Here is a 72,089-nt window from a genome sequence, read left to right as displayed (position 1 = left end):
ATTTATGTCCTTTGACCATTTATCATTTGGAGAATGACATTTTATTCTTACAAATTTGAATGAATTGAGTCCCTTATCAGAAGCACTAGCTGTGAAAATTGTTTTCCATCTTTCTGTATTTCTTCTAATCTTGCTTGCATTGGTTTTGTTTGTGTAATTTTTTTTTCATCAAAATTATCCATTTTGCAATTTATTGTGTGGAGTAGAACCATCATGATGACTGGAGTCATTTTACTTTTTCTTTTTGTTTCTTTGGTGCTTAGAACTATGCTTGCCTTATAGTAAGCACTTAATTTTTTCCCCATTCAATAATTCATTAATTCATTCAAAGACAAAAATGAAATAGTTCTTGCCCTCAAGGAGCCTACATTCTATTAGGATAGATGCCTGTAAATGGGCTTTCTAGGGAGGTGGTCAATTTCCCTACATTGGAGCTCTTTCAGCTAAGGCCAGATGACCTTCTGCTGTGTATGTTGGAGAATGGATGCTCATTTATTCAATGAAGGAGTTTCAGTGATTTTGTGATTCTAAGTGGAAAATTCAATTTATCAGAATATACTCTTTTCTAAGCTTTTCATTTAATAAAAACAATTTCTTGAACTCATATTTTGGATATGTATATATATATGTTTGTGTACATATATAAAGTAAGTAATAATATTAGATATGGCAGGGAGTTTTGGGGAGGAATGGAGTTGGAAACAATGAAAGCAATGGTCAACTGCTACTGAAGACTTATGCATCTCATGACCTTCTCATCATAAACACTGTCTTCTGCTTATCTAATCACAATCAAATTTCCTGATGCACTCTTGCAGTAAACAAGGCTATGTGATTGCAAGAAGAGACAGACTTTGAGAGTAACAAAGGCAATGTGTGGTGCAGAGTGCTGGACTGATCATAGACTCCTCCTTTCCAAGCTAAGTATTCACATTCAACCAAAGCAATGGCCCCAAGACAAAATGACTACCAGAAGAATTAAAGCATTTAATTTCATCAAAAGTAAAGTACAAGTGAAGTTTAGAGAGATATAGGATTCTTGGCTCAGTAAGAAGGAAGATAAAACTCAGTTTTACATAGATAGTAACAATCCAAAGTGCTTTTATGATGCTGTGAAGGTTATTTATGGACCAAAGATATATGGTGCATCTCAACTATTCAGTGCTGATTGAGTCACATTGATAAACAATAGGGACATGATATCCTAGAAAGATGCATTGAATGCTTCCACGATATTCTTAACAGACCATCATTGAAGCAGAAGTCAGCTTTTGATTTTGAGTTTACCTCATATTGATGTCAGTCTGTCACTAGTTGAAGCTCCAATTGAAGAGGTTTTGAATGCCATTAGGCTCCTTTAATATTGCAAAGCACCTGTGCTGATTCTATTCCAGCTGAGATTTATGAGGTGTGGGGTTCAATGCTCATCCAAAAGCTAGTTGTAATTTTTCAGGTTATATGGCATGAGGAGGCTATCTTCCAGGAATTCAAAGATGCCTCCATTGTCTATATCTATAAAGGTGAAGGGAATTGATTGTCTTGTTAAAAATACGTGGATGTTTCTCTCTTAGTCATTGCTGGTAAGATTCTTGTCAATGTTCTCAGTAGACTGATCCTTCATCTGGGAGATGCTCACCTCTCTGAGAGTCAGTATGGCTTCAGAAAGGGTTGAGGAACAGTTGATATGGTATTTGCTGCCCAACAACTCCAGGAAAAAATGCCAGAAGCAGAATAGAGGTCTGTTTATAACATTTATATATCTGACCAAGGTCTTTGATACATGAAGGTTTATGGGGAATTAGGTCAAAATTTGGTTTCCCAGAGAAGTTCATCAGTATTGAATACTAGCTAGCATGCTAAAAAAATTAGTAAACACCTGCTATATGTAAGGTGTTGTACTAGGTGTTAGGAATACAAAGAGAAGAAGAAACTTTGCTAGCATATTTGCTTGGATTTGGGATAGTACATGAGGCTCTCATGATTTCCTAATCACCAATGGAATGAAACAAGGATGTGTCCTTGCTCCCATGCTTTTTAGTATGTTTTATGCCATGTTATCAAATGTCTTTACTGAGGATGACCACAGCTTCTAGGTCAGCTACCCCACTGATGGTAAATTCTTCAGCTTGAAAAGATTGCAAGCTAAGACTAAAGTGGAGGTAGTGTTGGTGCATGATCTTCTGTCTACAGATGATTGTGCACCCCAATGCAGTCTCTGGAGCTGAGATGCAGTATGGATTGATTCAGCATGGCACATCCATATGTAGATCTATCAGTTATGAAAATAGAGAAGTTTTGAGTTCTGTGGATGAGTTCACTTACCTTGGCAGTGTTCTTTCCAAGAAAGTATATGGTAATAATGAGGTTGACACATGCATTACCAGAGTTAGCTTAGTATTGGGGAGGCTCCAAAAGAAAGTGTGAGAGAGAAGATGTATTAGACTGATCTCCAAATTGAAGGTTTCCAGAGCTTTGTGTTGACTGCACTGATGTATGTCTATGAAATCTGGACAGTCTACCAGCACTATGTTAAGAAACTGAATTTAAATTTAAATTGTCTTAGGAAGATTCTGAAGATCACCTGGCAGGAGAAGATATCAGACACTGAGGTCCTTTCTTGAGCTAAATTGCCAAGCATTCAAATGTTATTACAGAGAGCACAACTACAATGGGCTGGCTATGTTGTTAGAATGTCAAATGTATGATTGTCAAAAGATTATTTTATGGAGAACTCACACAGGGCAAGTGCTTACAAGGGGTTCAGAAGAAATGATACTGACACACCCTGAAGGTCTCAAGAACTTTGGAATTGATTATGCAGCATGGGAGACACTGGCACAGGACTGCCTAGCATGATGTGCCCTCATCAGAGAGGATGCTAAGTTCTATGAGCTAGGTATAATTGAAGCAGCTCAAAGGAAACATGACATACCTAAGTTTAGAGTACCCACCCCAGGTGTTCACATAGACTATTTGTGTTCAACCAGTGGTAGAGCATTCTGAGCTCGTATTGGTCTGATCAGTCACAGTAATTTGTCTCATTTTGGTAGTCTTTGATGATGAAGGAAAAGAACCAATGTAAATATACATATGCAACTATTTAAAAATGAGTTATTGTTCAGTACAGGGCACAAGTCTAGTCATACCATTCCCCTTCTCAAAAAATATCAGTGGCTCCATATTGCTTTTAGGTGAAATATAAGTATACTTCCCATATGAATCCAGTATGCCTTTCTAATCTTATTCCATAGGACTTCTTTCTTGTTTGAAGACTTCAGTGATTATCCAGGGGTTCTGCCCAATTTCTTAAACATCAAGTGGTGCCTTGTATCAGATGCTGATACTAACAAAGGCAGAGATGTAGCAACAATCAATCAAGCAACTAGTGGGTAGTACTGACCCTGAAGTCTGGAGGTCCTGAGTTCAAATATGGCCTCAGCCACTTACCAGCTGTGTGATCTTATTTTTTAGGTTTTTTTGCAAGGCAAATGGGGTTAAGTGGTTTGCCCAAGGCCACATGGCTAGGTAGTTATTAAGTGTCTGAGACTGGATTTGAACCCAGGTACTCCTGACTCCAGGGCCGGTGCTTTATCCACTGCACCACCCAGCCGCCCCTACCAGCTGTGTGATCTTGAGCAAGTCAGTTAACCCTGATTGCCTCCCACCCAGAACTATCTCTAGTCATCCTGATTCATATCTGGTTACTGACCCAGATGGCTCCCAGGGGAGAAAGTGATGTTAGTGACTTAACCTGGAACTCTCCTCACTCAAATTTAAATCACATGTATATTATGATATCACCTCCCTGATGTCATGGTCTTCCAGAAGGAAGGACAAACATCATCATCAGTTATAGATATCACAGACAGACAGGAAAAATTGTCACTGGGCCACTGTGACATTACTCCTAGCCCTACCTTCTTAGAGGTCATTACAGTAGTAGGGATGTGACTGAGCTTCACCAAAGACTTTTTAAGAATGACCTTTTATATTCTGATGGGAACTGTTCTGCAATAGAGTCAAAGCAAAATAAATATGGTATTGGCCCATTATTCTTTACAAAGTCAAATTAAACTTGAATCACCAAAGAAGGCCATGAAATGGTAATTGGACCAATATTTTTGTTTCCACACTTTTAGTATGTGTGAACTCATTTAGCTAGGAAGCCAGGATATAGATTTGAATCAGATGGCAATTCTGTCATCAACCCAGATACTCTATTTCTTACAGCTTTATTTATTTATTTTTAATGACCCCCTTCAGCTGGAGTGTCTCATGTCAGTTCTCAGGCTAAAAGTTAATTGTTTTAGAAAGCTGAATGAATTCTGTTTGACCACAGGAGCATTAAGAACATGAAAACATTCGACCTAATGTTCACCTCGCTGTCTTTCTTTTCTCTGGGCTTAGGTGACCTCTGTTTAATAGGAGAGAAAAATTCCTTTAATCATATCTTAGGCTTGTATGGTGTATGAAACACTTCATATTTTCAGAGAACTTTCCATCCAAAATTCCATCCAATCTTCCTACACCCTGTGAGGAAGGTACTCTAAGGAGTATTTCTCCCAGTTAAAAAAAAAATAAATGAAGCAATTACCCAAATTCATAATACTGATAGTGGCAGAGTTGAGATAAAAACTCAGATTTCAGTAGAATGCAAGCAAAATGAGGGCAGGAACTGTTTCTTCTTCTCTTTGTATCCCTAACATCTAGTACAACACCTTACACATAGTAGGCATTTACTAATTTTTTTAGTAGGATTTCTTTGTTGAATAGAACTTCTTGATATCTAGTTCAATATTCTCAACATTTCATCTTACTTTTGCAGAGCCACTGGGATAGTGACCAAGAAAATAAATGAGTGATAAATTAATAATACTAGGAAGGATCAGGGATGGAGCATGAATGATACCACAGACTTGGAAAATAAAGCTCCGTTCCCTTTGATCAATATTCATTGGTAATTTCCAGAAGGGAGGTCTACCATATGCACATAAAACTCAGTGTGTGTGCTTTTTCAGTATTCTTTTCAGAACATACCCAAGGTGATTTTGAGAATTTAGTCAAGTTAATTGATTAATTCTAATACCAAGCATTTTTTGCCTCTGAATTCCTCTAGAATAGTCTGGCATGTAGTAGGTACTCAATAAATGTTTGATTCTCAGTCAATCAGAAAGATCCCTTGGTGTTATGACAAACATGTAGCTTTTTCATAATTTAGTGGAAAAAATTACTGGTTTGGGAGTCAAGGGGCCTGGTTTGAATTCTAGCTTTGACTCTAATTATGTGGATGTCTTATAAAGGTCCTTTTGAGCTCTAATCCATGATTCTATGATCTCAAGTAGTTGTCTTCTTTTCCTATGAAGGGAAAATCAGAGAAATAGAAAATACAAAGCAGTTACAATGCTCCCACATCCTCAAGAACAAAATAACAGTTGAAATTCAAAGCTCATAAGAATCAGGATCTTTCATTGTATAGTCATTATATAGATCAATGTCAATAAAAGAAGATATTAGTGGCCTGCAAAACCTTTACTGCAAAAAAATTCTTGTATAAAACCTATAAACTTTGAAAACTTTCTCATCTTCCTCTACCTTCTCTTTTTTCCTGTGTCCTACATGTTTCATTCCTAATTCAAGAGGACTGAGGAAGTCATACTGAGGTTACAGAGTATAAAGTGGTCTGAGGATGAGAATTTAGTTAATTCTAACTAATTTAGTTAACCTCAATTATGGTACCATCTGAGTGTGTAAATCATAAAGAGCAAAAAAAGACAATGATGTGGGAATCAGGAGACCAGTTGTGTTCCAGTTTTCATCTAATTCAACTTCTTTTAGATTCAGATTCTTTAGCTGTGAAATAAAGAAATTTTGATGAGCCCTTACCTATGAGTTTAAAGTGAAATTTCAAATGAATTTAGGAAGACAAAGGAGGAAGTATCCAGGGGAAGGAATTTAGTGTTTGTCTAACAAAAGGCACTGAATAAACCCAAAGTCATGGGCTTTGGGGAAGAGGTTTCATTCAAGCCATTTACATGCATTCCATTAACATTTGGTCCTACCCAGACTTTCTCACTTGCCCAGTTACACTGGACAGTAGGCTCAAAATACAGAGGATGCTCTTAGGTTAAAGTTAATCAAAGTTTTTCATTATAAACATATATTTCTACTCAAAACACAAAAAGGACTACCAGGTAGTTTCTCTCCATTCCTGTATGCTTTCACTGCTTTGGAACTTCTCTGACCTTTCTACCATTCCCCTAGATGCTCACCACTGGAAAAACCTTGCCATTTTGCAAGATCACTTCAGATTTGGTATTGACCTATGTTCTATCTTCTTTCCCTTTGATTGGAATGCAGATCTATGAACTCCAGAACTCCTCATTTAATAAGGGGAAATATTGGAATATACTCATTTGTATATATGTTTTCTCCCTCTATTTACCACTTCCACCTGTAACATGTAAATGCCTTGAAGTCAGTGACAATTTTCTCCCTGAAATCCCAGTGCCTATTACTGTGTCTCCAATTCAGTAGTCCCTTAATAAAAAAGTGCATCAAATTAAATTGAACAAATTTAATCATCTAGTTTGAAAAGAAGTTAATTGCCTCAACTGATGATACAGTTCACTATGACCCCAGGGGAATTATGACTACTACTACCGCTGTTGAGAAGGCATGGACTGTATCTGAAACTGGATACAGAAGAGCTGGTCTCAGAAACATTTCTCTTCAGATTCATCTCAATCCTGTAAAAGCAAGTTAACTGACTGGGTATTGCTGTAAAGCCCTGCCATAGCTGCAGGAGCATCTAAGTGAATTAAGTATTAATTTCAGTAGCACCCCATGGTGCCTTTGCAACAAGCACCCGATCCCACCATCTGGGCAACATAAATATGGAGGGCCACATTCTAAACTTGGAGACATGGTGTTCCATGCCAAAGACTGCATTGCAGAAGGCAGTAAAGATTTTTCAAGATACTATATGCGGAGAAGCAAGCTGTGCATTTGAGAGGGGAATCTGTCCCCCAAGTTAGCCTTATAATACGTTCAAGACTCTCTCTTGCCTTATGTGTGATCAGTTCTACTCAATGGACCCAAAATATCATAATCTTGATTTTAGGAGAAAAGGGTGCAGGATGGATTTCACATTATGAATTTTTCCTTGGGTTATTTAAAGTCCCCCCCCCTTTCCTTTCCTTTCTTTTTAAAAGTCTGCTCTCTTAATGATGCACTGCAAATATATAAATCTGCATGCTAATAAGTACTTAAAAACAGAAACAGCTATTCTTGGAGTTTTCCCATATTTTTGGAAACATACTTAAAAGATCAGGAAAGTGGAGAAAATGAACTAGAATAGAGTGAAACCTGCTCAGATCTTAACCTCACTAGACTTTAGTCTCCTTACCTAAAAGGAACCATTTGGCCAGGTGTTGGGGTTCAATAAGCTCTCACTATTTACCATCTGTGAGGTCCCCAAGGGTAGCTGAGAGAGGGGCACTTCTAAAGATGATATGTAAATCAACTCCTTGGGGGTCTTCAAGAGCTCAGTGAGCCAGATTCTCCCTGCTACTCATGACCAATTCTTAGCTGCAACATCAGCCAAGTCCTCATCTCTGGGCCTCGGTGACATGACACCCATAATCGCCTTGTCTTCGGATGCATGGGACCATTTGAGCAGGGGGAGAGGAAGGCATAGATCTTTCCTAGATAAATAATTCCCTTTCATCATTGTTATAACTCTCCTTTGGACAATTTCCATGCTGTCCACAGTTCTCTTGGTTTTTGTCCTTTTAGTAACAGTTTTATTTCTATTGTGTCTCTGGTGACTGCAGAGGTCAAGCAGCTGAGCTGGCTTCTGTGAGTGACTATGCACATAGACATCTAGACATATATTTATTTAAACCTGTCATGCAAATTAACCTGAATCTATAGACCAGTATGACTGTTCATTGAAACAGTCATTTGGTCAATCAACAAGCACCTCATAAGCAACAATTGCAGCTACTGTTCTAAGAACAAATAGTAAAGCAAAAAAAAAAAAACCCTTTAGCTTACACTTTACAATCATTAGCCACACTCAGGGCTCATTCCTAAAAGATATATAATTCCTTTGTTGGGTTGGGAGCTGGGACGATTTCTTTATCATCTATTCATTCATTTATACATTTATTCATTTACTTAATTTTTGTTTGTTGTTACTGATTTCTACAGATAACTTAAGTCTCTGAAGTCCTCTAAATCAATAGAATCAATAATTGCTTGTTACTCTGCCTAGTACAGTTTCCTCCTAAGTAGGAGGTTGTGGAAGTGAACCAGAGTCTATCACAAAAGAAGCTCATTAAAGTTGCCAGATGATCCAGGATAGTTCTACTTATCCTCATTTAAAAACCTGCAGTCCATTGAAGATGAAAAAGAGTAACAATCTCAAACTCCTTTAACTTGCTTGTTATTGCTTTTTTGCTGACTCAGATTTTGACCATGACCTGTACTGTTATCTGTTTTCGAATCAGCTACTTCCCTAAAACTGATCATTTCACTCTACACAAAGACATCTCTCTTTACCTCTGACCCTTGTTGAACTCCCATAGATAATCTTCATGGTGCAATGGAAAGACCAATGGGTGTGATTTCAAAACTCCAATTCTACACTTTGCAATTTGCAGAACCTTGGAGAGTTACTTCATTATCAATCAAGGAATTCCTTGATCTGAACTCACGATATACAGACATACATACACACACACACACACACACACACACACACACACACACACACACTCACACACACACACACACACACACAAACACACAAGAGAGAGAGAGAGAGAGAGAATGGTATTTAGTCCTCTATGAACTATATCTTGTCATCCTGGATTCATAAAATCTCACCCCAAAGCCATTATTGATTCCATGGAATACTCTCAACAAGAACACTGGTTAAGTTGAACAAAACAAACACAGATATGGCAAAGTAAAATATTCTATAGGTATATAGAGTGATGAGTCTGATTTTTTTCTTTATGTTCTCAAAACAGTCAAAAATTTTTGAATGAAAATTTTCACAAAGAAATTAGTTCATAGTTTAGTTCTATGTGGCTGATATACATCCTAGTGCCATACTCAACCTCAGTGAGAGTTAGTAGACTGGAATAATTACAGACTAAATAGTGATGATAAGGAGGAAATGTACTGTAGTAGAAGTTAGTGGACTGAGAAAAACAGGAGAATATTGTCTCAGGAGAATACAGTTGCTATTACAATGAAAAAGAATGGGAAAGGAAGAGACCATCCTTATCTTCAGTGATTTAGGAGCTAAGGAAGACTATGAGAAGTTATGATAAACAAGAGTTCAAGTTCTGTTAAGGATTCACTATACTGTTCAGAAAAATTGGTCCTGTTTGAGTGGACCCACTAAAAATCATTGAGTTTCCATTAGAGCCATCACTAGTGATATAGACAACTGAAAGAGCCATTGATATTTTCTTTCAGAAATTAAACTTAAGGCTATTATCAGGGCTGAAAAAAATCTCCCCTAGTATAGGGAGAACATAGAAATTTCCTATACGGAGGTGCTGCAAAAATTTGAAAAAATTACTGCTATCTTAAATTCTAGTTACCTGGGTTTTTGAGTTCCTTAAACCTTTGTTTCTCAGTCTCCTAACCTGGGTTCCCAGTAGGTACTTTCCTTATGGGACCTCTTGCAGCCCAGGATCTATTTTAACCTAATTTCTTCTCTATTCTTTTTTTTGCAAGGCAGTGGGGTTAAGTGATTTGCCCAAGGCCACACAGCTAGGTAATCATTATGTGTCTGAGACCAGATTTGAACACAGTTCCTCCTGACTCCAGGGATGCTGCTCTATCCACTGTGCCACCTAGCTGACCCTATTCTTAATTCATTTCTCTCCATTTGACCTTTGGCATTTATGACATAGTATTTGTCAATTCCTTCTTGTCAAGTCAAATTCCCATGTTGAAAGGAATCTCAAAGACCATCTAGTCCAGTGCTCATATATATATGACATGTGGTCATCCAACCTTTGCTTAAAGAAGTCAAGAGGTAATTTCTGAATAGGCCTGTCAGGAATTAAATTGAATCCATTTGTCCCTCTGCCATTTTCTCTTATTGCTCTTTGTAGTGCCTTCTAGGCCTGGCTAAACGCAAGTTTAGTCTTCTGTCTGCATACTTGAAGATATCTTTAATATTCTCCTGTAGTTCTCTTTTGTTTTTTGAGATCAACCTTTGTCCCTTCAATTGATCCTTATTTTTTACCCTCCTTTTTGTCCTCCAGTGTGTTTTTTCCAGTTTATCATACTCCTTCCTAAAATGTGACATCTAGACTAAATACCCCACTCAAGATGTGGTCTGGATGGATCAGAATGCAGTAGAACTTTGCTCTTCTGGCCCTTGAAGGTGTGCCTCTTTTAGGATATAGAATAAGGTCAGATTAGTGGGTTTTGGTCCCTATTCATACTTTAATTCAAATTGAACTTCCATAATAAGGAATAAATAGGGTATATATATATATATATATATATATACATATATATTAAATAAATAAGGCATAAAGTTTATAAAAGCATAAATCTTTCCAAGGTTAACTACTGATTAGATACTATTTCTCACATTTTACTTTTGGAGTTGATTTTTGGGATCAATTTTATGTTAGTTGCAATTTAATTTCTTCTTTTCATATTCATTCCAACAGTTTAGTCTATCAGCACTTTTAACAATTCCATTGCTATTCTCCAAAGTATTAGGTATCCCTTTTAGATGTGTATCATCAGGAAAATTTTTATGGGTATATGCATTCTTTATCCAGATTAGATCCCTGGGTTCACTGCATCAGAAATGTTCTTTCAAATTGACTTGAAACATTAATGACAGCTCTTTGGGTTTGTCCATTCAACCAATTGTGAATCTACTTAAACTATACTATCATCCTACTCATATCTCTATATTTTGATCATATAAATAGCATGAAAGATGCTGTTAAATGCTTTACTGAAATTTCAGTTAACTCCCTACAGCTTTCCTTTGGTGTATCAACTGAGAAATGGAGGTAGAGAAGAACCAGATAGGTGATTTCATTGTGTATTGAAAAACTCCTACTTGAGATTGGCCTTAATTTATTCTTAGAGAGCTAACAAGAGCACTGAGAGTCGGATACCTGCTCAGTCAGTATCGTTCAGTCCGAAGAGGTTAAAAATGGAACTTGTTTTTTTGGCTCCAAAGTCTTCACTTCATCCATTACTGCATGTTGCCTTTCTTATCTAACTAGCAATCGTGACAACAAAGGAAATGATGTTAGGGTGTCCCAGTATGTGTTTGATGAAGTGATGCTGGTCCTTTTTTCCCTTGATGATGTTAATGATTGTTTCATTAATAATATGTTCTGGAATTTTGCCAAGAATTGAAATCAAGCTCTCTGTTCTCTATTTTGTATTCTTCTCTTGGTAATGAGGACAATATTTCCCCTTTTCCATCTTTTTCTCCATGATAATTCAAAAACATTGATAATGGTGACATCCACTTTTTTTTAGTATCTTGGGATTTAATTCATCTGTGTCTAGTGACTTGAATTCATCAGGAATAGCTAGGTCTTCTCTAACCAGTGTGACAATTCTTATTCAAACATAATGAGGCCAATTCTCATTATGACAGTGGGCTATTATGAAAGATAAAGATTCAGATGGTTTGGAAAAAATGAACTCAGATTGTTCTACTTCTCTGATAAACCTAACTAACCATTCTTCTTCTCCCCTTAAAGTGTGAGATGCTCTCTTTAACACTGGCAAAGGTTTCAAGCTCTTGGCTTTTGGAGTTTCTTAAGGGAAGAACAATCAGTTGAAGAGGAACAAGAAAAGGGGGAGTGTGCTGTTTGGAGCAATTAAAGTCATCTTAGAAATGGAGGAATAGAATTAAAATTACTGAGACACTTGGAGAGTCACTCTCCCTGATAAAGCATTCATTCCAAGCTCCTTCTCTGAGGCTTACCTCAAAGTGACCACCTTCACAAGACTATATCAATAAAATGCAAACATCTAGATAAATTTTTATGTGCATATATGTATACATATGATAATTTTATAATGTTTTATGTTTTACCAAGTGCTTTTCCCGAACAATTCTGAGTAATTTCATAAAAACTGAAAACCAAAACAAAAGAAAAAAACTAAATCTGATAATCTTCCTGATACTTTCAAATAAATCACAATAGTAGAAGTCATGTTGGATTCAGTCAGGAGACTTGAGTTGGAATTCTGACTCTAATTAATACTAGTTGTGATCCTGGTCAAGTCACTTAACTTCCTTGGACCTTAGTTTCCTTATCCTTAACATGGAAATAGTGTTTGTTGTGTCCCACTTATTTGTAATAATTTGTAAAGCTACATAAATGATATTTACACAATGAGCACCAATTATTTAGCTGATTGAATTTTCATTTTTCTTAGGATTACAGATTCAGATCTGGAAGGAAACTCAGAATCTGGAAGGAAACTCAAATTGAAACTAGTTCAATCCTTTAATGATTAGATGAGGAGACCAAAGACCATAGAGTTTAAATGAATTATCTGTAATTACACAAAAAGGAAAGAGGCAAAATCAGTATTCAAACAGGGCCTCTAATTCCAAATCCAACCCTGCACCACTTCCCTGTTTCTCTAGGCATCCTTGTGTCCTGTATTTGACCTCCTCTTATCAAAAGTGATTTTCTAGAAGATAACTCTTACTCACTTAGAACAGCCTAAAATGCAAGCACATCCTATAAAAAGGAAATTTGAAAAGTCATCAGCACAACAAACTTTTAAGCTTGTACACATCAGAAACAAAATTGTGAAAAGTAGAAAAGAGCATTATTAGAGTATTTTACTACTCAATTTCTACTGTGGCATTTGGTACTTTCAGTGTTCAAGAACCTTCATCAGACCTTTGGTATAAAATGGGGTCAAAGAATTTTTTGCCAGTGAGTTGATAATAAGATCAGAGAATTATATGAGTGATATAGAACTTAACAGAAACTTAGAGGTCATTGAGTTCAATACCTTAATTTTCCAGATGCAGAAATTAAGACCCTAAGGAATTAAGTGACTTGCCCAATATCACACATGTAACAATTAGGATGTAGTCAACTCTTTTTCTAACAGATCATGATGCCTGGCATGATTTCGCCAGGGAAGAAACTATTTGGAAATAGTTATGAAGTAATATAGAATAAATAAGTATGTCTGGAATCATCCAGAAAATGTCATAATCATTTATCCCTCTGCTCCCATATAAAATTCCTATTTCTCTATCTATCAAGGGTTATGGAAATTCTGTAATTCACTGGGGCTCTTGAAAAGTGCTAAGATCCATGCTTCCAAGGGGTATCAGAGGTGATCTAATTCAATCCCCTCATTTTTATAGAAGAGGAAACTGAGACCCAACATCACATGTAAGTGGTAGAGATGGGATTGGAACACAGATCTTTTGATTCCAGGTTCAGTGTTGTTCTATCTTTTCTTTCAGTGACCAGAGTTACCTGGCTGTATGGAGAGAAGAAGCATTGGTTTTAGAACTGTCATCCCCCCACCCCAACAAGGGCAATGGGATATGAATGCATTTCCCTGGAATATTTATATCTGGGATGACTCTGATTCTTTTCAGTGGAGAATCAGCATAGTATAGACAGAATCAAGAGAAAGCTAAATTCATATCTCACTCTGTCAAGTGGTAACTTTACAATCAGGGAAAAGAAACTTCTCCCCAAGTTTCAGTTTCCTTACCTGTGAAATGTGTATGATGATTCCAATATCATCAGATTGTTATGAGCATGAAATAAAATTGCATTTGTAAAGCATTTTGCAAATATTAATGTCCTATATAAGCTTTTGCTTTTATTAATATTATTAATTATTATTATTATTCTTGTTAAAACTTATAGACTATGGGTCCAAAAGTTAATATCCAAGGTGTATATATATATATATATGTATATATATATATATATATATGAGATATATGGACATAAACACATATCCATAAATGCTTTTATGCATATATGCATTATGCATTTGGGTGTACACCAACTCACATGTGTGATGGGTGTAAAAATGTATATTATATATGCATTGCCTACACATATACATTTGTGTATCATATGTATGGTAATTCATACACATATATTCATATTGATGAATGAGTTCTTTAAGCTGTCTTTTTGTTTTAGGTTTTTGCAAGGCAATGGGGTTAAGTGACTTGCCCAAGGCCACACAACTAGGTAATTATTAAGTGTCTGAGGCCAGATTTGAACTCAGGTACTCCTGACTCCAGGGCCGGTGCTCTATCCACTGCACCACCTAGCTGCCCCCTAAGCTGTCTTTTAATTGTATTTCATAATCTGTTTCGTTAACTATTCTTTACCCACTTTGTTTTCCTTATTTGGATAATTCATTCAAACCGTTTTGGAGCAAGTATGAATGCCATTAGAAAAATATGCAGTATTCTCAGGCTTGAGGCAATCAGCAAAATGTCATCTCCAAGAAAGAACATTGGAAGATCTTATGATTTTATAAGGAATTTTAATCTCTATGTTGGATCTTCTCTATGATGGTGGTGAATGTCTTTGCTCAGTAAATATATCTCTCTGTTTTATACTTTGTTTGACATTAATGATCAGAGGTCCAGTCATCAATAACTCTGCAAGTATTTATTAAGCATCTTTGATGTGTTTGGCATTATTCTAAGGCTGGGGTTACAAATATACTGAATGAAATAATTACTATTTTTGAGGACTTTACATTCTAAAGGGGAAGACAAATACATAAAGCATACATACAAGCACAAATAAAGTAACATTCTCTATCATTAATAGAATCTTATGTAATTTTGACATGTATGGCACACATCTTGCTATAAGAGAACCTTTAAAGTACTATTTTGTTTATCAAAGCAAATATTTTTAAAAAGGCAACAAGAAAATAATGTGATAGAACTTCTAATTCTCTACATCTTTAAGTCAACTGTGTGATGGTAAAGATGGAGACTACTATGGAATATCACTTGCAAGCCCTTCTTGTTCTTATCTAATTTGCTCATCAAGGATGTCCTCAATGCATACATAGATTATTCTCATAACAATGTTATTTAGATGGGAAAGTAGGTACATGATTTAGCAATTATCAATGTTTTCTCAGTTGCCTCTTCATTGGTAATAACAAGTTCCCAGAATTTTTTCCAAACCTTTCAAATCTTTCCTTCCTTCTAGAGAATTGATCCCTCAATGCCCTTAAAATTTTTTCACTCCCAACACTTCTATCATCACTTAAATATAATTTGTATTCACTTGAGATAATAAATTGATAGCTTTTTAATGAAATTGCTATATTTTGGGCAATTTAGCAACTTTACATTATAACCTTAACACAAGTTACTTTTTCACTTATAAAGAAAGCTGAGGATGTGGGATCAATTTCTTTTCATAGAGAATCACAGAATCTTGGAATTTGAAGGCACCTAAGAGGTTATCCAGCTTAGTCCTTATTGAATATCTTGCACATATATGGTACTTTAATATTGGGAAAATATCTTACAGACACTTTGTAAGATTTGATCATTTGACCTTCACAATGATCCTTTAAAGTAGGTGCTATTGTTATCTTCATTTTGGAACTGAGTAAAATGAGGTTTGAAAAGATTAAATTACTTTCCCAGAGTCACGTAGCTAGTAAGTACCATGAAAGGATTCAAACTTAATAGTCCTTTTTTTTTTCCGAACTCAGAACTCCATCTACTATGATACTTTGCTCTGCTGAAAGCAAGAAAGTCCTTGAAAAACAACCTGGTTTCTTTTACAGTAAGATTTATTTTGTTGGCATTTCATCTCTGGCTAGGCTCTCTGGTGGCACTAATGTGCTATTTCTTGGTTATGAAGATGGCAGAGCTCTCTGATCACAGATCTGCACTTTCATATGGTTTCCCATTAGGAAAGATGGGTTATGTTGAGCTGTCCATGGTTTCTTCTACTGCCGGTTTTGACACTGATAGGCATTTTTAAGAAAACTTAAGGAGAAGAAGTTGAAGCCTTGGAGCAGAGTTTCTCTCTGCATTCTCTCTGAGAATGAAACCTGTAACCTTGTCCTAAGAAGCATCATGCTCTGCTTAACTGAATTAATAAGTCAAGAACATAGCATAAAATCACAGATCTGAAATGGATCTCGGAGGTTATTGAATCCAACCCTGAATTTTGGAGCCCTGAAAGACCAAAACTGCTTTGTCCAAAACTCAGAACTCATGTCAGAACCTGAAAATGAAATACAAGTCTTCTGACTCCTAGTGTTCCTTCCCCTATATCATGCTGCTTCCTAGTACAATCATTCTTTCTCCTCACTTTAAGAGAAAAAAAAATCCTAAAGTTGCTTCAATTTATAAAGGAGTTTATCCAACCAAATTCAATCAAAATCTGTTTTACTTATTCCACAAATAATCACATATTAACTATCTTTCTGAGGTGAGTGGATTGTGTGAATGTGTGTATGTTTGTGTGTTTGTGTGTGTGTGTGTGTGTGTGTGTGTGTGTGTGTGTGTGTGTGTGTGTAGGCATGAAGGGACAGAGAGTTGTACTCAGCAACTTAAGGACCACTCTTAAAGACATCATAGAAGAAACAAGAGTTACTAGTGAACAGCATTGTGGAGCTCTTATGTTAGACACCTCTGGAAGAGAGGACACTCCAAAGAAGTGCTCTGTTCACACAGGCCAATACAAGAAAGAGGGTGAGCAGTTTGGAAAAGTTCTCTGGGGGCAGACAACACAAGTGAAAAAGATTCTGGTTGAATTCAACAACCTCATTCAATTCTGAGAGAATCAACTCTAGCACACCAAGCTTGGGACTGTTGTTCCAAGAACTCATGTCTAAGGAAGTTTGGAAACTCAGTTTAAAGACACTTTTTAGACTCTAGGAGACAAAAATAAAGATTGTTAAAAGTCACTTATAGGGGCGGCTAGGTGGCGTAGTGGATAAAGCACTGGCCTTGGAGTCAGGAGTACCTGAGTCCAAATCTGATCTCAGACACTTAACAATTGCCTAGCTGTGTGGCCTTGGGCAAGCCACTTAACCCCATTTGCCTTGCAAAATCCTAAAAGAAAAAAGTCACTTGTAAATGTTCATACTGTGATTTCTAGACTGATGAAGTACTCCTCATATTGGCAATAGGGAAAAGAATGATTTTGATAGCATTAAGATAACTTTCATAATGGGACTTTCTATGACTACTCAGTAGAGGAAGTCAGAGAGCTATAAAGTCTGTAGGTCAGTGAGCTTCATTTTCCTCTTTGACCCTATACGGAACCCCCTAATTCTTGGTAGATACCTTCCCAGTGACTTGGTAAGGGTGACCAGGTGAGAGAGTTCAGATGACCTCATAAAAACTCATACTGTTGGAAAAACAACTTAGAGTTCATGCCTCACTGCCAGGAGTGCCATGCCATCCTCAGACACAACAGGATGCCATATTAATAAAAACCCCTCTAGATCTATGAGGCTAGGACAATGCCGCAGGAGCGTGTATCAAAATCCTCAGCTGCACATACAGCAATTCCTTGATCGCTTATGCTAATGGGGGGAGGGGATGGCTTTGATAATTAAAAGCCACAGCTAATCCTCAACTCCTATTAGTCAGTAGTTTCATCCTTGTCCTCAAATAAACCTTTTCCCAGGCTTTCTAATACAGAGGAGCACTGATCAACTGCATTGCCCCTCCCCTCTCTTGTCTGATAGAGGTTTTAATGAGTAGTGAAATGCCCAGAGGAAAGAAAATAAGGAAAAGGAAGAAGAGACTTATGTAAAGATCTGCAATAATGTTAAATACAGTTCTATTTGATTCAGTTCAATTTAATCCAGAACACATTTATAAAATGCCAGTTGTAGGCAAAGCTTGGTGCTTGGGGCACATGGATAAAATAAGACATAATCCCTGCCCTTACAGAGTTTATAGTCTAATTTTAGAGGTCTACAATGAAATGCAATAGGCAAAGATACATAGAATAGACTATTTCTGACTGAGGACTAGCAAAAAACGAATTGGTAGAAAAACAATTGGAAAGGTGAGTTGGAACCAGAAAAATTTGACCCTTGCCTTGTAGACAACAAGGAGCCATGGGAAGTTTTTGGGTGGGAGTTTGTTTAATTATAGCTGTAGAATAAGATAAGAATTTTTATCATCTATCCAGGATGGCTTAGGAGGAGTGAGAATGGAAGCAGGGAAATCACAGAAATATAGAAATATGATATTTATAATAAGAAAGGAGATTGATCTGTTGTCCCTCTGCCCTGATTAAACATCATTTGAAAGAATGTATTCAATTCTGGACACTAATTTAGATAGAACAGAAACAAGCTAGAATATGTCCAGAGAAGGATAACCATATTGGGGAGGGAACTTAAAACCATTACAAAGGAGAACTGGTTGAAGGATCTAAGTATATTTATCCTGGAGAAAAGACTTGGATGTGTTATCAGTCATTGTTTTCAGCTAGCTGAAGGAAAGGCTGATAAATGGGTAAGAAATTATATATATTTGTTCTTTCTGACCTCAGAAGCAAGAGCCAGGCCAGGTATTGCAAAAGCATCAGATTTAGTCTTACTAAAAAAAAGGAAAAATCCCTAATCATTAGTTAAAACCTTGGAGGTGATGAGTTCCCCCAAACTGGAGATCATCAAATAGAATCTATATATTCATTTCTCAGGGAAATTGTAAAGGGAATTCATACTCTGACAGAGAGGTTGTCCTGGATGACCTTGGAGTCACTTCCAGCCTTGAGATTCTACATAGTGCTATGATTCAATGATATCATCACAGTTCACATTTCCCCTTTTAACTCAGTTTCCAAAATCCATTGTTATGGGCCCTCTCCTCATTGGTGGAAATCAATCCAGGGACAGAGTAGGTTTGGAGAATGAAAGGAGTCTCTCAGTTACTTTATGTGGGTAGTTATTCATTGGTTGATTCGGTTTGCAACCCCTTTGATGCCAAGTTTCTCAGCAGAACTCTGTTACCTTTGCTGATGGCTTTGATTGAAGGATAAAAGCAACTGGAGAACACAAAGAGATTTGACAAAACTGAAGAAGTTTGAAGAAGGTCCAAAGACTTGAAGAAACTCTACAGAGATCCACCCCTCACTTAGTCTCCTCTTCTACCCTACCCTTTATGAAGGTTCAGGGCATTGATCTCCACTAATGAGCAAAAAGTACCATATTAATAGATTTTGGGACTCTGATTACACCCCTAATTTTCACTTTTTCTTAGTGCTATAAAGTGCCATATGGTACTAATGATGAAAGTACATGTAAGTTATTTTGCATTTCCTATAGTTTCTTCTTTTCTCCTCCTCCTCCTCCTCCTCCTCCTCCTTCTTCTGCAAGGCAATAGGGTTAAGTGACTTGCCCAAGGTTAGGTAATTATGAGGTTGGATTTGAACTCAGGTCCTCCAGGGCTGGTGTTCTATTCACTGTGATACCTCGCTGCCCCTTGTTCCTATAGTTTTAAATTATTTCAACATATAAATATTGATAAAGATAAATAGTCCAATTCAAAGGATAAATATCTATTTATATACTTTATATAAAAGAACCTGAAAGATACTTGATGTGTTTCTCAGAGATTTATCACTCACTCACCACATTCGCAACAATAGCAAGATGGGATAAATGATGAACATTTTTGATACTACACTCATGATATATATGATGATAGAAGTCATAAAAACATCTTCCCTTCAAGAAATGACTTTTACTCAGTGTTTGTAATCAGTTTTAAAATTGTTTTGAGGGGTAGCTAGGTGGTGCAGTGGATAGAACACCTGCCCTGGAGTCAGAAATACCTGAGTTCAAATCTAGCCTTGGACACTTAATAATTACCTGTGTGGCCTTGGGCAAGCCACTTTAACCCCATTTGCCTTGCAAAAACATAAAAAAAATCATTTTGATATCATTGCTATTATGTATGTCAAAGTATGGCAGAGTTGACCTGAAAACCAGGAAGCTCTAAGTTAATGTCCTACCTTTGACACACTCAATTAATGTACCCTAAGTGAGTCAACAAACTCCTCAGGACCATTCTTTAAGTCTTCAAATTTCAAAGAAGTTGTAAATCTGCGTTAGTGGAAGGAGTTTCCTTCTCTGGGAGTTCTCTACACCTGCTAACTCCTAGGTCTAGCTGCTATCTTTTTCATTTCTTGCATTTTATGCTTTCCAGTCGTTTGCAGCATTTGCTCAAGTCCCTGAATAGGAAGAAAGACTGTATCTGTGTTGCAGCTAAAGCCTCAGAGTTGACAAGAATGCAAATTTACTTTCCAAAAGAGAATACTTTTTCAATTTCATTTTCAAGGAATTATTTATTTTAAATAAAATGATTTTCCTTGATTACCACCATTTGTGCCCATGAGTAAACAAAAAAGATGCTTAAAGTTTTGTTACCATTCATAGCAGAGAATAAATATGAAGTTTTCCCCCAGCACATAAAAGTTTTAAAATTTAATTAAATTAATAAAGAACTAGCCTTTAAAATAGATATATAAGCAAAACTATAGCAGAAATTAATGGGAGCTTAGTCTTCAGCTGTGGCATCAAAATTCAGAACATTATAGAGAATTTTCCTAAGGTTTCATTTTGGAGCTCTAAAGTCCGACTGTTAATAGTGATAATAATAAAATAGCTAATAGGGGTGGCTAGGTGGTGCAGTGGATAGAGCACCGGCCCTGGAGTCAGGAGTACCTGAGTTCAAATCCAGACTCAGAAACTTAATAATTACCTGTGTGGCCTTGTACAGGCCACTTAACCCCATTTGCCTTGCAAATACCTAAATAAATGAAAATTAACAAACAAATAAAATAGCTAATAATGGCAATTATAAATAATGCTAATAATTGCTAATAATAAAAATAGCTAGAATTTCCATAGATTTTTAAGGTTTTTAAAATGGTCTATTCCTGGAAGACAAGTATTTTTATTATCCCATTTTATGGAGAGAAAACTGAGGTTAACTGACTTGTTTAGAATCATACCCTAGTTAATATCTGAGACTTAATTTGAACTCAGGCCTTTCTGACTCTAAATCAGGTTCTCTCTCTATTGTGTGACCTGGGTGCCTCCATGTCTGATGAGGGATTAATATTTCCTCAAAACAGACCCTATAATACAAAATTGGAAGCTTAAAGCCATCCTGTATCCATAGACAAGTTGCCTGGGTTATTCCTGGGCATGCATTCTCTCTACCTTTTGACTTTTGAAATCCCTTACTCCTAGCTCAAACATTACTTTGCACATGAGATCTTTATTGATTTCAACACTTTCTGTTGCTTCTCCTTCCTTTCTACTTTTATTTACTTTTTATATGTGTGTGTATATATACACACATATACACATTCATGTTCTATATATGTATATACATGTTTATATGATATTGACTTATATTTGTATATATTAATTCCCCCACCAAAAAATAAGTTCTTTGAGGGCAGGTATTGTTTCATCTTTGTGTTTGTTCCTCTACTGTTAGCCTAGTGCTTATGTATTTGATGCTTAATAAGTGGGCATTTTTTGATTGTTCCCTTTAAATCTCATTTTCTTCATATGGAAGAAAGAATATTAATATGCATTGCTATGATGACAGTGCTTTATAAACCTGAAAGTTCCATGAAAGGTTAATTTTTTTAAAATGTGTTGTTGCTATTGTTGTTGGTGTTGTTACCATTATTATTCACACAAAGAACATTTCCTCCCTTGAGCCAAAAGAGTCAGATGGAAAGGGACAACATTCTTCAGGTATTAGCCAATTTCTGGAGAAAGAATGAGCCCTGCATTATTTGACAAGTTGGCCGATGGAAGGAAAAACTCAAATGATTTGCATATATTTACTTTTACCACATGCCATAAAGATTAAAAATACATTGTACACAAGTGCAGTATTTAATGTTGCACTTTAATTATATTCAAGTGTGTTGCTAAATAGTCTTGAGAAAACCTTAATGACCAGCTGTTCTACCCTTTTCCCATATGTCAGAAATGGTTTCCGAAATCACATTCTGGGACAGTAAGGTTGTATAATTAGACAGTGTATAGTTAACAGTTCTAGATTTCCCCCTTAAACTGTGGGCCCTTTTCACTAACATATTGTGTGTAGCTGCCAGTTTGGCGCAATACAATTACAAGACATGCCAAACAGCAACGGAGATGTACAAACTCTATCAGACGGGTTATGATTGCACCATTATCTCTTCATATCTTTTTCATCATTAGGACTGAATGGGTTTTTTTTTTTATGCTATGCAATATTCAGTATGTATGGCTGACAAATAAACTTGGGAAAGAGGGCTGTAAATTTTTAATACTCCCTTCATTATGCCATTTATCTCATTAGAATTAGATGTGAGGGTGCCTTTTACATTCATTTGAACAAAGAGCCATCACTCAAAATACTCAGCAACCATTCCAATAAAAAAAAAAAAGGAAAGAAGAACAAGGATTTAAGTCCCTTACGGTCTGTGCAGTAGCTACAGAAAGCAATACGTAAATTGTTTATAGTGGGGAGACAGTTGTTTCTACATATAAAACCACTTTGAGGTTAGGGAAGAGTACAAAAAGCAGAACTTTTTTCAAATGATTGGTTGCTTGGGAATTAATATTTACTAATTATTTGATACCTGCTTAGCACTCCATCTTGCAGTAGGTACTAAATAAATGCTTGTTGAATTTAATTGATTGGATTTGATCAAATCCCTTAAGTTGTTTGCAAAGTAACTTAGGGTTTTATAGAATCCGTTTTTTTCTTTATACACATAGATTCTGTCTATATAGATCTCAGACAACTTCTTTCAGATGGTTAATGTTCTTCCCCACACTCTTGCTCCCCCCCAAGTATAATGCTTTCTTGATGGTTTCTCAAATCATAAGTAAAAATGCAGCTCTAATTTCTAATGGAGAGAATACTATATGAATATATTAAGATCAAGTCAGAACTGGAGCTTTCAGTAAAGCCTTAATGCAGTAAATTCATTTAAAAAAAAGAGTCTCTCTGTTCTGATAAGACAGATTTACAATGGGTTGTTTTTTTTCCCAAGCTCAAATTTCCAATGACTTATTTAGATGTAAGCATTGACAGCTGTAATCATGTTTTAAATCTTGCTTTGTGTCCTCAGTTATAATGTTGTTCAATTAATATTCAGAATAATGGAAGTGATGTGCCCCTTTGAAAAAGACTTGAACACAGTCCAATGCTTTGGGAAACTGACTCTCAAGAGGATTAATCAGCATTTAAAACTTGCATTAATAAAAATTTGATCTTCTACTGTGTGGCATGTATAATACTTTTGGTTTTTAGATATTTTATTTTAATAGTCCTTTGTCCATATTTTCTTTGAGGGATTTGAAAACCTTACTCCAGATCAATCCCTTTTCTAATACTTGCACACCATGGAGCAGAATTTAAATACATAAAAGGAAATCTACTGTTTGTATAACATCCAGCACAACATTTTCATTGCCAAAGGTAACAGTGATGTTCCCCTCCTAGAAGTAAGAGGTAACTTGTAGTTAGACTCATCATGGTTTCCCAACAAATTTTTGTCAGAGGATTTCCAAATTTCTCTATGATTTTTGCAATACCATTTCCAGTAGAATGAGAAAGGGAGACTAACTTCTATTTTTTAAAATGAAATAAAAGGAAAACTAAGAATAAGACATTTTACTGTGCTGTAACTAATACTTTCACACAGTTCAGAGCCTTGAGACTAATCAATAGTCTCTTTTTATCTTTTTTATTGCTTTGTATAAGATTGATAAGTCTTAGTTTCTTAGAAATGAGGATTTTTATGTCAAGTTTAAAATATGAGACATGATGAGAAAAGGGGCCAGGAATCAGTGAACTATATTCTTTGTTTGCTTTATATCTAACATGGGAATTCAACAAATTGTTTAAACATGAGAAAAAGGAGATCATGAAGTACAGGTTTTCAAATATAACTATTTTATATTAATAGAGTTATTGACTCCTTTAGGTAAGGAAAGAAATTCAAGTGAGAAAATGCCTACATCCTTTTTACTTTTGATAAAGGGCAACTGTTTGCTCTTTGATTAAATACCATATGTTTTTCCTTTGCTGAGGACCAACTGAAGTTTTAGACCATCATAAGACTTCAAAATTTCTTCCATAGTGCCAAAAATTGTCTATAAGACATTGAGTCTTGTTATTATTATTATTATTATTATTAATGAATTTGGATGTCCATAAAGGAGATTGGCAACATTCAAGTACTCTAGTCTTTTCTTTGCAAGGATTTAAGATTACCACAGTGTATACCTACTATACATACTTTGTTGAATGTAATATATCTTAAGATTCTCTTAAGTATCTTCAATAAGTACAGAGATGAACTGTGAACTCTAAAAAATAAATAAATAAAAGGACTATACCTTCTTGACAAACTCTACCAGTTCAAAACAGAATTAATTTTTCCCTCTCAAATCTACTCTTCCAATTTTCCTAATCCTGTCACAGGCACTGCAAACTTTCCAGTTCCTTAGGTTGGCAACTACAGGGTTGCCTTTGACTCTTCTCTTTCCCTCATCCCATATATCCAATCATTTGCCAAGCATTGTTCATTTTTCTTGACAGTATCCCTCTCATAGGTTCCTCCTCTTTCCATTCAAACAGCCTCCATTTCAGTTACAGACCTCATCACCTCTCTTCTGAACTATTTATACTAGTATTCTAATTGGTCTTTCTGCCTCACTCCAATCCATGTTCCATACAACTGCCAAAATTATTATCCTAAGGCATAGCTCTGACCATGTCTATCTCTTATTTAAAAAAAAAAGTCCAGTGTTTTGCTCTTGCTTCTGGGATAACATGCAAATTTCTCTGGCATTTAAAACCCTTCACAATCTGGCACTAGTTTACCTTTCCAGGTTTACTTACAATTACCCCTCCCCCCTTTATACACTCTTTGTCCCAGTGAAACCTAGCCTATTTGCCATTTCTTGTAAATGACTTTCCATTCTCCATTTCCATGTCTTTGCATATGCCATCCAGTATGCCTGGAATGTACCCCATCTTATCTTTGTCTCTTCTAATCCTTAGCTTCTTTCAAAGCTCAACTCAGATGCCTCTCCCCATGCAAGGACTTTTTTTTATCTCCTCCTCCCCTTTACTTTGCATTTATTTTGTATTACTTCTATGCATATACACCATTCCCCCATATAGAACATAATTTCCTTGTATATCTTCAGAGCCTAATCTAGTGCATAGCACACACACACACACACACACACACACACACACACACACACATATGCAAAGAATAAGGATATTTAAATAGTCTAGGGGAATAACTTATACTTTGTTGGGGAACAGGATGAGCATTGGCTGGAACCCCTTGACACTTCACATTAATATTCTTGAAATGTGCCCTGAAGTCCCCCTGTTGGAAGATAAAACAAAAGCAGAAGAGTACAGTGGAAAGAGAAGTTGGAAGACATAGATTTAGATCATGCTTTTGCTACTCATTACTTGTATGAGACTGGGAAAACCTGAGTCAATGAGACTGAGAATCTTCAGTGAAATGAAGGGATTAGACTAAAAGACTCTTGACTTCCCTTCCAGTTTCTGTCTGATCGTGGATCTATTCACTGACTCAAGGCTCACTTGGTTGTAGTTCTTGAATAGGCAAGGCTAAATCTCTAATGTTTTAGAGGAGTATTTCAAATTTGCAGTTGACTTCAGACTCTTCAAGAACTAGAAATAAAGTAGATACACACTAATAAGGGAAAGGGTGAGCAAGATGGTACACAACACTATTGGACTAGAAGACATTAAAATATGATGAGTTTTGTGAGTGTGGAAAAACATGAATTATAGTAGATTGATATAAGCAAAGGCAGGAAAACATTATACCAGTGATGGCCTCAATGTAAATAACCATCATAAAATATGATCATTTCATCCTTATAACAAAGTCTTATTATTAGCTTTATTTTACAGTCTTGAGGAAACAGACTTGCCTAGAGTCACATAACTAATGAATATTTGAGGTCAAATTTGAACTCAGGGCTTCTTGACTCTAAGCCCAGAGCTCTATTCACTGGTTCAGCAGCTGCCTCTTGCATAAAGTATAAAAATTGTTCATTATTCCTTTCTCTCCCTCTATTTTAGGGCACAAGTCCTTATGTCTTCTTGGGGAGTCAGCTCTGCTAACAACTTCACTCTAGGGTAATCCAAATACCAATGTGGTTCTTGGTGTGTGGAGTGAAAGGGAATTTTCAAAGGTATCAAATGATGCATATCTTGGTCTGTTTAAGCTTGGATATCTTGTGATTGCTTGGGACATGTCGGGGGAAAAAAGATCCAACTCATCAGGAGAAATGGTGCAGATGGTGTATTTGGCATCACCAGCTAGCATAGATCAAAGATGCATTTATTTACATGACTTTGTATGCATTTTGACCATTTATCAGGGCTCTTGCTCAGATTTTAACCTTTTATGAGGTCGGGAAAGGAACAAGAGCCTTCCCTCTGGGATCTGCTATAGCAAGCTTCCTGGAGGGGTGGGGGGTGTTTGCATTTCCTTCTACCTGTGAAATGCTCATTTCTTACAGAATCAGAAAACATTTGGTTATGTTATCTCGTGGGTCCAGGAGGAGTGTGGAGTGTGCCAAATTTTAGAGGCATTGCCAAATACCATGGTCTGCATTATGTAGCCTGAACATGCCAGTGAGACTGGTGCTAACTAGTTGCAGAGTCAGGCTCTCTCTCCTCAAAAGGAAAGTGTATTTCATTTTATAGAGCCCAGAGAAGACAGCTGCTCACGATTTCCAGCTGGGTCATTTTCCTCCTACTTTCACTGAGAACAAGCAGGACATTTTCTGAATAAACCTGGGTAGAGGTGCCCAGCTAACGCAATCATTGTAAAAGAATTGATTGAACAACTGGTTGGTTAGTGCTGACTGGGTCCACATGATGCCAACACAACTAATTGAAAAGTTGAAATGTCCTCAACCAGACATTGTTGAATCTTCTATTAGACAAATAATGGTTAGACTGATTTCCAACCAGTTGCCCTGGTATATTTAAGTTCTACTCAAAGAATAATCAGTCAAACCCATTTTTAAAAATGAATTTGTTTGACTGAACTTGCAGATTAATGAAAAAGAGAGATATTGTGACAGAGTTCAGCAGATTATCTACTCCATGGTTGATGATGGATCATTTTTAAGTGAGAAATCAGCATAATTGCTACATAGTCCATTGGTCAAAGACCTCTTCACTTGGAATTATTAGGTCAGGGATCCCCAATCTTTTTGTGAAAATAATTAAATTTCTTATTCCCAATACATTAAATGTGTGTGTGGGGTATGTGTGCATATGCCTTGTCAATATCACTGTGAGGGAAGTCTTTTCAAACAGCAAAGGGAAGGGAAAGGAATAAAAATTTATTAAGCACCTATTACATGTCAGAGAGTGTGCTGAGTAATTTATAAATAAAGTCTCTCTTGATCTTCACAATAATCCTGTGAAATAGGTGCTTTCATGATTCCTGTTACACAGTGAGGAAACTCAAGTAGATAGAGGTTATTGGTTTGCTCAGGCTTACACAGCTAGGAAATGTCTGAGGCTGAATTTGAAGACCTACCTAGGCTTTCTTGAATCTAGATCCAGGGTTCTATTCACTGGGTCAATTAGTTACCACTGAAAATAATCATCATGTTACTGATAATGACCATAATGATTATCTTTTTTAAAAAAATTTGCTCAATGAAGCAACAATCTTGGGACAAGTCACTATCCTATTATTCTTTCATTTTTATTGTTTTTCAGACTAGAATTATATTGCTTTCGTTATTGTTAAATTATTTCAGTCATATCCATTTCTTTGTGACCTCATTTGAAGTTTTCTTGGCAGAGATTTTGGAGGGGTTTACCATTTCCTTTTCCAGTTAATTTTACAGATGAAGAAACTGAGGCAAACAAGACAGTGATTTGCCGAGGGTCACACAGCTGTTAATTGTCTGAGATCATATTTGAAACCAGGTCTTCCTCAGTCTAGGCTTAGAGCTCTATTCATTGCATCACCTTGCTTAGAATTAGAAACCACAAATTTATTATATGGGTTTTAATTTCTTCTAGTACTTCTCTGTATTTTGATTAATTTTAAATACTCAAATGGATCTGTAATCATCAATTTGAGAATTCCCTGTAAAGGTAAAGATCTCAACTTTTCTATTTCTACATGTCCTGTACCATCACTCTTATTCAAAACCTCTCAGAAGTTTGCCACAGGAGATACACAGAATAGAGGATTTTATCATGACAGATCAGTACCAGGACATGGAAAACTGAAAAAAAAAATGGGAAGACATTCTTATATAGTCAAACAACAAGTTGATTATTCACAGGGAAAAAAAGAAATTGTAAAATATTAATCAGCTCATTACTACAAACTGTAAAAAATTATCTCCTAGAAAAACATGATATGGTGACAAGAATTATACATCAGAAAATCTATATTATTCATGAAAAATATATCCACACATTACAGATAAAATCCCCAAATATTTTGGACAATTCAAGAAACTATATTAGATTTGTATCTGATTTTCTTTAAATTTAAATTTATTTTTTTTATCATTTCAGCTACATGCAAAGACAGTTTTCAACATTCTTTTCTTTGTAAGATTTTGAGTTCCACATTTTTTTTCCTCCTCCCCGCTTCTCTTCCTCCCTCCCCTTGACAGCGAGTAATTGGATAACAGATATATAGGTTTAACTATGTTAAACATATTTCCATATTAGTCATGTTGTGAAAGATGAACCGGAACAAAAAGGAACAAAAAAAAAGATTTTAAAAAAAACCATAAAGCTTAAAGTAAATTTTTAAAGTGGAAAATAGGGAGATTGATCTTCATTCAGACTTCATAGTTCTTTCTCTGGGTGTGGATGATATTTTCCATCACAAGTTCTTTAGAATTGTCTTTGATTATTTTACTAAGTTCATCATATCTGATCATCACCTAGTATTGCTGTTAATGTGTATGATAATTTATTTTCATAAATATGAATCCTTTTCCCTTTTTAAATTATCTCTTTGGGCTAAAGAACCAATAGTGCTATGGCTAGATCAAAGGATATGCCTGATGGGCATAGTCCCAAATTGCCCTCCAGAATGGATGGATCAATTCAAAACTCCACCAATAACACATTAGTGACTCAATTTTCCTACATCCTCTCCAACATTGATCATTTTCCTCTTTTGTCATATTGACCAATCTAATTGGTGTGAGTTGGTACCTCAGAGTTGTTTTAATTTGCATTTCTCTAATCAATAATGATTTACAGCACTTTTTCATATGATTATTAGATTTAATTTCTTCATCTGAAAACTGCCTTTTCATACTTGTCAACTGAGGAATACTTATGTTCTTATAAATTTTACATTCATTTTTTTTTTGCAAGGCAATAGGGTTAAGTGGCTTGCCCAAGGCCACACAGCTAGGAAATTGTTAAGTGTCTGAGGTCGTATTTGAACTCAGGTACTCCTGACTCCAGCGCAGGTGCTCTATCCACTGCGCCACCCAGCTGTCCCCTATGTTCTTATAAATTTGACTCAATTCTTTTTTTTAGGTTTTTGCAAGGCAAATGGGGTTAAGTGGCTTGCCCAAGGCCACACAGCTAGGTAATTATTAAGTGTCTGAGACCGGATTTGAACCCAGGTACTCCTGACTCCAAGGCCAGTGTTTTATCCACTATGCCACCTAGCCGCCCCTTGACTCAATTCTTTACAAATTTCAGAAATGAGTTTTTTTTTAACAGAAATGCTAGCTGCAAAAATTTTCTCAACTTTCTGCATTCCTTCTAATCTCAGATGCATTGGGTTATTTTTGTGCAAAAATGTTTACATTTAATGCATTCAAAATTCTTCATTTTGCATTTTATAATGTTCTTTATTTCTTGTTTGATCATAAATGACTCCTCTTTCCACAGATTTGACAGATATACTATTTCTTGTTTTCATAATTGACTTACGATATTACCTTTTATGTTGAAATTCTGTATCATTCTGATCTTATCCTGATATAGGGTGGTATAGGGTCTATGCCTAGTTTCTGCCATATCTTCCATTTTTTCCCCCAACAGTTTTTTTTAGACAGTGAGTTTTTAGCTCAGAAACTAGAGTCTTTGGGTTTATAAAAAGTTGATTACTATAGTCATTTACTGCTAATTCTTTTGAATCTAAGGTATTCCACTGATCTACCACTCTATTCCTTAGCCAATCCCAAACAGTTTTGATAACCACTGCTTTATCATTTAATTTTAGATCTGGTGTGGCTAGGGCACTTTCCTTTGTACTTTTTTTTAGGTTTTTGCAAGGCAAACGGGGTTAAGTGGCTTGCCCAAGGCCACACAGCTAGGTAATTATTAAGTGTCTGAGACCGGATTTGAACCCAGGTACTCTTGACTCCAAGGCTGGTGTTTTATCCCCTACGCCACCTAGCCGCCCCCTCCTTTGTACTTTTTTTCATTAATTCCATTGATATAATTGGCCTTTTGTTCCTCCAGATGACTTTTGTTATTATTCTTTCTAACTCTATAAAATAATGTTTTTTGCAGTTTGGTATTATACTGCATAAGTAATTTAATTTAGGTAGAATTGGCTTTTTTATTATGTTAGCTTGGGCTACCCATGAACAATCAACATTTTTCCAATTATTTAGATCTGATTTAATTTGTGTGAAGTGTTTTATAATTATTTTCATATAATTTCTGGGTTTGTCTTGGCAGGTAAACCTCCAAATATTTTATGTTGTCTACAGTTACTTTAAATGGAATTTCTCTTTCTATCTCTTGCTGTTGGGATTGGTTGGTAATATATAGAAATGCTGATGATTTATGCAGGTTTATTTCATATCTGGATCTTTGTCCTAAATATGTTTTTCCAATTGTGTTCTGCTTTTAGGATATTAATAAATTCTTAACATATTTAGCTATAGTTTTTTTCCTTAATAGCTTAATATTCATCATGCCTTGTGCAGGATCAAGATATATGAAGATGTATGAAACTATCTCCTTCATTTATTGACTCAATTGGACTTCAGTATCTTGCTAGAAGTCTTAAGTATCATTCTTTTCATGGTGCTCATTAAGAAGTATATATATTAACATATTGCGCCCAATTAGATCTTGGTGTCATTGAACAAGGTTGCAATAGATTAATGTTTAATATGGTGAAGTGTTTTGGTGAATTCATATAGCATAAATCAAGGAAATAATGTGTTTTGATTATTTGGAAGCCATCTTTATCTCTATCTTTATTTTATCTCTATTTAGGAGAGATAATAATAAAAGGTTGGATTATTGTGTCCAAGTCCTGAAGTAGATTTTTATTTGCTTGAATTTTTCAGTTTTGGCCTACTAGTGAGATTCTTACTGCCCAACTCAGAAAGAGTTTTTCCAAATTCCAGACTTAGTACGCTTGCCTCCTTTCAAATTCATTTTACTCAGCATTAGCTTTGTTATCTGTTTCATTATTAGGTATAAGTTTCGTATTTTCCATTAGAATATTTTTGGTAACTTTGTATTCTTCAACTTATTCCTATTTGGATTTTTATAGTTCCTCCATTTTTCTTAAGAGTGTCCAATATTGGTCAGCAACCTATTTTTATTTGATTGGTATTTGAAGGTAATGCTGACTTCCTTATAATTTGCAAGGTCTGTTTCCAATTTCATCATGAAGTTGGATGAATTATAATGATTATATTTTTGTTTTCATTCCATTTTATGCCCACTAGTGAGTTATCCATTTTAATGGTCAATATCATTGTGCTTCCAGCATATAGAGTATCTCATTTCTTTGTGCCTTCTTATGTTACCAGAAAATGAAGGAGTGACCCAGTCTCTCTACTATTCACAAGTCAAAGTGATCATCATAATAGTCCTGAATAGGGCCATCTTAATAAACCTTTACCCACTCATCAGTTTCTTTGACTTTGAGGAACAGTTTCATTGGCTAGGTTCTACCTCATGAATGATTGCTCCAAAGTCCAATATGCCAGTATTTCATGATTCTCTAAAATTTTCGCAGTTACCCTAGAGAATACAGATAACTTAATGTACAACATCCAATTTGGTATTCTCTTCTTTTCATATTTCTCTCATAACTTTGAACACATAGTCTGGTCAAAAGATTAAAAACTTTAAAATAGTTATTATTATTAGGTCATATATTAAGGTTTAAGAAAAAAGAATAATTATGTATTACATCAAAACTGTTATATAATTTTCATCATTATTCATTACTCTAAAGAGAGTAAGAGGAGCATTTTCAAGTATTTGTTTTCTTTGCTCAAGTAATTATTTTCATTTTTTTTGCAATAATAAAAATGCAACTGAAAATAGTTGAAAATACTGTTGGTCTCAGAAAGTGGATCTAGAATTAGAAATTTTCTCCCTGTAATTGATTTGTTTATCTCATAACCTCCATTTTAAGGAGGAGATCTAGGTCAGTCAAGAATTCATTTCTACTCAATGTTGCACTCTAAACTTTCCTGCAGTTTGTCTGCCTCTTTCTTGAGCATCTTTATCACCTTCATCCTTTATAGCTTCTTTTTAATATTTTGTATTCCATACTAGAATGCAAACTCTTTGAAAGTAGGGACTGTCTTTATGCTTGTATCTGTATTCCCATATCTCAGCACAGTGCCAAATATATAGGAAGCATTTAACAAATACTTGTTGACTTGTTGATTTGATTTGAGAAAGAATGGACCCATATTCAAAGTCTAGCCACCTCTGATATCAGAATGAATAACAAAAGGTTTCAAGTCTGGAAAACCAAGTCTGATATAGAATGGAGTGCATGGTCCACATGCAGGATATTTTCTGAATGTATCTCACTCCAAGAATCTTATTATAACTATTAAGATGGCACAATGTACAAATTCATTCAAGTTCCTAACAATCAAGACCTTACATTTGAATGATTTCTCCTCACATAATCAGTTTTCTAATTAGAAATAGAATATCAGAGGAACACCATGTTTCACCATCACCAAACCTTAGAAAGGACCAGATTCAACTGTTACTCATAGTTAGTGGATTTGCTCTACCTGCTTTCTTAATGGGAGTGATTCAGTTTTGTCATCTTCTGGAACAAATGGTCCCTTCTTGAGATCTTTCTATATTCTCTTGGCCCACCTAGTTCCAAACTACTGGGTTTTTTTTGTCCATTCTCTTCTCTACTCTTTCTTTCTATTGGGCACTCTGTAATGTCTACTCAATTGCTAACAAACATCCTTCCATCCAACATTTCTTTTTTCTCACATCTTTTCCATCTTTTTTGTGATCTTGGAAACTTGATTCTCTCTGAACAACATTGCATTCCCACTCCATCTTTCTGGTACCAGTTGCTTCTTCTCTAATGTCCTTCTAAATATTGCATCAACACAATAAGTTGGCATAATAGTTGTTCCTCTATGCCAATTGTAGACTCTCTGGTCACTGGCACTCAAAACCTCTCTTCTTTTTAAGTTCCCTCCATTTTGTCCAAATCATTGTTGCTATCATTGATATACTAGGCTCTAGGTCATGCTATGATAGTCCTTCCTCAAGAAATTCAGAAGCAGACATTTTATTTCACAAACTCTTTAGTCCAGCAAAATTAGTCTATTAGTGCTTACCTAAGTACAGCACTACATCCATTGTTTCTACCATATATTGAAAAAAGCCACTAATATCTTATCCCAATTTCTCCCTACCTTCTCCCTACCATAGAAAATAGAATACAAACTCTTTGAGGGTAGGCACTGCTTCATTTTTGTTTTTATATTCTGTATATCTTGAGAGACATCATGGCAAAATGAATGGAGAGCTAGCTACAGATCCAAGAAGACAGATTTAAATGCAATTTCTGACATATACCCTAGGTAAGTCACTTAATTTCTCAGTACTTTAGACATGTCTCTACAATTGCAAATTGTTGAGAAAGAAAAGACTTCTAGTGGTATAGGGAGTTTTTTAATAAAATCCTATGTCTGGCTATTAAATTCCTTTATAACCTGGATCTTTTTGATTTTTCAGGTCTTCTTATTCTTTTCTTCCCTCTACATTCTCTCCAAAGCAGTGATATTGGCCTTTTTAAAAAAATTGATTTATTTGTTTTTCCAACTACACACAATGGTGGTTTTTACCAATAATTTTTGTAAGGTTTTGAATTTTACATTTTTCGCCCTCCCTCCCTTCCCTCTCCCCTCCCCTGAGAGAAAACAATCTGCTATAGGCTTTACATTTATAATCATGCTAAACAATAGATCCATATTGATCATGTTGTAAGAGAAGAACCAAATCCAAGTGGAAGAAAGAAAACATTAGTGAGAAAAAAAACATAACATGATGCATAAGACAACTTTTAAAAATTGTAGATAGGAAGCTTTTATTTAAACTTCACAGTTCCTTCTCTGGATATGGATGGCATTTTCCATCATAAGACCTTCAAAATTTTCTTTGATCACTATACTACTGAAAGGAAAAATCCATAACATAAAGATCATCACCCCATGTTGTTAATGTGCATAATGTTCTTCTGATTCTATTTATTTCACTCCATATCCACTTCATACAAGTCTTTCCAGATCTTTCTGAATTCTTATCCCTCATAATTTCTTATAGAACAATAGTGTCCTATCACATATATGCACCACAATTTGTCAGTCATACCCCAATTGATAGTCATTCCCTCAACTTCTAATTCCCTGCCACCACAAAAAGAGCTGCTATTAATATTTTTTAACATGTGATATTTTTACCCTTTCTATAATCACTTCAGGATACAGACCCAGTAGTAGTATTGTTGGATCAAAGGGTATGTATATTTTTATTGCCCTCTGGGCATAATTTACTATTTGCTCTCCAGAGAGGTTGGATCAGTTCTCAACTCCACCAAGAATGCATTCGACACTGACCTTCTTATTGTTCCTCTTGCAGAGCCCTCCATCTCCTAATTCTGCATTTTCATTCAGTGCTCTCCCTCCTTGTCTCTAACTTCTGTCTCTTCTGGTTTTCTTCAAATCTCAATTAAAGTGCACCTTGTGCAGGAAGCTTTTATAGGTCCTCCTTAAAAGCTATAAAAAATACACATATATGGGTCTCCCTACCTCAAGTCCCTACCCATTCCAGTATATCCTACGCACTATTGCCAAAATAATTTCCTTAACCATGGATCTGAGCATGCCATTTACCTACTCATCCAACTCTGGGGCTATCTCTGTCTCTGTATCTCTGTCTCCGTCTCCATCTCCATCTCCATCTCCATCTCCATCTCCATCTCCATCTCCATCTCCATCTCCATCTCCATCTCTATCTACCTCTATACCCATCTCTCTCTCTCTGTCTGTCTCTGTCTCTGTCTCTCTCTTTCTCTCTCTCTCTATATATATATGTATATATATATATATATACACACCTGTAGCTACAGGTGTAGATAGATATAGTTTTTTAATAGCTGTTTGTGTTCAGGGTCCCTCACCAATTTGTGACAACCTTAATAACAGATTTATTTTTTGCCTTTATATGTCCTCTGTTTACCATTGTTCCCAAAATAAATGCTTTTGACTGAGTGATTATGTCAATGAAAGCCCAGGTTCATTCATCCCTCCTATTGCTCATATCTAACCCAACATCTTGCACCAAGCAGGAACTTCATACATTTGTTGAACTGAATTGAAGGTTGTCAGAATTTTCTCAGCCCTCTAAATGACTTGATTGTGGTACATAGGAGACATGGAGAAGATGGGGAATTTTTCTGCTTACAACTATGGCTTGCATCCAGATTAGCCACTTTCTTTCGGAGGAACAGCAGTGAGGGACAGCAGCACCAGGTTGTAGAAGTACTGTGAATCTTTCTTATGTGACAGCATTGCACCAAAGACATATTACCTGAAATGACTAGAAAAGCTGTTAGGTGGCCCTAGGAAGCCAGATTGCAGATGTGCAGTGCAGAACTGAGAGTCTGCAAAACTCAGAAACTAGGTAGATCAGGTAATAAGCTTTTGGATGGGGCCAGGTTGATGAATAGGAAGGCCTCCAACATCTTGAGGGGATGTAAGAAAGATGAGAGGGAATATTTCGGTCTGAAGAAAGAAATATGGCAAGAGTGAAACCCAAGAAAGGAGAAAGAATATGGAAGGCACTCAAGGACAGATGCTAGGTTCCATGAAGAGGGTTTTAGCTATTCCAGTGAGAGTGGGTTGCTAAGAACAACAGAATGAGCCACACTTAATCAATTATAAAGGTTTCCAGGCAGCATCCCAATCCAAGGATGTGGAGTTAGACTTGACCTACTAAAATAACTCTCCAAAAGTGCTTTAAAGTTAGGTTGCCAAATAATCCAGACTTGTAAAGGAGGTAGATGAAGCCACCCACCTTCTGGGTCTTTCCTTATATAATTCCTCCAGTTCTGCAATTGATTTGAAAGTAAATAACCATAGTTCTGCTTATATTGGTATGGTTTTGTCTACTTTAATCTTGTGCTTTTGGGGAAGAAGTAAAATACTGGAACCTGACTTCCTCTCCCCTATACTCAGGAAACACCTAAGGAAGCTTTTTATGACATTGTTTGACATTCTAAATGGATTCTAGTAGTTCCCATATGGTTTAGAATGCAATCCCTAGAATTTGCTTCTGGGGAAGGGAGACAAAGAAGAAGAAATATTCTAAAACTTTCAGTATAATGTTTAAAAATGAAGTGTTGTTTGAATAAATGTTTCATTAAAACAAAGAAAATTCAGGGGGGATGATGAGAAACATGTCTATACAAATCCACATAGGTGATAATGACTAGAGCAGTTCTAAAAGGCAACATCCACTTTAAAAGCAACAGCACATGGTCCTCTCTCAAAACCCTAACAAGTTAGAGAAATCAGGCATTTGTACTCTAATCAGAGACAGTAAAGTTGAATGTTCTATGTTATGTTTCTTTAATAAGAAGGGTGCCCTTCCAACTTTGGTATTTATAAATGAATATAACTAAAAAGATACACTATGAACTTATATTTCTATCAACTTAGAATATCTCTTTGAATTAAAGAATCAATCAATCAAAAGTGTAAATTAGAGATGAGTCATTCCTAACCATCTCTATAGAATCAGTCAATCAAGGGTATAAACTATGTGGGAGGAGTGAAGTGCTTTGAGCCATTAGATTAGGTGATAAAATATATTGGGATTGGTTGAAAGAATTGAAAATACCTTTGGATCTATATAAATTATAGGGCAAGAGTATCAAATCAAAATAGAAATAGGGACTAATAAAGCTGTCTTCATTTGATTTGAAACTAAACTACATATTAACATTTTCTATGTTCTATTGTGTTTTTATTAGTTTTGTAAAATATCTCTCAATTGCACTTTAATCTGATTCAGTCACACTTAGAAGTGTTATCAACTATGTGTTTGATACATCTGTTTTAGGGGATTCTAGCTGGACCATTCCTTCAACTGAAGTCATGTATCTGGAGTTTTTGGGGTTTGGTTTTTTGTTTTGTTTTTGAGATGACAGCCCACTTGTACCTGTATTTGAGGGCAACAAAGAGGAGTGGAGTAGAAGAATGAGACAGTGGAACTATCACACTTATACGCTACACTCTGTCAATGGAGAGCCTACATCAGTAACAAAATAATATGTCCATCAGAAATAGCACAAATTAGACACACCAAATAAAGGTAACTCAAGAGATTATAACTTCTTCAGGATGGATGTATCAAAAAGAGAAGATTATTAACAAAAAATTTGTCAGCTTTAGAAGAGAAAGGGATAATCATGTCAGTTTTGTAGGCCTTCAAATTTTCAGTAGCAGATATGTCGAATATTTCAGTGAAATATTACTAATCACTCTGCACTTTCACATGTAGTGAATGATCACATAGTGATTGGGGGAATTAGGGCTTTCTTCCAGGGTGCCAAAAACCATTGCAAAATAAATGTAAACAAATCTACATTATAAGGTATCTTCCTCCTTCTAAGAGTCTCATCCTGTTCTTTGAAATTTCTCTACTCCATTCTTTATTTAATTGAGGTAAATCCTTCTGTCATTTGTTCATGTTGCTAATCACTAGTGATACAAGGAAGATCAAAAACCCCAAACAAACATGGTACCCAATCTCAAGGAGCTCATTGTCTTTTTGAAGGTGTGCTATAGGAAAGGCTCCTACATTAAGGAGAACTGGAAAAGACATCTTAAAGATAAGACATTAGCTGAGGCTTGAAGGAATCCAGGGAAGCCAGGAGGAGGAGACAAGAAAAGAGAGTATTCCAGATTTGGGCAACAGTCTGTCAAAATAGAGTTGAGAGATGCAATGTCACATATTAGGAACAGCAAGGAGACCAGTATGATTGGCACACAGAATATTGGGATGGAAACAAGGTTTAAGAAAACTGGAAAGCAGGGCAGCTAGATGGCACAGTGGATAGAGTGCTGGCCCTGGAGTCAGGAGGACCTGAGTTCAAATACAGTCTCAGACACTTAATAATTATCTAGCTGTGTGACCTTGAGCAAGTCATTTAACCCCATTGCCTTGCAAAAACTAAAAGAAAAAAGAAAACTGGAAAGATATTAAAGTTTTATGAAGGGCTTTAAAAACCAGAGGATTTTGTTTTTGATCCTAGAGGTAGTAAGGAGGTAGTGATATCAAGTTCAAATAGAAAAAGGGGCCGCTAAATTATGCATAAGGTTGTCTGTGAACTGCATATGGACTTGGCTGGTTGGTTGGTTCTTTTCCTTCATTATCAAAGAAGACCAATATGACATCATTGTGTTTGAGATAAATTACAATGTGTCTGACTGAGGCTGATCAGACCAATATGAGCTTGGAATGCTCTACCCCATATTGGGCACAAATAGTCCATGTGAACACCTGGGGTAGATACTCTAAACTTGCTTCAGTTTTGCCTTACTGATGAGGGCACACCATGCTGGATGGTCCTGTGCAAGTGTCTCCTAAGCTATACAATCAATTGTAAAGTTCTTCAATGAGACCTCCAGGGTGTCTCAGTATCCTTCTGACCCCCCTTGTAAGTGCTTGCTTACCCTGTGCAAGTTCTCCATAAATAGTTTTTCTGGCAAGCATACGACTGGCATTCTAACAATGTGTCCAGATCATCATAGTTGCTCTCTGTAGTAATGTTGGAATGCTAGGTAGTTTAGCTTGAGAAAGGACCTCAGTGTCTTGTATCTTCTTCTGCCAGGTGATCTTTAGAATCTTCCTAAGACAATTTAAATAGAAGCAATTCAGTTTCCTGACATGACATTGGTAGACTGTCCAGGTTTTACAGGCATACAGCAATGAGGTCAACACAATGGCTCTGTAGACCTTCAGTTTGGTAGTCAGTCTAATACCTCTTCTCTCTCATACTTTCTCTTGGAGCCTCCCAAATACTGAGCTAGCTCTGGCAATGGGAATGTCAACCCATTGTCAATGTGTACCTCCTTGGAAAGAATACTGCCAAGTTAAGTGAATTTGTCCATAGTACTCAAAACTTTTCCATTTGCTGTAATCAATAGTTCGACATGGATGGTGTGGAGATCCTGTGTTTTCTTGATGTTAATTGTTAGACCAAAATTAGCACAAGCAGCAGAGAATCAATCCATACTTTGTTGCATCTCAGCTTCAGAGGCTGCATTGAGTGAACAATCATCTGCAAATAGAAGATCATGCACCAACACTCCCTCCACTTTGGTATTGGCTTGTAGCCTTTTTAAGTTAAAGAATTTACCATCAGTGCAGTAGCTGATCTTAAGGCCATGCTCATCCTCATTGAAGGCTTTTGATGACATGGTTAAAAAACATCATGCTAAAAAGTATGGGAGCAAGGACATATCCTTGTTTTACTCCATTGGTGACTGGAAAATTTCAAAAGCATCATATATTATCCAGAAGCCAGGCATGCATGCCATCGTGAAATGGATGTATAATACTGATGAACTTCTCTGGACAACCAAATTCTGACATAATTTTCCATAAGCCCTCATGACTGACAGTATCAAAGATCTTGGTTATATCCTACAAATGCGGTATACAGACCTCTGTTCTGTTCCTGGCATTTTTCCTGTAGTTGTTGGGCAGCAAACATCATATTGACTGTTCCTCTAATCTTTCTGGAGCCACATTGGCTCTCAGGAAGGTGACCAACTTCCAGGTGAAAGATCAGTCTATTGAGAAGGACTATGGGAAGAATCTTAATAGCAATGACTAAAAGAGAAATACCCCTGTGATTGTCACAGGACAATCTTTTCCCTTTACTTTATAGAGATGGATGATGGATGCATCCTTGAATTCTTGGGGGATAATCTCTTCATGCTATATAACCTGGAAAATTTCAATCAGTTTTTGTATGAGCAATGGACTGCCCACCTTGTAGATCTCAGCTGGAATAAAATAGTGGAATGCAATAGAAGAAGAGGAGAATAGGTTTCAGGAAAGAATGTTGTAGGAACATGTCAATTAGCAGCTCTAAACTAGATGATGGGCAAACAAAGAGACAGAGGAGACATATGGGAGGAGAACCAGGAGAGAGGATAGTCACAAAAACATGGAGAGAAGAGAATCTTAAGGAGAATAGTATGATAGTATCAAAGACTAGAAAGATCAAGGATGAGAAAAAGTAATTAGATTTGGCAATTAAGGGATCATTAGTAACTTTGGAAAGAGTAATTTTGGTTGAATCATGAAATCAGAAGCCAAACTTCAGATACTCAGAAAAGGAGGGAAAAGAGGTGAAGGCATTTATAATAGATAGTTTTCTCAAGAGTTTAGCCACAAAATAGAGGAGACTGGTATCATAGGATCTATTTCTTTCTTTTTTGTTTTTTAGTTTTGCTTATTTTTGCAAGGAAATGGGGTTAAGCAGCTTGCCCAAGGCCACACAGCTAGGTAATTACTAAGTGTCTGAGGTCGGATTTGAACTCAGGTCCTCCTGACTCCAGGGCTGGTGCTCTATCCGCTGCACCACCTAGCTGCCCCAATAGGATATATTTCTTGCTCTTGGAGGGGTACCTAGATGACTTTCCTTTCCAACTACCTGTCTCACTCCTTATCTCACCACCTAACCTCCCATTCCCCCCACCACTTTACAAAAATTGCTAGGTTCATCATAACTTTCATGGCCTTAGTTTCCAGTAAGAAATCTGAATTTCAACTATAGTCATAAATTTGTATAATCTTTCAAAAACTTTGTGGAAGATCAATTGTAGCTCCCTCATTTGTACCTATAAGGAATGTTTTGATTGCTGCCTGGAGTCAATGAATAGAAAGAAACATGTTGCAGTCATAATATAATAAAGTCACCTATGGAAGGAGGAAAAAGTGTCCTAAAAGTGCATTAGGCTAAAAATTGGAAAAAAAATTTATTTTTATTTTTTACTACTGGATAATGTGTAAGTACTTCTTGATTAATCTAATTTGGAATTTTATGGACAATAATTTTGTCCTAAAAGGTATCCATGACTAGTTATTGAGGTATATATCACTCCCCCAAGTCCTATCCATATCCCCACATACATTGAAATTCATGAGATGAAAACAGACCACTTTGTATGAATGTTTTGGACTGTTTAATCTATCAGTTATGAATAGGTTAATAATTAAAAATTTTGATTTATTATGGTACTGTCATTGGCTGGTCTCAATGTTTTCAACTCCAAGGAACAAAATTAAAGTCATCACCTCTAATGTCATCATCATGTTGTTCCTAACTGAAGCTTGACTGATACAACTTTGTTCAGGATCCTCTCCCTCTGGAGGGTTGGAAGATGGAGTCTCAAACTTCACCCAATTCCTTCCTTTAAAGAGGGCAGAAATTAACTTTTTTGGTTCATTCTACTCTACATTTAGTGTTCTCTCTATTTTTAACTCCATGGAATAAGATTCATTCACATAAAATACTCCTTGCTCTTCCCCCATTTCTGATTTGTTGTCTATTTTTGTGTTTTTCTTGCCCCATTAAATTGTAAGCTTCTTGAAGACAAAGACTATCTTTCCTTTTTTATTAATTACATCCTCAGCATTTGGTGCAAATTATTAGTACTTATTAAATGTTTAGGTACTTATTAGGTAAAGTTTGTAACAGGATGGTAAGAATGATTGTAGCATCTAACATGACTGTTTCAAGGTTCAAATGAAATCATGTTTGTAAAGGACTACCCAAATATTAGATATTTATTATTTTATTATTATTATTATATTCTATACATGTCATCTGCTCAATAAATGCTTATTGTCTGCATAAAAGTACTTTACATTTCTGAAGAATTTTTTCTTATTCCAAGTGTTTCCAATCTGATCACCTGACTTACTAATAATAGTTGCCATTTACAGATCACATTAAGGTTTTATAAAGCATCTTGCATACATTATCTCACTTGAACCTCACAACAATCTTGTGAGTTAGATACTGTAAGTATTAATATTCTCATTTTATGGGTAGAAATTAAGAATTAGTGATGTGAAATGACTTGCCCATGGTCATACAACTGATGAGTACCAGTAGTTTTAAACCCAAATTTCTCCTGAGGCTACACTCTGGCACTCTCATTATGTTAAACTGCTTCTCTTTTTCTTTTGTCCAATGAAGAAGGATGAACAAGAATTGTTAATCCCTCTTAACAAAGGAGGAAACTGGGGCAGCTGAGTGAATAAAGCACTGGCCCTGGAGTCAGGAGTACCTGGGTTCAAATATGGTCTCAGACACTTAATAATTACCTAGCTGTGTGGCCTTGGGCAAGCCACTTAACTCCATTTGCCTTGCAAAAACCTAAAAACAAAAAAAAAGGAGGAAACTGGAATTTGGGAATAGGGTTCCTAAATGACTTCTTTAACTGCCTGGTGTAATCAATAGATCAAGGACTGGGAAATTATAAACAATTCACCAAATCTAGCCTACTACCTTTTTTTATATATAGCCAGTGAACTAAGAGAGTTTTCAAAAATTTTAAAATAATTTTGTATTGCATTTAAAACTGTAAAAAGTGTTCTTAGCTCATTTGCCAAAAACAACATGTGGATTAGATTTGACCCTCCAGTCACAGTTGGTTGACTTCTACACTATATTAGACTTTTTCTTTGATTTTCATCCTGGTTTGACTTTCTGTTGAAGGAAGATAATAATACCTGTTCTCATGGTGGGCTAAGGGGATATTTGGAGCAATTGGTAAAATGCTGTACATAAGGTATTCTGAATCTGTTGGATAATAAAAAACTTCCCACTATCTGTATTAAATAACATGATCCAATGAAGAGGGCATTGGTTCTGGAGTTAAAATTTCATTTCTGACATTATCTATTTGACTTTAAATGAGCAGTTTTAGCATCCTGTGACTCAGTTTCCTCATATGTAAAATGAGAGGGCTGGATTATATGGCCTCTGAGGTTCACTTCAGATCTAAATCTATGTTCTTATGCTCCTGTATCTAATCTTTTCTTTTCAGAAACCCTTTACTTTACTATGTAATAGTTCCCTTCCCCCAGTATAGTTTCAAGACTCAGCACTAGAAAAGACATTGGTCTCAGAAAATTCCAGAGGTGGTTAAAAAAAGCAATATAATGTATTGTGATTCTCTTATTTACAAGTCAAATCCCTGCTGGAGGAGCTTTTTTAAACCCACTCTAAGAAAACTGGTATTCAGGTGGCTATTCAGCCTGTCAGCAATCCAGAAAAGCATTCTGATAAGGTAGGATTGGGATGTTAATAATAAAGCTTGTAGAGAACTGAGAGAGGAATCTCTTGAGCTGGTAGGTTGCCAGGCTTATTCTTTCTTGATATTGAGGAGCAGAAAATATAACTGATGATAATCACTGATTACTATCAAGATTCTGACCAGTATCTAGTCTAGATTCAATTTGGGTGATTGGTCAGATTCATATTGTTAAGAAATCGGTGACTGGAAGTTGTGTCTCCCAACTACTTTTGTTATCATCTATTCTTTTCCTAAGAAGTACTACGGGTAAAAGAATCTACTCCCATGGCAAATGACTTAATGGATACTTCATCATGCAAATTAATTTCCATTCAACAAGTTTCCAACTCTCTTGTGGCATAATAGATTGCAAAGTATTTCTATAAAGATTATATTCTTTTCCATATAGCAAATTTATTAAGGATGCTATTCCCCCCCCCCTTATATGCTGAAGATTTCTAGACTATTGACAGAAACTCTATGCCACTCAGTCAACTAATTTTTTTTAAAAGACCTTCTTAACCCCTGGGTTAAGTCCTGGGGATACAAAGAAATGCACAAGACAACTTTTGCTCTCAAGGAGATCATAATTATGTTGGAGACAACATGAAAACAAATAAAATCTAAATAGGCTCAAATGGAATTATCTCTAAATGAAGACACTAAGATTAGGAGGGCTCCTTATAGAGAGTGGGACTTTAACTGAATCTTGAAGGAATCCAAGGATGATAAAATTGCCAGGCATTGGGGACAGTCCCTGAAAATGCTTGGAGCTGAAAATGGAAATAGCTTACTCAAGGAACAATGTTGTGTGCCTAGCAAGCAGGGAACAGATAGAACCATAGCTTGAAGGCTTTAAATGCCAAATAAATCATCTAATTTTTTTTAAGAAAGATTTTTTTTTGCGTTTTACAGTTTCTCCCTTATTCTTGCTTCCCTCCCCCACCCCCACAGTAGGTATTCTGTTAGTCTTTACATTGGTTCCATGTTATACATTGATCTCAGTTGAATGTGATGAGAGAGAAATCATATCCTTAAGGAAGAAACATAAAGTATGAGATATTAAAATTATATAATAATAATAATATAATGGGTTTTTTTTCCTAATTTGATGGTAATAGTCTTTGGTCTTTGTTCAGAGTCCATAATTCTTTCTCTGGATACAAATGATATTCTCCATTGCAGATAGCCCAAAATTGTCCCTGGTTGTTGCACTGAAGGGATGAGCAAGTCCATCAAGGCTGATCATCACTCCCATGTTACTGTTAGGGTATACAATGTTTTTCTGGCTCTGCTCATCTCGCTCAGCATCAGCTCATGCAAATCCCTCCAGGCTTCCCTGAATTCCCATTCCTCCTGATTTCTAATAGAACAATAGTGTTCCATGACATACATATACCACAGTTTGTTAAGTCATTCCCCAATTGAAGGACATTCACTTAATTTCCAATTTTTTGCCACCACAAATAGGGCTGCTATAAATATTTTTGTATAAGTGATGTTTTTACTCTTTTTCACAATTTCTTCAGGGTATAGACCCAGTAGTGGTATTGCTGGGTCAAAGGGTATGCATATTTTTGTTGCCCTTTGGGCATAATGCCAAATTGCTCTTAAGAAAGGTTTGATGATACATCATCAGTTGGTTGACTGATGATAATACACCAACAATGTATTAGTGTCTCAGATTTGCCATATCCCTTCCAAAACTGAACATTTTCCTTTCTGGTCATATTGGCCAGTCTGAGAGATGTGAGGTGGTATCTCAGAGATGCTTTAATTTGCATTTTTCTAATAAGTAATGATTTGGAGCTATTTTTCATATGACTATGGATTGCTTTGATTTCCTCAGCTGTAAATTGCCTTTGCTTATCCTTTGACCATCTGTAATTGGGAAATGGCTTGTTATTTTGAAAATTTGACTCAGTTCTCTGTATATTTTAGAAATGAGTCCTTTGTCAGAAATACTAGTTGCAAAAATTGTTTCCCAGTTTACTACATTTCTTTTGATCTTGGTTACAGTGGCTTTGTCTGTGCAATAGTTTTTAAATTTAATGTAGTCAAAATTATCTAGTTTGTTTTGAATGTTCTCTATCTCTTCCTTGATCATAAACTGCTTCCCTTTCCATAGATCTGACAGGTAAACTACTCCTTGATCTTCTAGTTTGCCTATAATACTGTTTTTATGTCTAAATCCTGTATCCATTTGGATCTTATTTTGGTATAGGGTGTGAGGTGGTGGTCTAATCTAAGTTTCTTCCATACTAATTTCTAATTTTTCCAACAGTTTTTTTATTGAAGAGAGAGTTTTCATCTCAATAGCTGTACTCTTTGGGTTTATCAAACAGCAGATTACCATAATCATTTCCTGCTATTGCACCTAGTCTATTCCACTGATCCATGACTATTTCTCAGCCAATACCAGCCAGTGTTGAGGACTGATACTTTATAATATAATTTTAGATCTCACAGAGTTAAGTCACCTTCTTTTGCACTTTTTTTCATTGAATCCCTGGAAATTCTTGACTTTTTATTTCTCCATATAAATTTACTCAACTTTTTCTAACTCATTAAAGTAATTTTTTGGAATTTTTATTGATAGGGCACTAAACAAGTAGTTTAGTTTTGGTAGAATCATCTAATGTTTCTAGATCAGATTTATCTTTATGGCTTTCTTATAAAGGAAATTTTTATATGATGTACTATAACTGACCCAACAGTAATTGGTAAACCCAGAAGTATAAATTTATACATCTAAATAATTCATGTGGGTACATAAATGAGATTTTTAAAAATGTCCATTGACCTGTTTAGTATCTAGATATTTCAAGAGTTCTATTTTCAACACCATGGGTACTTCTTCCTACCTTTGGCAGGCTCATTTGATAATCATCACCATTATCAAACACAATAATTTCTACTGTTTTAGAATTCAAAGAATTTTTTTTTCATTTTGATGATGCATGGGAAACACCTTGTTGGTAGAAAAAACTTAAACTTGACCTTTTACTCAAAAAAGTGCTTTTCATGAGAAAATGGGAATCTGAAATTCTTTTTCTCTCCAACCAATTATCATATTGATTGAAAAATATCATGTGAAAACCTTCTTGGCTCCTTTCATAATTTCATCCCTGATGCCCTGGAATATTTATCAGATAGCTATCAGAAGAGATATTTCTCTATCTCTATCAATATAGATAGAAATATCTAGATTTATTTATCTCTCTCTCTATATATATATATACACATACATATATTTTTCTCATAATAATGTGTCTTAGAAATAAATATTTAAATGCTCTTGTAAATCTTTTACAAGAGGTTTACTTGATTAGATGGGAGCAAGTCATAGATCTTTTTGATGACTCTGATGACACTTTGGAGGAACAATTCCTCATTGATAATATGCTGCCACTTCTTCATATCCATATCCTTAATTGTCCTATTTGATGACATTCAATTTTGAGTATATTGTATCATTAAAAGTACTGCACCAAGTTCTCAAGTGCAGCCCAGACCACCCTCTAATTTCTATTCAATAGCAATTTATGTGTCCAATTGCATTAGCTATACAAGATATATGTATTGATGGGCCAGTTCAAAGCACTATCTTATCTATTCAACTATCATTCACTGGATACCAGAAATTCTTCATTTTTAGAACAAACTCTCTTACATTATTATGACTCTTCCTTAAGAGACTACAATATTCTCAGGCTTAAAACAATTAGAAGAATGTCATACACAAAGACAGCATCTGGAGGACTTCAGTATCTATTAGGAAATCCTGTATTATTTGAAATCTGTCCTGGATGTTCTTAATGACAGTAGTAAACAATCTTTGACATAATGTTTCTTCACGTTTTATACCTTTTTAAAATATAAATGATCAGAAAATCATCAAAGAATGTATTCTTTGTTGTTACATCTATTAAAAATCTTAAATGATATTAACAAATGCATAGGTCATACGTTGTTGGAGACGAGGTGCATTTTGTTGAACTGAATCAAATTCTATCTTATAGCCAACAAATAGTAATCACAGTAGAATCTTGCATTCTCTGCTTTTTTTTAGTCCACTGTGACTATAAAGATGTGGCCTGAAATAAAATATCATTTGTAAAAGTCAGCCTTTTATCTTCATATTATCAACAAGGATACCTTCAATATATGTGTAGATTATGGTCATAAAATATTATAGAGATGATAAAGTTGATATATGGTCTAGTTATTACTAATATATAGGGAGCAATTAGTCAAGACAACTGAGATCAATTGATTTACTCTCTCAAACTTCATTAATGACGTTGATGAAGGGGGCAGACAATATGGTACTAGTATGTTAAACCAAGTGCAAATATGTGCTAATTTTTGTTAACCCTTTACAAAATGTGAAGGATTTTTACCTATATCATTGAATTGCTGAAGATCAACCAACTCTTGTTAGACTTTATTTTTTTTTAGTTTTTTTTTGCAAGGAAATGGGGTTAAGTGGCTTGCCCAAGGCCACACAGCTAGGTAATTATTAAGTGTCTGAGATCGGATTTGGACCCAGGTATTCCTGACTCCAAGGCCAGTGCTTTATCCACTGCGCCACCTAGCCGCCCTATTGTTAGTCTTTAAAAAACTAGTCTCCTATCTTTAGAGATCATTGAGGCAAGAGAAGAGTTGGAACACACTTAGATGATGCTAGCAGGAAAGTGTAAATGTAAAGAATATATATAGTCAAGACATTTCATGCCTTAGTCTAGAAAAAAGACAGTTTTAAAGAAACAACCCAGATCCTGAAAAGGAATTCTTTTCATTTCTTTGAGGAGAAATATATCACTATTTCCCTCCAGTCCCCACCACATCCCTCCCCTCCCCCCTACCCCACCTTTCAATACCTTCATCATCCATGGTGTCATGCAGTGAAATTACTTGTCCAGTAGAAGTCATCATATCCAAAAGGGATAGATAATAAATAGGTTTTGCTGAGGAACTTACCCTACATGCCATGCCTGGGAAGGAACACTATGAGGACATTGTGTGTGTGTGTGTGCGTGTGTGTGTGTGTGTGTGTGTGTGTGTGTGTGTGTGTGAGGAAGACATCAGAATCCTACAGTGCTCAAGGCATGAAATGTCTTGACTATATATATTCTTTACATTTACACTTTCCTGCTAGCATCATCTAAGTGTGTTCCAACTCTTCTCACTGATTCTATGAGCATTTCTGGAAGAATACTTTCTAGGATTGTGGAAAGAATGTTTTATTGTTATTCTTACTATGCCTTCTTATTAAATGCATTGATTTGACCTAAACATGTGTACTGGTTGACTATGAAAGTTAAGTGCATCAGTGGGAGCTCATAAATAATAGATTTAGTAATACAGACCCACAGAGCATCCTAATCCATTGAAGAATTAGCTGCCTTCTAGTATAACCAAGCTATAACCTTTGAGTTGCAAGTTAAAGAAATAGCTCTCAGAGTAGGTGGGGAGTAGGGGGGAGTGCTACAGAATTTTTTAGAACATTTCCTTTTTATTTGTAATAAAATCTGTGATTTTTTGGTATTTTCAGCTTTTTTTTAGATATGTTAAGAATTGATGCTCAGAATTGTCTTCCCTCAGCACTTACCTCTTCTGTGCATAATGGGCCTGCATCAGCTTTTAGTTTTTCCTTCTTTTAAAAAATGTCATCTCCAACTTTTATGAATTTACAATATAAAAGTGCAAATATTGTAGCTCTATGTTGGTGGGCAAAAATGGTTTGTGCTAAAAACTAAATGTTTTCCACCTTTTGTGGTGGTTGTTTAATTTCATTTTAAAATATTCTTTATGCAATTTGCCTTAAGTATGTCAACAATGATAAGTTTTATGTAAGCTCATTTTCCCTTTCATCATTTTTTGCTATTTTATGAAGAAAGCTTTTCATGTTCTTTCTTCACCTTCCAAAATAAGATTTTCATAAAATGAAAATACTTATACTAAAATGAAAATACTTATACTTAAAACTATTGTAGTCTTTAGGTGTTATGTCATAGGTAACATAATATAAATGAGAAGACCTTTCTGGAGCTTCAATTTGGGGATCCAGAATCTGACCTTTGATTCTGATATCCACCACGAATTAGTGTACACTTGTATGAAATGCACTTTGAAAAATAGGCCATCGACTGACTTTTAAAAAATTAAGAAATTGGCTGCATGGTTTTTGATCTGTTATATATCAGAAATTTTTAAAAAACAGACTAGTAATCATAGCAAAGGAGAACAATTAGCAAATCAAATAGGATCCTATTTATACTTCTTTTGAATATTTGGTTTTGCCCAATATGGTAGAAGAGAGGAAATAAGCCTTTGCTAAGTAATTATTATATGCCATGTACTTTACAAATATTATCTTATTTGATTCTTACAGCAACTTTGTATGATAGGTATTATTATTATCCCCATTGCAGATAGATGTGAGCTGACTCACCCAAGAGGGACACAACTACTTAGTGTCTGAAGTGAATTTCAACAAAGGTCTTCCCCACTCCACATCCAGCTTTCTATTCACTATGCTACCCAGCTGAACTAGAGCTAACATTCATTAAAGTCTATGTCCATAGGCAAAAGATAATTGCATTGAACAGAAAAATGTAACATTGAATTTCATAGTAAAAAGAGTCCATGTCTATAAACTGTACAAGGGCAGGAATGTTAGTCGTTTTCTTAGAAGAAGGCAGTGAAAGCAGTCAATAACCAGAACAAGGTAAGGGCACAGTAGGACTGCAATTTCCACATATCTTCAAACTTGGGGAACTTCAAGAACTTCAAGAACACTATATTGATTAGAACTTTATCTTCAACTTGGAGGGTCTAATACAATCATTTCTTGGGTAGAGTTCTATAGGTATAATGTATCACTTAAGTCAATAATGATTATGCATCACTAAGGAGAAAGTTAAACCAAATTTGAATGTGCTTGTCAATTGTTTTTTTTTTCTTCTGTCTCCATCTCTCTGTCTCTCTGTCTCTCTCTGATTCAGTCTCTCTTTGGTTATGTCTTTGTCTCTGTCTCTCTATGTCTCTTAATCTGTCTTACTCTGTCTCTATCTCTCTATTTCTGTCTCTGATAGATATTGACTGGTTTTGAAACCTTATTATGAATACAAATACTTCAAAAAAGGGGGTTTGGGGATGAATTTTTCTATAGCTAAAAAGAGTGAGAAACACAGCTTTAAAATTATGATTGCTTGAAGTTAAAATAAACAACTAATTCAATCAGTTCAGTTTGGATGGGGATCTCAAACTGCAACATTTGCACCAAAAGAAATAGGAAGTTAACTTAATGGTTCCCTTTTCCATACTTTCTACATACTACTTCCATAGATGATTCAGTGACTGTCTACACACAGTTTCCAAATAAGATGGTGCAAAATCAATATGAAGAATTTTTGTCTAATATATTGAAAGAAAACAACTGATCATTTTATTGAAATTAATAAAATTGATTGGGGGCTGCTAGATGGCAAAGTAGATAGGGCACCTGGTCTGCAGTCAGGAAGATCTGACTCCATATCTAGGTTTAGACTCTTACTAACTGTGTGACCCTGAGCAAAGTCTATCCTGTTTGTCTTAGTTTCTTTATCTATTAAATGAGTTGAAAAAGAAAATGGCAAACCACTCCTTTATCTCTGCCAAGAACACCTTAAATAGGTCATTAAGAGTTGGACACCACTGAAAGTGACCGAACAGAATTGATTTTTTTCCTATGGAATATGCCAGATAATTCTCTCTTCTTTCAGTTCCCTTGTATAAAAGAAATAATTGGATTGAATACCTTTTGGTAGAGGTTATATGAATAGATGTCTTGAATAAATTTCTATATGATATATTGCAACAGATTGTATTCACCCACTGAAGTATAATTTTTTAAAAAGTCATATAGAGGTAGAGTTGCATAGTAGTTAGAGAGATGAATTGGAGTTCAGGAAGACCTAGGATCAATTCCTGCCTCCTAAGCATACTGTGTTACCCAAGACAAGTGACATGATCTTTTTGTGCTTCATAATATTCCTAAAGATCAGCTCATTCTTTTAAGTCATTTTCTGTCTTGGTAAAAGGATTCCTCACACTGGGAGTTCTTAGTAATGGCTAATCATATTTTGATCATCAGGCACAATTGCTTTGAGAGGTATTTTTTGCCAACCAAATATTACAACCATATGTATTATACATTTAGAATTGGAAGGAGCATTAGAGGCCATATAATCCAAATTCCTAACCTTTTTTGGTGTCATACATGCTTTTGGCAATCTAGGGAAGCCTGTGTAGGTCATCTTAGTGTATATATATGTATATATGTATATATATATATATATATATATATATATATATATATATATATATGAAATTGAAGGAAATGATGTTTCAATGTGGTTAGTGAAACTAAAGATGTTATTGTTTTATTTTATTTGTTATCTAGGTCCATGGATTCCCCAAAATCTATCCTTGAACCTCCTGACTTCTTGAAAATCTATGGTGCCCTTGTTAAGAACTCCTAATCTTGTACAGCTATCTCATTAAAGAGAGAGATGAAGCAGTGGATAGAATACTAGAATTTGAATCAGAAAGACTTATGTTCTAATTCTGCTTAGTCTTTCATTGTGTCTGACCGATGTGATTCTGAAAAGTCACTTAACTTCTGTCTCCTTCAGTTTCCTCAACTATACAGTTAGAATGATAAAAATAATAGCACTTAAATCCTATGCTTGTTGTGAGGGGAAAATGAGGTAATATTTGTAATATATTTATAAACCTTAAAGTATTACATCAATGCTAACCATTGTCGATATTATTATTATTATTATTATTATTATAATACAGATGAGAACCGAGGTTCAAAGAGGATGATCTGCCAGTGGTCTTGAGATGTTATAGTTTTCAAGAATGAAGGACAAGTATCATTCAATAATAAATAGCAGGCCAACCTATGTCCTCTCATTTTAGATACAATCTTGTTGACCCTACACCATATGTAAAGGAAAAAACCAATATCAGGCAGAAAAGGACTATGGCTTTCTAGCTAATTTCATCTTATAACTTTTTCCCAAGGAATTTTTTTTAACTCAAATCCCTGTCACATATGAAATTTCAGGAAGACCATCTTAGAGAGTGAGTGGTTAATAAAAGTCATCTAAAGCAAATCATCTTTATCAAGCATTTCTAGATATTCTAATTTTTTAATGGAGAAAATGCACTCCTAAATTAAATATGCATAATAAGGAATACTAATAATAAGAATAAAGTGGTCTATGGGAGAACGAATGTGGTGCAAGCAGAATGCATTTGATTTGCTAAGTATAAAAGCTGGCTTGCATCAGTAAGAATCAGTTAAAAAAAGAAAAGAAAAGCCTCATAATGCTTACAAATTGTCCAAAATTGTATGAATTTTAAATATAAAAGTTAGCAGTGGCAAAAGCTAAAAGCCATTAGCAGAGATACTATTGTGCTCTGCACCACAAGCAACAAGTCACAATCTTATTGGAAAAACCCAAACTCGAGTTTTCTAAATTTTTGATAACTATACTTGAGATTTGTCTTGATGTTTACTACAATGCCAGCATTGTTAGGAATGGCATGGCCTAATGCATATATGAATCATATTTGAAAAGAGCAATTAATTAACATGAATAGTCTTCTTCTGTGAAGGTCATTCATCACAAAGTTCATCTTTATTTTTTTCCTCCCAGCTGAACATTGGTAAAGGAGGCTTCAGCAAAAGCCATTAGTTGAAGAGACTTCAGGCTGTTTTCTCCTTGACATAGGGTCAGAGTTTTAAAGAGTCTTTTTCTCATGCCAAGAAGCTCTAAAAAAATAATATTTAAACAAAGAGACACACAGAGAGATTTCTTGTTCTCATTAGCTGCAAATCTTCCTTCCAGCTCTATTCATTTGGCTAATTCTTTTTCCAAATAGCAGCTCTCATCTACATATCACCACTGCATTTAGGGTTCAATTAGCTGGCATTAGGAAGGGACTTTCTTTTGAATGGGATTGATCAGGGAATTGTCTTTGGCTATTGGTTTGTCCAAATATTTTTCTAGAACGAGTTGGATATTTTAGGATTTCAAAAGGATGGTTGAATGATTACTAAAGGGGTTTGATTCTCATCCTATTCTGCTCTCACATCATTTCATTATTTAGCAGGGAATGGAGTGAACTTTTAACTTAATAGTTGTATGAAATTCCCTAAGGGAGTTTATAAGATCATAGGACATACCTCTGAAGAGGAACTTTGAGGTCTTTGAGTTCAACTGAATGAATTTATTGCTAAGGAAACTGATTGATCTAAAATCAGATAGGTAAATAAATGGAAGTAAAATTTGAACTCAAATCCTGATTCCCTGTCTTTAAATCCAGTGTTTTTTCCATTAAACCATGTTATAAAGGAACTTCAACAAATGAAGAGGTTCTTTACAATTACAGGAAATTCTACCTCTGCCTCTCAGTTTCCCTGTTCTTCTACAAGAGGCAGCTCAAGTAATACCTTTTGTTTAAGAGCTTCCCTAATCCACCCAGCTGCTAATTTCTTTCTCAGAGTAATTTCCATCTCCTCTGTACATATTTAGCACGAACCTAGTGATTTACATGTCTCCTCATTAGAGTGCTGCCTTCTAAAGGAAAAGAATAGTTTTTGCCTTTCTTTGTATGCCTAGTACTTAGTAAGGCAAGTCAAGTTAAGTCATGAAGCTTTTTTAAACTTCCCACTGTGTACCGGGGCAATCTTGTGGTGCAATGGATAGAGCACTGGTTTTGGAGTGAGGAGGATGGGAGTTTGAATCCAGCCTCGGATACTTACTAGCTATATGACCTTGGGCAAGTCACTTAACCTGATTGCTTCCCATCCAGGGTCATCTCCAGTTATTCTGATCTATTTTTGGCCTCTGGATCCAGATGGCCCTGGAGGAGAAAGTGAGACTAATGATTTAGCATAGCAGCCCCCCCCCCACTCAAATCCAATTCATGTACTTGTCATGGCATCATCTCCCTGATGTCATAGTCTTCTTAGAGAATGAAGGACAAACATCACTATATACTTAGGCATTTTATAAGTTCTGGGAATACAAAAAAAGGGTAAAAATCAAAACAAAACAAAAAACCAAACAAACTAGTTTCTGTTCTCAAGGAGCTCATAATCTAATGGGAGAAATAAAATGCAAACAATTATGTACATAAATTCTAGATTGTTATTGTTGTTATTTGTCCTTCCTTTGAAAAGGACCATGACATCAGGGAAGTGATGTCATAGCTTCAAGTTAATTGGATTTAAGTGAGGAAGGGCTACAAAAAAACACCAGCCTCACTTTCTCCTCTGGAGATATTGTAATGTGATTAATGGAGTTTATAGACATGAGCCTTTAGCTGAGACTTGAAAGAAGCCAGGAAGTTAGGATGAAAAGATGAGGAAGAGGACCACAGCGTCTGGCACATGATTAGGGTGAGATAAATGTTTGTTGACTGCATAAAGCAAAAGTAAAATGGCAATACCTTAAATGCTTCTCATTGATCCTTGTTCTTCTTTTTAGTAGGGCAGGGAAATGGAAATATCTCGCCTAACAACTAGTATAAAACATAATACCTTATATAAGTACCCCCTGGAATGGAACTGAAGCTTTGAAGCAATTCCTTTGTTCTGCCTGTGCCTGAAGGAGAAGTATGGTTGTTAAGTGGAAGAAGTGGACACAAACCAGAAGACCTAATCTCAAATATAGCATTAGACAAGTTAGTTCATCTGAGCCAGAATTTCCTTATTTGTGAAATAAGAATAATTGCCATTCTTCCTACTTCTCAGGACTGCTGATAGAATACAATAAGATAATTTACAAATATGTACATGATCTTTGTAAACCATAAGGCATTGTATTATTTTATATAAATAAAGGTGTTGTTTTATAAAAAGGTGCTATTTTTTATGATGCATAGTTGGTTGAAACTAAAACAGTCAAAATCACCAGCCATATAGCTGGCTACTTTGACACCATGATTCTAAATAAATGGTGTTACTTTTTTTTCATTGAATGGACAAATCATTTGATTAAAACAAAAAAAGTAAGCATAGTATCTTACACATAATAGGATAGACATTAGGACTGAACATAGATCTTATTGGCATGTGAAACTTTCAGATAAAGACATTACTATTAACATGGCATATCATCTTATGTCTGAGACAGAGGGTCACATAGATAGTGTGTCAGACCTTGGGACCTTCTTTCTGAGGGCAGTTCTCTTTCCACTACTGTACATTATCTTCCTGATGTACATAGAAGATATTGGATAAATGTTTGTTGAATGAATAAAAGTTATAGCAAGAAGAAATAGTTTCTTGATTGATTTCTTCACTCTTTTGCTAATAATTCTCTATATACAGAGCTTTAACAACTGTATCAGCAATCTGTGGTATTTTTCCAGTAATATTTTTACCGGTGACACTTAATCATTGTCTTTAAAGCAAGTGTTGCTCACATTGACAGTCCCTTGGTGAATAGGTGAGGATGGAGGTGAGAAACAGGAGAGCAGTGAGGGAAAGCGTTTCAGTAGACTGCTTTCTTTCTTGGCACCCCAATCCATCAATGAATTTATTGTGTTAGAATCAAGCATTTCTCTACCCAATATACTTGCTGCAATACCTGTGATGGCTCTTTTTTTTTCATTAAGAAATCAAGTCCCAAATAATATTAACTGCTATTTATAAGGCACTTTTAATTTTATAAGAAGTCTTATCACAACAATCCACTGAGAGAGGTAGTACAAGATTATCTTAATTTTCATAGATAATGAAATTGAGGATTATATCTAATCAAATGGATGAAAGGGGTGGAATCTAGACTCTGAACTTAAGTTCTTAGAGACTGGACTCCAACTCCAAGGCTCTTCCACTTCACCAAAACAAAAAATATGCTCCATTCTTCACTCTATGACATATTGCTTTCAGGTAGAAGTGTGTCCATGAAGAAAAGACCTGATGTAAAGGGAAATAGTGGGTCAAAATGGAGAAGAAGAGGACAAAAGAACTTTAGAAAGAGAAAGAAGTCAGAAAAGGAGGAGAGAGGAAGGAAGAGCATAAGGAGAGAGAGAGAGAAAAAGGAGAAGAGGTGGATGAAAAAGGAGAAAGGAAGAAGAAGAAGGGGAGAAAAGGAGAAGGAAGTAGAAGGAAGAGGAATAAAAGGAAGAATAGGAGAAGGAAAGTCATTCACACCATTCTGTATCTGCTGACAAGTTGTTGCTTAGTTGTTTCAGTTGTGTTCCATTCTTTTATTTTAGGGTTTTTTTTTTGACAAGGCAATGGGGTTAAGTGGCTTGCCCAAGGCCACACAGCTAGGTAATTATTAACTGTCTGAGGTCGGATTTGAACTCAGGTACTTCTGACTCCAGGGCTGGTGCTCTATATTCACTGCACCACCTAGCCGCCCCATGTGTTCCATTCTTAATGACTTATTTTGTTTGTAGTTTTTTTTTTTTTTTGGCAAAGATACTGGGGTGGTTTGTCATTTTCTTCTCCAGCTCATTTAGCAGGTGAGAAAACTGAGGCAAGCAGGGTTAAGTGAGTTGCCCAGGATCACACAGTTAGAAGAGTCTGAGTCCAGATTTGAACTCAGGAAGATGAGTCTTCCTAAGTCTAGTTTGGTACTCTATTCCCCTATGGTTCCACCTAGATGCTCATCTGCTGCCATGTCTGATTTTAACTTCTTGGACTAAGATGTCAGATTATTCCAAGGCTCCCCTATCTCTCAATTTCTTGCTTCTTTTTTTGGAGGGGGGGCAAACAACCCCATTAGATTTCAAACACCTTGATGACAGGAATGATCTTTATTTCTTCTTTCTTATATTCCCAGAGTTAATCATATTGTTAGGCACATAATATGTGCTTATTGGTTTGAATTGGATTGAGAGGAAAAGAGGGAAAAATGAGGAAAGGAAGGAAGGACGAAGCAGAGCATAAGGAGAAAGAAATGATAAGGATTCAGGAGTTATAGCATAAGAAATTTAGTCAAATGAGAGCAGCAAAGCTGATAAAGTATATTTTCCTATTTAGGAGGCTGAATGAATTCATGCTTTACTTAGCTGTCAGATTGTTTTACATTTTTGTCTGTGAACATACATGGTGATTATTTCTTTAAGACAAAAAAATCAATGGCAGGTCCCTTGATAATTTTGTTGGGAACAGATGTCTGCAAAATATCTGGACTTTCATTTCCTACCTAGGTGCCACAAATTTCATGATGCCATTTTCTTTATTCATTCTTCCTTTCCCATATATAACTTGTTTTTTTTTTATTGTTTTTTCAGGTTTTTGCAAGGCAATGAGGTTAAGTGGCTTGCCCAAGGCTACACAGCTAAGTAATTATTAAGTGTCTGAGGCGGATTTGAACTAGGGTACTCCAGACTCCACACGAACTAGTATGGCTATTTTTTTTTTAAATCATAAAGTCTGAGAGTGGGGAGGAACTTCAGAGGTGATAGAATCCAAACTTATATTCAGTGAAAACCCTGTTTAGCAAATCTTGCCCTAACTTGAATACTTCCAGCGATAGGGGGCTTTCTGCTTCATGAGGTATCCCTGTTCCTTTGCTGAAAACCTTTGTTAGAAAAGTTTTCAATGAAAGTCAAGAGGTGGTAAGCAATTACTTTAGTTAAAGCTGGGTTGGTTGGTTTGTGGTCTTCATGATACTAAATATAGATCCTCACTTAATTTTTCATCATTTCAGTGTCTTGAAGATATGGCCTCAACTGTAAGAGAAGGACTTAAATTGCTTAAACAAGGGAACTTCTTTGTGTAGACATCTGTTTCTTGAGTTTGGTCATGGGGAGGTAGTAGAGAAAAGTGAGCTGAGGAAGGATAACCTTGTAATCAAATCAGGGAAATGCTCTCTTGGTATGTCTCTGGAATACTCAGCTCATATCCAAGTTTCCAAACAAACTGATTTTGTGTCCAATTCAAGTTGAAAATAGTTTATCAGGAGCCAACATCCTCAGGAACTACTGACTCTTTAACTCTTTCTTCATTATATCTACTTTAGGGAAAGTTTATGTATCAATAGAATCTGGATTTTAAAAACAAACCAAATCAACAAACACTTATCAAGTGTTTGATATTGTTTTGATCAAGAACAAATCATTTAATCTCTTTATAACTCAATTTACTTATGAGTAATGTAAGGAAGTTGCATTAGAAGGTCTTTAAGGCACCATCTAAACTTAGTATTTTGGGATCCATTGGAATTAGTATTGAAATATGATTTAAAAAATACAAAAAGAAGTTAACTTTAAGAAGCCTTTTCTCAATTGTCATTCTTGTTGACCTCTCTGACCTCAATGTAGCCTTTGACTCTATTGATCACCCTCTCCCCTCCTTGATACTCTCTTCTCTCTGGGTTTTCAGGGTACTCCTCTCCCTTGGTTCTCCTCCTTCCTATCTGGTTACTTCTCCTGGATCATCTTGCAGATCATATCCTATAACTGTTGGTGTCTTTTTAGGTCTCTCTCCTGAGCCCTCTTTTCTTTTCCCTCTATTCTCTATTAAGTGATCTCATCAGGTCTCCTGGATTTAATTACCACTTCTACACTGATAATTCTTAGAACTACTTATCTTGCTCTTGCTGACTTTCAATCTTACATCTCAAACCTCCTTTCAGACCAGACATCTCCAACTGGATGTCCGGTACACATCTCAATTTTAACATATCTGAAACCAAACTCATTATCTTTCCCTCTAAATCCTAGGTGGTTCAAATGGATAGAGTTCCAGACATGGAGTTAAAAAGACTGCAATTCAAATTTGGCCTCAAATACTTATTAATTGCGTGACCCTGAGTAAGTCACTTCCCCTTTGTTTGCCTCAGTTTCCTCATCTGTAAAATGGCAATAATAATAGCACGACCTCCCAGCATTGTGAAAGTCAAATGAGATAATAATTATAAAGCATTTAACAGTGCCAAACATTTAGCTATATAAATGTTAGCTATTTTTATTAATCCTTTTCCCCATTCCTAATCTTCCCTATTTCTGTAGAAGGTACCATCAAACTCCCAGTCCTCCCATCTTTTGCCAGATATAATTCTGGATTACTCACTGTCTCTCACCAAATCCAATCTGATTGGTTGCCAAGGTCTGGCAATTTCACCTTTGCAATATCTATTGATTACATCCCTTTCCCTCCTCCTGCCTTCCACCATTAGTGCAGGCTATGATTATCTCAAGCCTGGATTATTGGATTAGTCTGATGTTGAGCCTGTTTGCCTTTAGTCTCTCCCACTTCAGTCTATCCTCTATCCCTCTATTAAAGTAAGTTTCTTAAAACACAAGTTAGAACATGTTACCCACTATCTTATAAACTCTGGTAGCATCCAGTCACCTCCAGGATCAAATCCAAAATCCTCTGTATGGCATTGAAAGCCCTTCAAAACAGAGGGAGAGAGAGAGAAAGAGAGAGAGAGAGAGAGAGAGAGAGAGAGAGAGAGAGAGAGAGAGAGAGAGAGAGAGAGAGAGAGAGAGAAAGAGAGAGAGAAAGCTAGTGAAGGACTGAGGCTTAGAAGTGCAGAAAATGGGCTAAAAACAGAAGGGGAAATCCTGGTAGAAGCTCTTCACAGTTTCAGATGAAAAACTGGAAAGGATCTTGGAAGCCAAAGTCAAACCCTTCATTTTACAGATGAGGGATCTAATGTCCATAGAGGCCAGAGTCCCACTGAGAGTCAATGTCTGAAGCGGAATTTTAAAATCAGGATTTCTAGACTCCAGTCTACCATATGTATCTTCTGGTTGTTCCAATCTATCCTCTATAAAATTCTTACTAAGAGGGAGTGGTTTATCCTAGGGAATGACTGAATTAATGTAGTGAGTCTTCTCTATCAAGTAAAAAAAAATGTTAAAGGATAGGTAGAAAAAATGCTGCATTCTGAGTAAACATCACCTGAATTTCTTGACTCTGTCTTTTACTACTTTACCGGGTGACTGGGCAAGTCCTTTCCTTTCCCTTGGCATCAGTCTCCTCATTTCCAAAATGAAGAGTTTGAACTAGATGGCCTTGGACATTCCTTCAAGCTCCATGTCTATGAACCATGATTCCAGGATCCCTGGTTCTGATAATTATCTGTGAAACTTGAGTCAGATCCATTTACCTTTTCTAGGGCTCACTCCCCTCCCATTTTGAAATGAAGGAAGTTGGTTTATATGACACCTAGTTTCCTCACCTGATAAATCTAAGGGGTAGATTAGATTTTATTTAAGTTTCCTTGTAGTTCAAAATCCTATGATCTTTCTTGGTTCTCCTGAAGCAATTTTTTGGATTGTTTTTGGCTTTTGCAAGGCAATCGGGTCACAAAGCTAGGTAATTATTAAGTATCTGAGGTTGGATTTGAACTCAGATCCTCTTGATTCCAGGGCTGGAGCTCTATCCACTGCACCATCTAGCAGCTCCTAGCAATTGGATTTTATTAAAATAAGATTGATCTTTCCAAAATCTAAGAACAGAGGTACAAATTAATTCAATTGTAAGTGTTTTTACCAACATTAACAGCCAGATTGTCTATAGAATTTATCACTATTCATAATGCCTTTCTGCTGAAAAATGAGTTCTTTCTCTCTCTCATTCTTCTTCTGTTTCTTAAGCATTTTATTAGGGAATAGTATACAAGGTCTTTCCTTCCGTTCATTATTTGATTGCAAATAGGACAAATTTCAGTGGAGAGCATGAATGAGTGAAGACTTGCTCTGAAAGACAGAACAAAAAGAAATTAATAATCATGTTTCTCTTTGTATATTTACTGTTTTGCTTCTGGAGGGAGTATTAGTCCACTAAGAGATGCATAATTAGGAGATACGCCAGATGGGTAATCAATGTGATTTTAAATTTTTATACAGAGAAAACAGAGTTTTGTGTGTGTGTGTGTGTGTGTGTGTGTGTGTGTGTGTGTGTGTGTGTGTGTTTAGAAGGCACTTTGGTTCCATGCAGTTAAATACAAATATCTTACATTAGAGGGTTACTGTCTTCCACGCCATGATATGGAATCTGCTCTTTAATCCTCTCTCATTTTTTTAGCTGGTCTGATGGAATAGAAATATTGAATGGTCCTACCAGATGGAAGCATAAAGCTTGCAAGCAGATATGGGAAGCAGATCTCTCAGTGAGGGAAAGTTGAGAGATTTATTTAATCATCATCATCATCATCATCCAACATTACTACCTCCCTTTTCTACCCCCAGCCCAATCCCATTCAGTTGGGATTCAGCTGTTGTCTCTATCCTCAATCCTGGCCTGGGAAGAATACTCTGCTCCAATGTGAAGAAAAAGTTAGCTGTGGCTCATATGGAGCTGAGAGGATAGAGTCTTCTGCCAGAGGGGAGCAGCTTGGCAGATAGGGTGGATTGGTGACTAAGGCAACCTCTAAAGAGTACAGAGTAGAGCAGAATCCTGTGGGGATGAGGTTACAGGGTTGGTTGCTTTTCAACCTGCATCCTCAATTAGTGTTGAGGCTCCCACAGGCAACGTGTCCATAGGCAAACTCACTAGGGTAGCTGGAGACGAAGCTGGGCTCCAAGCCACTCTGGTCAGGCTGTCTATTAAGCTGGTACTTACTGGACAGTGAGGGGTGAGAAGGTCCAGTTGGCCCTAGTAGCCAAGGAGATTGTCCAAGGAGATTTTCTTCTTTCCAATCTATGGGGAGTGTAAATGAAAAAAATCAAACCAGCAATGAGTTCTTCTGTACAAAAGATGTTAACCATTCTGACTGATCTCTTTGTTGTCATTTTTATGGAATTGACAATTTATCTGTGAACAGTTCTGTTGCTTTTTGTCTAGATGTAGTCCTAGTTTGGGTAGGAAACTGAAGGAGACTTAAACTGTAGTCTATTAACTAATCCCATATTGCATTGGACAGCTCTTGAATTTGAAATGGAGACTGGTTCGAGATCTCTTGGTTGTTATTCAGTTGTATCTGACTCTTTGTGATACCATTTGGGGAAAGATATTGGAGTAGTTTGCTATTTCCTTCTCCAGCTCATTTTGCAGAAAAGGAAAGTGAAGCAAACAGGGGTAAGTGACTTGTAGAGCTAGCTGTTAGTGTTTCAGGCCAGATTTGAACTGAGATCTTCCTGAATGTACTCTATCCACTATATCACTCAGATGCCCTGGATCTCTGGTGTGATCCAATTTCTGGGTCCATATCTGGGTCCATAAATCAATTTAGTTCAATTTGGCCCCACTTGGTTCAATCCCACTAATCTTTAATATGTGTCAACTAAATACAAAGCACCATCCTAAATTTGGGAATTCAAAGATTAAGAAGAAGCAAATAAAATTGTGGGGTAGGGAGAAAGCCCTAATAATTGAGGGGATCAGGAGAGATTTAATGTAACAGGTGGCATTTGAGCTGACCCTAGAAGAGTGAGAAAGGTTTAGAACTGGATGAGACTTTAGAAGTCATCTAGCCTAACACCCTCATTTGTACAGATGGGGAAACTGAGACCACAGAGATTAAGTGACTTGTGAAAGGTCACATAGCCAGTAAGGGTTAGAACTGAAATTTCAACTCAGGTTCTCTGACAATTCTGGTCCTGTTTCTACTGAACCACAGAAGTTGGGAATTCTAAGAGACTGCCTCAATCATCAGTTAATACAGAATTTCTGAGCAATAACTCCAAGATAGCTCAAAGATCAGTGCAATGTTTGTTGTAGATATGTTTAGAATAGGCACAATCATTCTACCCTGAGACTTTTAGGGGAATGTATGAACAAATGTGGAGAAAGGATCTGCATAGCAAACAATATAAACAAGTCAATCAGTTCATCAATCAGCATTTATTAAGCACCAACTGTATGTTGAATCCTGGAGATTCAAAGACAGCAAGGGATAGTTCCTGCTCTCAAGGAGCTCATAGTGTAAATGAGGGAAACACCAAGCATAAACAAGTTATAGATAGGATAATTGGAAATAATCAAAGTGGGAAGGCATGGGAATGGTTGAGTCAGTAGCCACAGGAGACTGGAGGGAAGGGTTGTGTGGAAAAGGGAAGGGAATGGAAAATGTCTTAGTTTTCAGCAGCAAAGAGGGTACTAAGGGAAAAACAAAGGCTGTAAAGTGGACAATGATGGGCAAGTATTACAATACTTTTACAATAGGGCTGTGGGGTGCATTTATTGAGATGGAGTGGGCTCTTGTCAGAGTTAGCACAGGAAGAAATCAAACGGGACAGGATTGGAGTGGGCCAAGTTATAGGAACAGTCTTATCAAAAGCAGATCTCATCAGCCCCCCATGGCCTATTCCAGCTGAGTCAAAAATAAAACAGAAACCACAAATAAGAATCTGTAAGGGACTTGGCATTCAAAGTCCTTTATAACTTAGGCTTATTCTACCTTTCCAGTCTTTGTCTCTCATGGCTTCTCTGATCTGGTGATTCTGAGCTCCTGGCTGTCCAATACCTAGACACATGAATCTCTCAGCTCTTTGCCTTCAAGTCCCAATTAAAATTTTACCTTAAAGAAAACCTTCCCCAACCCCTCTTAATTCCATTCCTTTCCTTTGTTAATTATTTGTGATACATACTGCATGTACCTCAGTGTGTGTGTGTGTGTGTGTGTGTGTGTGTGTGTGTGTGTGTGTGTGTATTTCTGTATATTGGCATGTTGTCTCTCTTTCCTATTAGATTGTAAACTCCTTGAGGGTAGGAACTATCTTTTACTTCTTTGAGATCTCCAGTACTGAACAAAGTACTTAGAACATACACCTAGTAGGATCTTAATTGATACATTGATTGATTGATGATATTCATCCTTCCTTCTTGAAGACCACCATGATGTCAGGAAGGTGATGCCATGAAAAGCATAGGATTTGGATTTGAGTGAGGGAGGTATGCCAAGTCTTCAGCCTCACTTTCTACTCCAGAATCATCTGGATCCAGTGACCAGATAGGAATCAAGATAGCTGGAGATGCCCGGGATGTGAGATAAACAGGGTTAAGTGACTTGCTCAAGGTCACACAGCTAGCAAACATCTGAGTTTGAATTTGAATTCAGGTCCTCTGGACTCCAGAACTGGTGTTCTATCCATTGCACCCCTTAGTCGCCTCCAAAGATCTTCATTATGTGCTTATTGATTAATTGATGAATTTAGAAAACCATATGCTTACATTTTTATTTCTTTATTAACATATCAACATTTTAAAATCAGATAACTTCATTTTTAATCTGTTTTGGCCTCACTCAGGAATGTTATAGGCCTCACATGCCTTTCAGGTTGTATATTTGATACCTCTGGGATATGCTGGGAGAATTGGGGCGGGGGAGATGATTCTTAGAACTCCAAGTCAACTAATGGTGCTTTTAGTTCTTTCTCTGATACAAGCACTGAAGAACAATACAAAAAGTATGATGGGTGTCTGTCCCCTTACCCTATTTGTTTAAGGAACATTCCTTGGTCTGTCATGCTATAGAGCACTGTTTTATAAAATAATAGATCCTACTTGATGGCATTTTTAGGGGGGTTTTTTTGCAAGGCAATGGGGTTAAGTGGCTTGCCCAAGACCACACAGCTAGGTCATTATTAAGTGTTTGAGACCAGATTTGAACCCAGGTACTCCTGACTCCAGGGCCAGTGCTTTATCCACTAAGCCACCTAGCCACCCCTACTTGATGGCATTTTGAGGTTCACAAAGCACTCTCATTTTAACCTGGTGAGGGTGGAGGTGTCATTATTGCTATTTCCATTACACTAATAAAGCAAATGAGAATCAGACAGATTGAATGATTTGCCTATGGTCACACAAAGCAAGTCTCAAAGCCAGGACTGAAACACAGGTTTTGGGACTTTCAATTCAACTCTCCACTTTGTTACACTGAGTGCATGACCATGACATTGACTTTCAAATGTTCAGGGTATACTCCAAATATCCCTATTTTCTTCTGCACAAATATGTGTCATTGGCACATGCATCTCTCTAAATCTTCTTTGAATGGAGTCAGTTTTCCTCAGCACCAGTGTCATTGACCATCTAATATAAAATCCATGTGGAATCCCAAAGAGTATACTACTAAACCTGGGGAAATATGCTAGTGATTTTTGAAACTGAATGCTATATGGAAGACATTAAATAAAAGTATGTGTGTGTGAGTGTGTGTGTGTGTGTGTGTGTGTGTGTGAGAGAGAGAGAGAGAGAGAGAGAGAGAGAGAGAGAGAGAGAGAGAGAGAGAGAGAGAGACAGATTCAGGCAAGAGACAGAGACACAGAGATTCAAGCAAACAGACAGAGCCAGGGGAAAGGGAGAGACAGAGATGTAAGAGATTGAAAGAGTGGTATGAACTTATTGCAGACAATGAACAAATGAAATAACTAAAACTAAGGGATCTTGTCCTCCTGAAGCAAAAAGAAGTTCAAAACTCTTTAACTCAAGAGATTTATTAGTCTCAGCCTCTCCAATAGTAGGACCTACAGACATGCACCTCTACAACTACTAATTCATTTGATTTCTTTCAACAAGAATTTTTTGATCTATGTGCTAAGACATTGTATTAGACTCCGGGGATACAAAAACCAGAAGTCTCTATATCAGGGAGAAACTTAGAATAATCAAATCTAGAGTTACAAGGAATTTTAGAGGTCATCTAGTGAGGTAAGTGAGTAGATGACTTGTAAAAAAGGTCATACAAATAGTAAACATCAGCAGTAGTATTAACTTATGTCTAGACTCCAGAGTCAGTGCTTTTTTCCATTTTGCCACATTATAATTAAATAAAAATATATATAAAGACAAACTGATTTATAGGAGGGACTCTAAGCAATTATGGGGATCAGGATAGGTGTCCAATATTAGGTGGCAGTAGAGATGAACCTTTAAGGAAGCTAGGTGTCCTAAGAGGTGGAATTGAAGATGAAGTTCAATCCAGTCATGGGGTCTACTCTATTCAATGACACAAAGATGAGAGATGAACTAGCCTGTATGGGAAACAAGGACAGGGTTGCTTTCCAGGGAAATGTGTGAAAGAATAGGCCATCTCAGATTTCTCTGATTTTTCATTATATATTTGATAAGTTCAACAAACATTTATTTAGTGTTTGTTATGCATGTTTTTATTCTATGCTTATCTGACGGTTTGTCACAATGTGGTCCCTTCATCTACTCCAGAGCTGAATCTTTAGGGTTTCCCAAGCTGATATTCAATGAAACCTACTAGTGCCTTGGATGAATCTCCTTTGAATTTGAAATTAGATAATATTTCTATATCTAGTAAGAAAAAAGTTGAAGGGAATGAAAATCTGATTCCTATTCTCTGAGCATCATAAAGCTGTAACCTGGAAAGTCTCTGTGCTGATTAATTGTACAGTTTTTTTTATGTGTTTGCTTATTTTTAATAGGTCAGAAAATCTCTTCAAGTAAGAAAGAAAGCAAGTGGAATGGGGGAAGGGGAAGACACCAATGATTGGAGTAGGAAAGAGAATAGAGGCCACTGGAGAGCTCCTCTGGATGGCAAAGGAGGATTATTTAGAGTTCAGTGAATGAACTCAAAATTTGCACTTTACCAAGGAGAAAAAAATATCCATAGTGTGATCTATGGACTCCCGGAAACCTCTGTCCAGGGTCCTATCAGCCTGGGATAAGTAGATGTGTTCCCACCCAGAACCACCAGGTTGCTTCTCTAGGTTATTCCAAGATCATGCCTGTTATCAAACCTTAACTGAAAGTTCACAAAGTTCAGGTGCTTCAATATTTACAAGGAACAGACATCAGCTAGACAATCAAACAACTAGTGGCTATTAGTGCTTTCTATGTGTTCAGCATGGTAACAAAGAAATATATCACCTAATGACTTGAACTCCATTCAAAGTTTAAAAAAAAGAACAGGAACTGAGACTTTCTCAGTTCACACATTTTCTCAATCCTTTTTTGTGGTTAGTAAAGTTGCCTAATGAAACAGTAGAACAAAAATCCTTGAAAGCTCCTTCTCCATCACAAGGTTACAATGCCCACCCACCTTTCCCCTTTGGCCCATCTTTTTTGGGCCATTTTGTATTACAAGGAAGACTATAAACAAGGCTAGTGAGCTTAAGAAGACAGACAGTATTTTGAAGGCATTGCTTTTTATCATTGGGGATTGAGGGGGTGGAAGGGCTGCCTCTCTTGGAATAGTTTTCCATATTGAACTGTGTCTCCTTTTGTGTGGTGTTAACTCAAAAGGTGTCATGAGAATAATTGCAGTAATGCAGATAAAGGATGATGGAAATAGCCCTAGACCTCAAATCTGGAAACCCATATCTTAGGCTAGACTGTCAAGTGTTTCTTTTGTGCTAAGGTATCTGTGCCCCCCTGATAAGTCCATGATGAGTTTTCAATGTATACTTTCTCCTGATAATTTACTAGCTTCTCTTCAGCTCAGAGGAAGCATTGTGTGGAGAGAACTCAGAAGATCAATGTCTTTGTAAGCCTCAGTGTCTTGCTCCTATGGAAATGGGAGACATTTGTTATTGACAAAAGGCAACCCTTAAAAAAATTGTAAGTAGGCATTATCTTCCACCCCACCCCCTGCTGTGCAACCTCCCTTCAGGCTCCTCATGCTCTCTTTTTGGTCCTTGGAGTCTGGTTTCTCCTCACCATGGCAAACCCCCAGACTCATTCTTCCCTAGTCAACCAAAATAACTGAGATTTATGTTATGCTTTAAAGATTTCAGTATACTTTATTTATTATTATTTTTTTGGAAGGCAATGGGGTTAAGTAGCTTGCCCAAGGCCACACAGTTATGTAATTATTAAGTGCCTGAAGCCGAGTTTCAACTCAGGTCCTCCTGACTCTAGGGCCGGTACTCTATCCGCTGTGCCACCTAGCCCCCTTTAGTATACTTTATGCAACATCTCATTTGAACATTATAATAACCCTGAGGGATAAGCACTAAATATATTAATAGTTTTATTTTATAAATGATGAAACTAACAGCAGAATATCAGAAAAATGTTAGTGTCTTCAGTGGTGGGATTTGAACTCAGGATTTCCTGACTTCAAGTCCAGTATTGCCTTTTGATATAAATACCCTTAATTTTAGACTTTGTTTACCTCTATCCTTTCTCCTCACCTTTCATCACATTTTTCTGAAATATGCTAGAATGTATAAGCAAATTGATTACTACTTTCAATGGGCATAGATGTGGCCATAACCAGGAACTAATGAGTGTTTGATAACTGTTCATCAATTACAGGGGAGACATGGGCCCAGTTTAGGGGAGATTGGAGATTGCAATGGGACTATATTTTTCACCCATAGTGGGCTACAAAGTAGAAGAGCATGGGCCAGCCAGAGGGTCAGGATTGAACAAATGATAGAAACCACAAGACAGTTAAAAAATGGGTCAGCGGAGAAACTTAAGGAAAACAGAGCTGCTCTCTCAGGTCAACAAGTTGGGTAAAAGTCAGAAAAGTGATGAGACAGAAATGCTCTATTAAGATTAGAAGCAATGTTGGATCTCTTTGAGACTGGCAAATTATTCCAATAATATCTGTCTATTAAAGGGGATTTTATAAGGGGGCTACAGGATATTGGTCTGGGGCATCTGCCTAAGCTTAGGGGCCCTCCTTTTTGAGAAAGTTTTGGTATCATTGGCCACCTCCATTTTCAAATGTCCCCTGAGTTTTGAGCCAAGAATATATTTGGAATAGATAGAGGAGGGTGGCAGCAGCATTTTCCAGTCCCCTCCATTTTGGGGAGATTTTCCAACTTGTCCCCTCCGAATGGAAAACCTCAAAATAATAGTTAACATGAGTCCTAAGATCTTTTTTTTTTATATTGGATCAGTCCTAAGACTTGGTAATTAAGATTAAGCCATTTCATAAACTAGGTAGGTGGGAGGTATAGTGAATGTTAAGATGGATTTAGAGTCAGGGAGGCTTGAATTCAAATCCCCTTTAGACTTTTACTATTTATATTTACTTATATGATCCTAGGTAAATAATTTAATCCCTCTCAGCTTCAGTTTCTTCATCAGCAAAATGGGGATGACAATAGTACTTACTTCAAGGGGCTGTTGTAAGGATCACCTTGGATGATATATGCAGAAGTACTTTGCAAACAGGAAAGTGCTTCATGTTGGGTTTTATAATTATAACCTATTCACAGTAAGATATAAATACCTGATGGAAGCTTAATAGATATTCCCTCCTATGTTGCCTATTTGTCTTTTAATAATTTTATTATTAAATTTATTTAATAAATAAGTTTATATATAATATTTTTATATAATAATCAATATCTAATGAATAAATAAGTAATGTTAATTCAGTGCCTTTAGCCAAAGGGGTGACTAATGGTGGGAATTAATGTCAATGTGCAGGATCAACTAGGGCGATTTTTTTTTTAGGAGGGAAGACTCATCCTATCACATCTACATCATATTACATCTACTTTACCTATCTGGAAACCCCTCCCTGGTCCTCTTACATGGAACTTACAAATGAAAATGTTTTATGTATTTGTTGACCTGTCACAGAACTTGGGTAGGGTTTAAGATGGTAAGTAATAAAAAGTTTTCTGTTAAGCCAGGAGAGTTAGATCTGAAAAGGACAGTGCCAGTATAGCACATGGCTACAAACATATACTTATTTGTCATTTTAACATACTTCCTACATCTGTATTCAACAAAAGTAGTAACAGACAGTATGATTTTGTCTGTTATCAGAAATACAGGGTAAACCCTCTGCTGAAGGAGATTTAAACAGTATCACCTGAGAGGTAACCTGATCTGTAGTTTGAAGAGGATTGCAAATGTTATCTGTGGATGAACTTCCTGCTCCTTGTTTTTCCCTTCTGGAGATACTGTGACTGACTAAGAAAAAGAAGATGCATAATAAAGGTTGATGAGGTCTTGTCTGACCAATCTGTTTTTTTTTATTTGTTTGTTTATTTTAAACTACTGGATTCTAGACTTTAGGACTGGTAGAAAACAGATAGTAGGTGAGAGAATCTGAGTGAAGGGGAAGTTATACTGGCATGATTCTTGTCAACCATCATCTTTGCAAGATGAAGATGCTATTTGGGGGGAGGATTACATCTTTTACTTTCAAATATTATTTTTAATTACATCACTGGAAAAAATGATTTTCCCAGTTTGTTGCTCAAGTTGTGGCCCTTTGTCTTTCTCTTCTGCTTTTGTTCATAGTGTTGTCTCAGTGAGGGACTTGAGACCTCTCTGGTGTGTATAAAGAGTACCAGCCTGGCATGGGTTCCAGTCTTCACTCTGTTATTAAATAGATAGGTGACTTTGAACAAGTCCCTTTACTTCTGTAGCTTTTTGTTTTCTCAGCATTATAAAGAAAGTATTGGACTTAGTTCCTGGTGGTTTAGAGATCTTAGAACTATTGTTGTTGCAGTCAGGGGAGAATTATTTTAAGAGGGAATGCATTATACTAGGTATGGCACAGGATTCTGCATCTAGAATGCCTGGGTTGAAATCCTATCCCAGACACTTACTAGATGTGAAGCCTTGGTCAATAAGTCATATAACCTCTCTGGCCTTAGTTTCATCACCTATAAAATGAATACATTGAACTTCATAGCTTTTAAGTTCTGGATCTGGAGTTAGGAAGTTCAAATCTGGCCTCAGACACTTCCTAACAGTATGACTCAGAGCAAGTCATTCAACCTCCTTTGCCTCAGTTTCCTCATCTATAAAATGAGTTGGAGAAGAAAAGGGCAAACTAGTCAGTATCTCTGTCAGGAAAACCCCAAATGGCATCACAAAGAGTCAGATGCAACTGAAACAACTGAAGAACAGTTCTTTCTAGTTCTAATGATTTACCTATCCATTCACTATCTTTGTTTCTATCTGTCTCTGTCTCTGACTCCATCTCTATCTCTCTCTGTATCTCCTTTGATCCTATGAATGGTGAGTCAAAAGGAGAGAGAAAGATGGGGGGTGGAGAAGAAGAAATGAGGTGTCCTTGGAAGTATTAAGTTCCCCTAAATTTAACAATCCCTGCATTAAAGGAACTAGCATTCTACTTGGGGTCTGGGATGGGGGAATTGGGAGAGAAAGAGAGAGAGAGAGAGAGAGAGAGAGAGAGAGAGAGAGAGAGAGATCATTTAATCGTTCTTCAAGTTCTCATCTGTCTCCAGTACTTTTTATAATTAGTTGCAACCATATGGGAGGGTTGGTGGGACAAAAGTTTACTAACTCCCCATCACTGAAATAGCTTCCATTATTTGGACTGATTGGTCATGAGGATACTTCCTCTTTCCAAGGGCCCCTTTCCACTAAGCAAAGATCCATCCTGAGTCCTGGTAGGTCCATTCCTTTGATGGCTATTAGTCTCTGAATAGCAATAATGATAATAATAAGT

This window comes from Macrotis lagotis, chromosome 2, assembly GCF_037893015.1.
Source record: "Macrotis lagotis isolate mMagLag1 chromosome 2, bilby.v1.9.chrom.fasta, whole genome shotgun sequence".
Classification (NCBI taxonomy): Eukaryota; Metazoa; Chordata; class Mammalia; order Peramelemorphia; family Peramelidae; genus Macrotis; species Macrotis lagotis.
Note: the sequence above shows the minus strand (reverse complement) of the source record.